At 35.5% G+C, this 71599-nt stretch overlaps 5 protein-coding genes across 11 annotated transcripts; 2 read left to right on the top strand and 3 right to left on the bottom strand.

The window, feature by feature from the left end:
- Positions 1–223: 223 nt before the first annotated feature.
- Positions 224–5863, top strand: LOC137944578 (1-aminocyclopropane-1-carboxylate oxidase homolog 1-like). Its single transcript, XM_068790263.1, has 10 exons — positions 224–261; positions 551–575; positions 769–860; positions 922–1040; positions 1845–2002; positions 2741–2869; positions 3396–3454; positions 4090–4617; positions 4967–5291; positions 5482–5863. The coding sequence occupies exons 1-10, from the start codon at positions 224–226 to the stop codon at positions 5731–5733; spliced, it is 1725 nt and encodes a 574-aa protein (XP_068646364.1). The 3' UTR covers positions 5734–5863.
- A 4589-nt stretch (positions 5864–10452) lies between these two features.
- LOC137944683 (1-aminocyclopropane-1-carboxylate oxidase homolog 1-like) lies at positions 10453–12286 on the top strand. The gene is made up of 3 exons (XM_068790400.1): positions 10453–11071; positions 11421–11745; positions 11933–12286. Exons 1-3 carry the CDS (start codon positions 10536–10538, stop codon positions 12182–12184), a joined length of 1113 nt encoding a protein of 370 aa, XP_068646501.1. The 5' UTR covers positions 10453–10535; the 3' UTR covers positions 12185–12286.
- Positions 12287–28131: 15845 nt separating this feature from the next.
- On the bottom strand, positions 28132–32867 carry LOC137944224 (receptor-like protein 9b). 2 transcript variants are annotated; one of them, XM_068789826.1, is made up of 4 exons: positions 32334–32867; positions 29841–32015; positions 29640–29744; positions 28132–28244 (listed from the first exon to the last, which is right to left on the bottom strand). In XM_068789826.1, exons 1-4 carry the CDS (start codon positions 32695–32697, stop codon positions 28216–28218), a joined length of 2673 nt encoding a protein of 890 aa, XP_068645927.1. In that variant the 5' UTR covers positions 32698–32867; the 3' UTR covers positions 28132–28215. The 2 variants fall into 2 exon arrangements, with proteins under 2 accessions (XP_068645927.1, XP_068645926.1); XM_068789825.1 differs by lacking the exon at positions 28132–28244 and having other exon boundaries at positions 29530–29744.
- Positions 32868–38265: 5398 nt separating this feature from the next.
- Positions 38266–39788, bottom strand: LOC137943900 (1-aminocyclopropane-1-carboxylate oxidase homolog 1-like). Its single transcript, XM_068789330.1, has 3 exons — positions 39236–39788; positions 38704–39025; positions 38266–38611 (listed from the first exon to the last, which is right to left on the bottom strand). Exons 1-3 carry the CDS (start codon positions 39757–39759, stop codon positions 38360–38362), a joined length of 1098 nt encoding a protein of 365 aa, XP_068645431.1. The 5' UTR covers positions 39760–39788; the 3' UTR covers positions 38266–38359.
- Positions 39789–42946: 3158 nt separating this feature from the next.
- LOC137944657 (uncharacterized) lies at positions 42947–61073 on the bottom strand. Of its 6 annotated transcripts, XM_068790365.1 has the most exons (7): positions 60991–61073; positions 60824–60853; positions 59637–59686; positions 52769–52881; positions 51919–52040; positions 51479–51835; positions 42947–43116 (listed from the first exon to the last, which is right to left on the bottom strand). In XM_068790365.1, exons 3-6 carry the CDS (start codon positions 59647–59649, stop codon positions 51511–51513), a joined length of 573 nt encoding a protein of 190 aa, XP_068646466.1. In that variant the 5' UTR covers positions 59650–59686; positions 60824–60853; positions 60991–61073; the 3' UTR covers positions 42947–43116; positions 51479–51510. The 6 variants fall into 6 exon arrangements, with proteins under 6 accessions (XP_068646466.1, XP_068646465.1, XP_068646468.1 ...); XM_068790364.1 differs by lacking the exon at positions 42947–43116 and having other exon boundaries at positions 51373–51835; XM_068790367.1 differs by lacking the exon at positions 42947–43116 and having other exon boundaries at positions 51373–51835; positions 52769–52872.
- Between the last annotated feature and the right edge of the window lie 10526 nt (positions 61074–71599).

Raw genomic sequence — 71599 nt, 5'->3', positions numbered from 1 at the left:
TATTTTCCAAGAGATTGATCATAGAACTATATCTCAGGAAGGAACAGTCGAAGGGCTAATCCAGTTGCACTCTGCAATGGCTAGGCTTCGGGTTCATATTTTTCTCAGTGAGCTTGACTCCGAATTTGATCAAGTTCGTGGAGAAATTTTGCGAAAAGATCCCAAACTTGATTTGGAGAGTACATATGCATATGTCAGACCCGAATATCAACAGAGACAGACAATGGGGAGCTATCGCCTAGTCTCCGAGAACTCGGCGATGTTGGTCAACCAAAACCGACAAGGATCATCAAACAGTTGGAACCCTTAATCCTCTGGCAAAGGTAACAATCGTGTATGTATTCACTGCGAAAAAAAAGGACATTCACAACACCGATGTTATGAGATTATTGACTATCTGGAGTGGTGGGATTTCTCGAAAAATCCCCGTAACAAGACTGCTAGGAAAGCTATGGTGACATCCATGGAAGAGAATTAGGAGCTACCTATTGCAAATGTTGCCCATCAAGGTATTTTCGATAATGCATTAGTATTTTCTGTACATTCTAAGAATAGACCTTGGATTATTGATACAGGTGCATCTTATCACATGACAAGGGATCCCAGTCAGTTACAATCCATCCTACCTTCTCCACAATCTGTTATTTCAACAGCCAATGGTAGTACCTCTCCTATTACTGGGGAATGATCTGTTATATTATCCAATAATCTGACATTAGATACTGTCCTTGTGGTTCCCTCTCTTGAATATAACCTTTTGTCTGTTAGCCAAATTACTTCCACTCTTGCTTGTACTGTAACTCTTTGGTCCTCATTTTGTGTCTTTCAGGACATTCTAACCCGAAAGATTCTTGGTTATGGTGTTAGACGGGGCAAACTCTACTATTTGGAGTTGACAGAGAACGGGGGATCGAAAATCAGTCAGACAAATCAAGCTAGCAGTGAAGATAATGCTCAAACAACTGTATGGTTATGGCACCGACAATTAGGCCACTTTTCCTTTGGTTATCTTAAGAAATTGCAACCTCAACTTTTTTCAGGTTTGACTGATGTGCATTTTCATTGTGACACATGTGAATTGGCTAAAAGCCACCGTATTACTTATTTCCCGAGTTTGAATAAAAGTTTCGAACCTTTTGCGGTTATTCATTTTGATGTTTGGGGTCCAGCCAAGATTCCCTCTATTTCTAGAGCTCGTTACTTTGTGACATTTATTGATGAATGCACTAGAATGACTTGGGTCTCTCTGCTTATCCACAAAAGTGATGTGTGTCTAGCATTTCAGAAATTCCATACAATGATACATACTCAATACCAAAAGCAGATTCTTGTTTTGCAATCTGACAATGGTACTGAGTTTGTTAATGCTTCTCTCGAAACTTTTCTGACCACTCATGGAATTCGTCACCAAACTTCTTGCACCTATACTCCCCAACAGAATGGATTGGTAGAAAGAAAGAATAGACAACTGTTGGAAGTAGTGCGTGCCTCTCTCTTTGGCATGAACATGCCTCGATTTTATTGGGGTGAAGCTATCACATCTGCTGCCTACCTCATCAATCGAACACCTTCTAGAGTACTTGATTTTCAAACTCTTTTACATAAGCTGCAATCCCTGATTTCAATTCCCCATCTTCCGAATCTTGAACCCCGAATTTTTGGGTGTACCGCTTATGTTCATATCCCAAAGATCTTGCGAAATAAACTTGATCCATGTGCCAAGCGATGTGTATTTGTTGGCTACATTGATCTTCAAAAAGGATATCGGTGTTATGATCCACACACCAACAAGCTCCATGTGACTTTAGATGTTTCCTTCCATGAATCAGTCCCTTATTATTCAGGGGGAGTTTCTTGGACATCTCTTCAGGGGGAGAGTTCAAATGAAGAGAATGTTCCACATGAAACTAACGGAGATGTTGAAAAAGGTGCCGAATTTATTGAGTTAGAAGCGGTGAATGAATTTTTTAAGTGTCATGATGTGCAACAAGACTGTGATTCAGTAATTTCACCTGAAGAACCCCCAGAGTTGCCCCCGTCTGCACCAACAACTGAAGAATCAACCCAGAATGTTCCTCCTCAGGTAAATACGAATCCTGTGTTTGATGAGTCTAATGAAACATGTCTTCCTACAGAAAACATAACCTCTAGATATCCACAAAGATTGAATAGGGGAGTTCCAAAAAAACAGTATGAACCTGATCTTGAAGCCAAGACCAAATACTCAATCAATAACTATGTGTCCTCCCATAGGTTGACTAAATCATATGCATTTACTGTTGATCAATTATCCAGGGTTTCTATTCCTAGTAATGTGCAGGATGCATTAGCTGATCCAAAATGGAAAAAAACGATGAACGAAGAGATGGAGGCTCTACAAAAAAATGCCACTTGGGAACTTGTTCCCCAACCTAATGGAGTAAAAACAATTGGATGTCGATGGGTGTTCACATTGAAACTCAAACCGGATGGAAGCATTGACAGATATAAAGCTCGGCTAGTTGCAAAAGGATATACGCAAAGGTATGGGATAGACTATCAGGATACTTTTGCACCAGTAGTTAAGATCAATACAATTCGTATTCTTATATCTATAGCAGCAAATCGAGACTGGCCTCTGTAACAATTTGACGTTAAAAATGCCTTCCTCAATGGAGACTTAGAAGAAGAAGTCTACATGGAACTACCACCAGGAGTAAAAAGTGGTTCTTTGTCTCAAGGTAAAGTTTGTAAATTGAAGAAGTCATTGTATGGGCTGAAACAGTCACCTAGAGCATGGTTTGAGAGATTCTCGGCGACAATGAAGGAGTTTGGTTATAAACAAAGTAACTCAGATCATACTTTGTTTATAAAACACAAAGAAGGAAAGGTAACAACATTAATTGTATATGTTGATGATATGGTCGTGACAGGAGATGACCCAGGTGAAATGCAAGCTTTACAGGAGTATTTAGCTACTAAATTCGAAGTGAAGGATCTCGGACAACTTAAATATTTTTTGGGGATTGAAGTTGCAAGATCGAAACATGGAGTCTTCCTTTCACAGCGAAAATATGTGTTAGATCTTCTAGCCGAAACCGGAATGCTTGACTGTAAACTAATAGAGACGCCCATGGAAATGCATCATAAACTCGGAATTCTTCCAGATCAAATTCCAACAGACAAAGGGCGTTATCAGCGATTAGTTGGAAGATTAATCTACCTATTACACACAAGGCCCGATGTAGCATATGCAGTAAGCGTTGTGAGCCAGTTCATGCATGCACCAAGTGAAGAACATATGGAAGCAGTCTATCGGATCTTGAGATACTTAAAGAGTGCTCCAGGAAAAGGTTTGTTATTCTCAAAAAATGGTATCTGTAGTATTGAAGGGTTTACAGATTTTGATTGGGCAGGTGATCAGACAAACAGAAGATCCACGTCGGGTTACATTACTTTTGTGGAAGGGAATCTTGTCACTTGGAAAAGCAAAAAACAGAAGGTAGTATCAAGATCAAGTGCTGAAGCTGAATTTCGAGGTATGGCTCATGGTGTATGCGAGTTGTTATGGATACGGAATATACTGAGAGACTTAGGGGTTGAATACGACAAACCTATGAATCTTCACTGTGATAACAAGGCAGCTATCGCAATTGCACAAAATCCAGTTCAACATGATCGCACTAAACATGTTGAAGTTGATCGTCATTTCATCAAAGAGAACCTCGATGCAAAGATTATACAATTCCCCTTTATTCAATCCACGAGTCAGATGGCTGATATGCTCACGAAGGCAGTATCAGGGAAAACATTTCATGGTATAATTGACAAGTTGGGTTTGACTGATATCTATGCACCAACTTGAGGGGGAGTGTTGAAATGTATATAGTTGTATAGCGTGATCGGAGGAAACTGTATAGCGTGATTGTTTCCTCCGATCCTGTGATTATATTCTTGATTCTATTCCTTGATTTTAGGATCTAAATTGATCCTAAAATCAATTTATAATGTATTATAAATAGCCTCCTAACGGAGAAGAAGAAATCATCGAAAACCATTCGTTCAATCTCTGTTATTATTTTTCGGTTCTCTCTATTTTACACATAGCAGTCGCTGGAGCTGCCGAAATACCATCCGAGATTCCCCCCACTATGACCGACTTAGGAGTTGGAAGTCCTTCGACGAAACAAAGCTTGGCGTAAAAGGCTTAGTAGGTGCTGGGGTGACCAATATTCCTAGATTTTTCATTCTGCCTTCGGAAGATTTGAGAAACAATCACGCACCAAGTCCAGTCCAAAAAGGAATCCCAATCGTAGACCTGGACAGGGTCGGACAAGAGGACCGGCGGAAGGAGATTGTGAAGGAAATCCGAGGGGTTTTGGAGACATGGGGGTTCTTCAAGGTGATCAATCATGGTATTCCGCAGAGGGTTCTGGATGAGATGATCCAAGGAGTGAGAAGGTTCAACGAAGAATCCGAGGAGAAGGTGGCGTTCTACTCGAGAGACCCGGACAAAAGGGTTAAATTCTACAGTAATTTTGATCTATATCAAGCGAAAGCTGCGAATTGGAGAGATACCCTCTCGTGCCTCGTGGCTCCCGATTTTAAAGGCCCAGAAGAATTGCCAGAAACCTGCAGGTATGCTTCTCCACCTTTGAATTGTTATCCATGGTGGATTTCCAGACGAGCATTTACGGGCTGTGAAATTAAAACTAAATAAATAAACTTCGCGAATCGTTTTGAAAGCAAAATTTCCCGTCCAGAAATCAATCTTGACTGGTGAACATCAATTTCGACAGCGACATATGCAGCCCCCACCAAAACCAGATAAGATTTTGCTTCCAATCCTCTTTCTCGTCTTATCTTTTCATTCCGCCACTTACCGGACTACGAGTTTTAGATTTTTTTCTTTTTTTCGTGGAGAGACATTTTCAGACCCTGTTTCAGCATACCAGAACTCAACCAATGAAGCTTGTTCAATATACAGAGACATATTAATGGAGTACTCGGAGTATGTGAAGAGAGTTGGCGATACCATCTTTGCTTTACTATCGGAAGTTCTCGGCCTAAGACCTAACTATTTCGACGACATGGGCTGCATGGATGGGCATCTTCTTCTCTCTCACTACTATCCGGCTTGCCCAGAGCCGGAAATCACAATCGGCACCAGCAAGCACTCGGACTCCGGCTTCCTCACTCTTCTCCTCCAAGACGAAATAGGTGGGCTACAGGTCCTTCAACAAGATCGTGAGTGGGTTGATGTGCCTCCGGTTCGTGGAGCTCTGGTAGTGAATATTGCTGATCTTCTGCAGGTATTAGCTAGAGCCAGTTAAGCTCTTGTGAGGTTAACTTAGAAGCACTGTGTTTGAAATCTTACGATTTCCCTCATCATAGCCAATGAAAAGATTATGAGTCCTCCATAGAGGATCAGTTCAGATTGATTTGCCTAGGTTATACTTGGTTTTCTATAACGTACAATAATGTTCATTTGTTTTTATGCAGCTTGTTACAAATGACAAGTTCAAGAGTGTGGTGCACAGAGTAAAGGCTCAGAAAGTTGGGCCTAGGATATCTATTGCTTGCTTCTTCACTACACACACGTACCCTTCAAATAAACTATTTGGTCCCATCAAGGAGTTGCTATCTGAAGAGAATCCTCCAAAATATAGAGAAGTGACAACAAGGGATTACTTGATGCACTACTATGCACTTGGACTCGGTGGGGAGCCTGCATTAAACCATTTCAGGCTTTGAAGTCTCAATACTCTTATTAGTATGGGAGTTTTCAAATCATAAATTTTGTTGTATTTATTTATATGATGTATCAGCCTATCTTTGTCTAAAAGTTTGTTTGCAAAAAGTTAAGAATGTCAAGTTTTGATCACCACAGGTTAATACCATTTTGCTTTTTCATTCCTTGAGTAACAACAGATTGGTTGATGGTTATTTTTTATGGGTTAGTGGGTTTGGTGGGTTTGTGGAAGATAAGTGTGTCTCATGTTTGGAGTCTAAAGGACTAGATTGGAGATGAGTTTTGGGACTTTTTAAGATTGGTTGGTGGTTATTTTTTATGGGTTAGTGGGTTTTTGGAAGATAAGATTGGAGATGAGTTTTGCGATTTTTGAAGTCAGATTTCAGATTTTTAACAAATGATTCATCGGTTAGCTTAGCATAGATGGATCATCCAAAGAGGGGTTTACCCAGATCAAATCCCCAATCTTTCACCCAAACACTATTAGTGATACAAAGTTGAGGAAACAACATGTTGAGTTGGATGTTGGAAGGTGTTTGCATGGGTTTGGGGCTAGAGAATGAAATTGTTCATGCCAAGATGTCATCTAGTGTTGACATACCCACGCTTATCACTGCCTGTGCACAAATTTTACGAACTGAGACTATAGTAACCAAAGGTAGTAATTTGGTTCAACAAGCTCCTGCTCGAGATAATTTTGCTTTATTTACATCTTCAAGTCTTTGACCGTTGGAGGCTTCTTGACGATAAGGAGGTGGTAGAAGAAGTAGAGGTGGAGGTAATGACAAAGATGGTGGTAAAGATGTGTAGTAGAGATAAAAGAACTTGGTATCACTGTGAGAAGCTTGAACATATAACTAAACATTGTTGACTGAGAGGCTCACTAAACTGGCAATGACCAGCAATAGTATGGTTGGAGTTTTCAGATCATTCAAAAGGTGATGGTAATTTTGTTGATGAGTTATCCAAGCTAGCTGAGAAATGAAAAGGTGGATCATCTGGCACTAGTGGAAGGCAATTTTTTCAAATGAGCTAAGACTTTTGCCACTGCAAATAATTTGTTTGAAAGCTTTATAGGTCACTCTTGTAAATATTTGGGTCCTTGATTCTACTGCCTTAGAGCATATGACAGGTAACAAATACATTTTTCATCTCTTGATCATTCTTCATTTGTTACATCTGTTATTCTGGCTAATCGAGTTGATGACAAAGGTTAGTTCAAGTGTTATCATCTATATTATTATCTTTTGTACATTATGTTCCTAAATTTTCGATAATTTGTTTTCTATCAATAAAATAATATTTCAATTGAAGTGTTATATGACTTTCTTTTGTCATTTGTAGTCAAATAAGACGATTGGTATGGGTAATGAGAGAAGACCTTTATTATTGTGATATGTTTTCAAGTTTCCACCAAATAGCACTATCTAATTCTATCATTGGCCTCTTTGACTGGGGCATTTGCATGTGGAGAAGTTTTGGTAGCTCTTTCCACATTTCTCGTTATGTTCAAGATTTGTCCGTGAGTCCTATCAATTAGGTAAACATCAACATTCTTCTTATCCTAGTAGAATTAACAAGTAGAGTCAACCTCCTTTTGATTTAGTGCATCATGGTGTATGGGGTCCATGTTGGATTTCTAGTTTTTTTGGATTGTTTATTATTTTGTCATGTTTGTGGATGATTTTAGTAGGGTGTTATGGGTTTATCTTTTGAAAGATATATTTGAAGTTTTTGATGTGCAATTTCATCAATAACTAAAATTCAATTTGGTGTTCCTATTAGTGTTTTTCACAATAATGGTTCAAAATTTATGAATTCTCTTTTTCCAAGTTATTATTATATGAATTCTCTTTTTCCAAGTTATTATTATCCCCATAGAATTATACATCAATCTTCACATGTTTACACCCACTGACCAAATGGGGTAGCAGGCAGGGTGGAAGAATAAACACAAAGATAATGCTATTAAAGCCACTAATAGTACTAGTCAAGCTCCAGAACCTTCATAAACACAAGGGAGAGAGATAAAAAGGAGTTCAGTTTCAGCGGTTTGGATTAATTTTCATAAATTTAAAAAAGATAGAATAGATGTGGCTTGATGTAATTATTGTAAAGCCGAACTAAAAGCACACCTAGCAAAAAATGGAACGTCTACTTTATTTTAGCATTTGAGGAGGTGCCCAAAAAAGATTTTTTTTGACATTATGTAATAATTATTATCCTCTACACAATGAACTAGTGGAGCTATGAGTCTCATAAATCATATGTTTAATCAAAAGAGACTTAAACTTGTATCACTAAGTGGGTTGTATTAGAGGAACAAACACTGTCTATAAACACTTCATACAACTATAAATATAGCCTCAAGACATGGCGTAGATCATTCAAGCCTTTTCCTCTTTGATACAATTCATTCATACACCTCTCTCTCTTTTCCTCTTCTTTCTCTGCCTTGGTTTATTATCTCCTCTTTCCCAAGAGTTAGAGTTACTCTCTTCTTTCCTTCCCTTGAGGTCTCTTATGTTTTATGTATTGCCACTAGAAATCAATATGGTATCAGAACAGGAAAAGATCTGAGATGCAAAAGAAGAAGAAGAAGAAGAATAAAGGGAAACAAAAACAGAGGAGTTTCTTGTTCTTCCTCAAGTCTTCATTTCCAATTTCTATTTTTCATTGGATGTTTAACTCTCTTATCGTATGTTTCATATAGAAAACTATATACCATTGAAAATATCTTTTGAGTCAAGTTTATATGTCAAAAGGATTTGTTGAAATCAGATTTTTCTAGAAAGATAAATCAACATCTAAAGCAACAAAGGTCAAATAGTAGAAAAGTTTCATGTAGCAGTAGAAAGCCTCAAGTTTCTGAACAGTTTGAACCAACATTACTGAGAATTTATATTGATAATTATATCTAAAAAGAAAACTATGTGAGTTTAATTTCTATCTCAATAAAACTTTTCTCAATCTGATTTTTCTAGAGAGAGATCCACATTGGAAGAATCAAAAAGTCTTGTTGGTATTGTGTTGGATGCGAAAAATTTGAATTTAAGCCGAAAGTACTTAAATTCCTCAAAGTACTTTCACACCCTTAATTCCTCATAATACTTCAATTTATTTTTGTTAAAATTACTTCAGAGTAATATCTATAGACCCATTGCCTAAAAAGTATAGGAGTGTGCCCAACATCCAGCTTGAGCCAAGTCTTTTTATTTTTCACCCAAGAAGGTGTTTTCTGTTTGAGTTACCCTTATAAAATGAGTAATCTCTTTGTTGTGCCATAAAACTGAACTATTTTTCTGCCTTTGAAATTGAATGGAGTTTGTTTCAGATTATGATCATTTTGATTGGCGTCTCATATGGCTAGGAGTGAATTTTCTTTTCTCACCATCATGTTGTGCAAGTTAGTTGTCTTGGTAAAGAACAAAGAGATCTCCAAATTGAGGGGGAAAGGTAGAAGAAAAAGTATAAGAAATAGGTAACCAATAATGAATTTCACGTGTTGTAGTAATCAAATTTTATGTGACTAGAATATCCATGTAAGGGGGAGAAAAAATGAAGACTACCAACAAGATGTGAACAAGACAGAAGATGAATCAAATCAAGGCAATCAAAATTTATTTTTCAAGCATAAAATTTTATTGACTTAGATCATTTGCAAAGTAAAGTTACAAACACTAGTTTGAGGGGGAGTATTAAAAGACACTATTTTGTGTCAGGGTGGCATGACTAATAAATAAGGAGAACTTTCATAGAGATGACATAGAATTGTAATTATACAAGTTGGTTCATGTCCTCTTATACCTTTTTTCCTTTTGAATAATGTAAGCTTAAGGGCATGGTAATCATTGTGAACACCTTCCCACAACTATAAATACAACCTCAAGGCATGGGTAGAACCTTCAAGTCTCTCTCCCTAGGCTCAAATTCGTCCTTACACCTCTCTCTCTTTCCCTCTTCTTTATCTCCTTTGTTTCTTGTCTTCTCTCCCAATAACTAGAGTCCCACTCTTCTGTCATTGCCTCAATATCTCTTGTGTTTATGTATTTGCCCTAGAAATCAATAGTTTTAAAGTAGTTTTAGTAGTGGAATTGAGCAACCATCAATGAAATGATGTAGACATTGAGATCATAGGATAAGAAGTCATTGACTTCACCCTAACACATACTTATTGGCTGGCAAACACATTAAAATGAAGAATGAGGAATTAGAGTTTATGTATGTGGAAGATTTATTAAGGGACTTTTTTTTAATGGAAGAAGATGAAGAATGAAAGAGTGAATGAGATGTGTGAAGCAAAAAGACCCCCTTTACTCTAATTACTCTCTTCAATTCTTTCTTTAGTTGGTTGATAGTTGTTCTTATTTACCTCAAAACTCAAAGATGATTGATTGTTCAACCCTTTTGGGTCTCTCAATATCTAATGTTGTTGTTTGTCAATGGAATAAACACTATTGATGGAGGCGTTTGTTCTTTCTTTTAGGTTTATTGAGTTAATTTTATATATTAGTATGCTCCATTGCAAAGTCTTAGACTCCTCTGTGATAACTTACAGTTCAATAGTATCAGTTCATCACAATATTCTATTTATTTATTATTATATATATTTTTAATTTTTATAGTGTTAAATATAAGTTGGAGCTCGAACCCAGTTCGAGTTCGAACTCAAAATTCGATAATAAATTATTGGAATGTCCCTTACCGCGACCGACCGACAATTGCTGAAGCTCACAGCCTCAAAAATCCAAGTCTCCTCCATCCAAACCCTATTCTCACTTGTCAGTTACAGAGATCAACGAACATGGCAGTCGCTGGAGCCGCCGAAATACCATCCGAGATTCCCCCCAGCTATGACCGACTTAGGGAGTTGAAGTCCTTCGACGAAACAAAGCTTGGCGTAAAAGGCTTAGTAGATGCTGGGGTGACCAATATTCCTAGATTTTTCTTTCTGCCTTCGGAAGATTTGAGAAACAATCACGCATCAAGTCCAGTCCAAAAAGGAATCCCAATCGTAGACCTGGACAGGGTCGGACAAGAGGACCGGCGGAAGGAGATTGTGAAGGAAATCCGAGGGGTTTTGGAGACATGGGGGTTCTTCAAGGTGATCAATCATGGTATTCCGCAGAGGGTTCTGGATGAGATGATCCAAGGAGTGAGAAGGTTCAACGAAGAATCCGAGGAGAAGGTGGCGTTCTACTCGAGAGACCCGGACAAAAGGGTTAAATTCTACAGTAATTTTGATCTATATCAAGCGAAAGCTGCGAATTGGAGAGATACCCTCTCGTGCCTCGTGGCTCCCGATTTTAAAGGCCCAGAAGAATTGCCAGAAACCTGCAGGTATGCTTCTCCACCTTTGAATTGTTATCCATGGTGGATTTCCAGAAGAGCATTTACGGGCTGTGAAATTAAAACTAAATAAATAAACTTCGCGAATCGTTTTGAAAGCAAAATTTCCCGTCCAGAAATCAATCTTGACTGGTGAACATCAATTTCGACAGCGACATATGCAGCCCCCACCAAAACCAGATAAGATTTTGCTTCCAATCCTCTTTCTCGTCTTATCTTTTCATTCCGCCACTTACCGGACTACGAGTTTTAGATTTTTTTCTTTTTTTCGTGGAGAGACACTTTCAGACCCTGTTTCAGCTTACCAGAACTCAACCAATGAAGCTTGTTCAATATACAGAGACATATTCATGGAGTACTCGGACCATATGAAGAGAGTTGGCGATACCATCTTTGCTTTACTATCGGAAGTTCTCGGCCTCAGACCTAACTATTTCGACGACATGGGCTGCATGGATGGGCATCTTCTTCTCTCTCACTACTATCCGGCTTGCCCAGAGCCAGAAATCACAATCGGCACCAGCAAGCACTCCGACTCCGGCTTCCTCACTCTTCTCCTCCAAGACGAAATAGGTGGGCTACAGGTCCTTCATCAAGATCGTGAGTGGGTTGATGTGCTTCCGGTTCGTGGAGCTCTGGTAGTGAATATTGCTGATCTTCTGCAGGTATTAGCTAGAGCCAGTTAAGCTCTTGTCAGGTTAACTTAGAAGCACTGTGTTGAAATCTTACGATTTCTCTTCATAGCCAATGAAAAGATTATGAGTCCTCCATAGAGGATCAGTTCAGATTGATTTGCTTAGGTTATACTTGGTTTTCTATAACATACAATAATGTTCATTTGTTTTTATGCAGCTTGTTACAAATGACAAGTTCAAGAGTGTGGTGCACAGAGTAAAGGCTCAGAAAGTTGGGCCTAGGATATCCATTGCTTGCTTCTTCACTACACAAACGTACCCTTCAAATAAACTATTTGGTCCCATCAAGGAGTTGCTATCTGAAGAGAATCCTCCAAAATATAGAGAAGTGACAACAGGGGATTACTTGATGCACTACTTTGCACTTGGACTCGGTGGGGAGCCTCCATTAAACCATTTCAGGATTTGAAGTCTCAATACTCTTATTAGTATGGGAGTTTTCAAATCATAAATTTGTTAGCCTAATTGAATTTCTAGCATGATGAAATTCATCGTATAAACTATAACGAAAGCCCAGAAACTTATCTCTATCAACTTATCTCTATCCATGCTGATTAGATTCCGATTTTCCTGAAGAATTAAGACTTTCTCGTGCTCTGGTTTGGAACTTCTGCTCTTTGATCACTCATTGAGATATAGTAAAACTAAAGCATTTGAGTAACCCAAAATGGGGACCAAAATCGTAGATTTATTTAGCCAAAGCTCCATCAAGCTTTGATGGATTCGTGTTACCAAGGGAGTTGCAACTGCAGGTAGTTACAACGGCCAGAAGTCGAGGCCCACGATAATGAGAACCCGTTTCACATGAACAACAGTTAACATTCTCCCACTTGGTCCAAACTTCTAATATAATCTTAAATTCATCGATAATCTATATTTAAGTAATAAATACATGAATAATGACAATAGGTCCTCTAATAACGAGTATAATCTTTTATGTATTACAATGTATTTATTTCTTATAATTTATAAATAAACCTATGTTTATTCTTGGTCTAACACAAATGAATTTTCTCAAAATTAAGGTACACATAAACATGAGAAAAATATCACAATAATTAAGAATTTTACTAAAATAATATTGTTCATACAATGAAAAAATTACATAATGGAACCAAATCCCATATTCATTACATGATCCTTGAATTTAAATGGTGGCATACCCTTAGTCAAAGGATCAACTATCATTAATTCAGTACTTACATGGTTAATGACCACTTTATTTTCTTTAACACGTTCTCTGATGACCAAATACTTTATGTCGATGTGTTTACTTTGACTTCCACTATTGTTGTTCTTGGCCATAAAAACAACAGATGAATTGCCATAATACATTCTCAATGACCTAGAGATATAATCCATAATTCTAAGCCCAAAAATGAAACTCTTAAGCCATACACCATGTGAAGTAGCCTCAAAACAGAAAACTAACTCGGCTTCCATAGTGGACATGGCAGTCAAAGTCTATTTGGCACTCCTCCATGATATAGCTCCACTGGCCATCAAGAAAATGTATCCTAATGTTGATTTGCGTGAATTAATATAGCCAACAAAGTCAAAATCTGAGTAGCTAATTACTTCTAGATTGTCCATGTAGTCTTTTGTTCTTTGAAGGTACCTCATTACTTTCTTTGCAGCTCTCCAGTGGTCTAATCCTGGATCACTCTGATATCGTCCCCATATTCCTACAACAAATACAATGTCAGGTCTTGTGCAGTCTTGAACATACATTAGGCTTCTGACTACAGAAGCATATGGAATGTCCTTCATTTGTTCCCTTTCAAGGTCGTTCTTCGGGCATTGGTTCAAATTGAACCTATCACCCTTCACAATGGGGGCTAAACTTGGTGAACAATCCTTCATCCGATATCTCTCTAAAACTTTATTAATATAAGTTTCCTGAGACAGTCCTAAGATACCTCAAAATTTGTCTCTATGAATCTTAATGCCAATGACATAAGATGCCTCACCCATATCCTTCATATTGAAATTTTTAGAGAGAAATTGTTTCACCTCATGCAAAAAACCCTTACCATTGGTTAATAGCAAAATGTCATCTACATATAAAACAAGAAAACAAATTTTACTCCCATTGACTTTTTGATATATACATTGATCCATAATGTTTTCTACTAAACTGAATGAAGAAATTATATTATGGAATTTCAAATACCATTGGTGGGATGCTTGTTTTAATCCATATATGGATTTCTTGAGCTTGCAAACCAATTGCTCACCATCACTAGAGGGGAATCCCTCAGGTTGTTTTATGTAAACTTCCACCTCTAGATCTCCATTGAGAAATACCATTTTCACATCCATTTGTTGCAAATCTAAGTCAAAATGGGCTACCAATGCCAAAATAATGCGCAAGGAATCTTTCTTATATGCAGGAGAAGAAGTCTTCGTGTAATCAATTCCTTCTTTCTGAGTGAATCCCTTAGCAACGTGTTTTGCCTTGTATCTCTTAATGTTGCCCAATGAGTCTTTCTTTGTCTTAAAAACTCATTCACATCCAATGACTTTAAATCCATTAGGCAACTCAACAAGATCCCAGACTCCGTTATTCTTCATAGAATTCATCTCTTTCTTCATGGCATTGTACCATAATTCTGATTTCTTGCAACTCATGGCTAGTGAAAAGAACTTAGGATCATTTTTGGCTCTAATGTTGTAGTCAGATTCTTGCAGATACACAACATAATCATCATGAATTTCTGACCTCTTTGGTCTAGTAGATATTCTTAATGTTGTACCATCATATTCCTGAGAGGTATGAGGTTCAACTAGTTGTTTAGAAGTTCTTGGCAACTCTTGAACTACTTGATCTACTAGAATGTCGTCAGTAGCTTGTGGAACTTCAATGATTGGTTGTTCAACAATAGTTTGTACTTGAGGGGTACTGTAAACAATAACTGATCTATCACTTGAGGTGGAAGGATGATATTCTGGATGATTCTTCTCAGAAACTATGTTTCGAGTTTGATTGCTCACATTGATCAAATTATTTTCAAGAAACTTTGCATTTCTTGATTCCACCATCCTAGTGTTATCAGATGGACAATAAAATCTGTAACCTTTATCTTAAATTTCAATACTCCATGGATTTAGCTCATAGAGAAAAAAAGAAATGGACTCAAGGGGAGAAAACTGGAGGAAGAAAAGTTATGGATTTGATGTCCTAACCCTCCCCCTAAAGCTCTATTTATAGATTAATAAAACTACTGTATTACAATAATACCCTGAACTTAGGGTTTAGAGTTTTAACCCTAGAACTTTAACCTAATTACATCAATGCCATCTCTATGAGATGACACTTTATTTACCATCCTGCCATCATTGTATGGGCCTGTGGGCCTTCTCCTTGATCTATGGGCCTTGAGCCCATCTTCCACATCTCTTGGATGTGTAGGTCTTCCTTGGTCTTATGGGCTTGAGTCCTATCTTCCAACATTTCCCCTTAAATCGGGGGTGAGAGAACAACATGAACTCCCAGCTTGCTGCAAATGATGTATAAAATCTTTTTTGTACAATGTGGCACATCTTCCAAAACTCCCGCTCACATTGGTGCTCTCGTTCATGAGGCCCAACTGGCATAAGAAAAGTGAGAGTAAAATCACTTCACGTCATATGACATTGCTCTTTAATCCAATCAAATAAGTCATGTTGGATGTTCAACACACTCCTATCTTTTGTAGGTAGTGCTACTCCTATTAATGTAGGTAGTGGGTCTATTCGTTGTTTGGACCTCCATCACCGTGTCGTTCCACAGGATAACGACTCTTAAGTGGTAATAGTAATAAATTTCAATTTATGGGGGTAGTGGGTCCATAGATACTGAGGCCACCTCTTCTTCAATAATAATGTATCATCCAAAGAGACACAATAACAACAGTTGAAATGGGTTTGGTCCCATATAACACGAACTAAAATAATGCATGTAAAAATGACCCATGAAAAAAATCCAATGCAAGTATCTGTTCCAAATAATATGTTGGTCAAGGAATAATCTGTCAATACTTCAAAATAACAATCCAACCATAGAAAAAATACCGAGTCGCGCCAAAATATGTATAAACTTGGATACGTATACCGAGACAAAAAAGGAGTGGGACATGTCTAAGATGACTCACTGGTTTGACTCGGTTCGAGTTGGCTCAATTGGAACAATGTGTGAGGAAACTAGGTATTATTTTTCTTTGCAAAAATGTGTGATATTTAAGTTAGCATTAACTAGGTGGAGTGAGTCCATGGATTATGTTATTTCCTTGATGGCGCAACCAAAGCTTAGCAAATTTCACAACTAGTTGAACAATTGTTCTTTCTTTTTGGCTATTACAGTTGTGTTAGATCTTAGGTATAAAATGGACATAATCGGTTTCTACTATCAGAAATTGTACATGGATGAGAGGAAAGAAGTTCGTAAAGTTCGTGAATATTATATATGTTTTTTATCGAATATCAGAAGAAAAAGGGAGAACATCCAATGTAAAGATGAATGTATCTTCCACAACCACGAATCCTGTTAAGGAGAGCAACCTATCACAATTTGAGTCATATATTAAGGAGAGGAGTGAGCAAGTATCAAGACCTGAATTAGATTTCTACCTCGATGAGTCATTAAACCCTAGGAATTCAAATATTGATATTTTGATGCAATGGAAGACTAATGGTTGGAAATATCCAACATTGACATTGATTGCGAGATATATTGGTTGTCTCTATTTCTATAGTTTCATTTGAGTTAGCTTTTAGCATAGATGATAGAGTGATTAGTACTTATCATAGCACTTTACGTTCAGTTACTACAAAAGCCTTACTATGTGTGTAGGATTAGTTTGGAGCTGAATTCATTGATAACTTCAATTATGTACTTATATTTACTTAAAAGTTGTTTGTTTATTTTAAAATGTTAATTAAATTTGTTATTAATTAATTTTTTTAGAAACTTGTATTCCTACATTTGGCTTAACTGAGTTACTTGTTGTGATGATAAAGGTTGATTTTATTTTATGATAAGTTTATATTTATATTTTAAATTTAATTATTTTTAAATATTGATTATTTTTTATAATGTTAATTTTCAGGATTCCATAGATGATAACAAGAAGGAAGAAGAGAGAAGAGAAAGAGAGGATAGAAATATGGTACATGTCTGAAGAGAGGATAGGAAATTAAGGTCTTGGACTAAACCAAATCCTCCCCCATAAGATATATTTATAGGTATCAAAAGTATCAATATTACAAGTATACCCTCCACCCTAATAAGAGTGAAGAAGAGACAAGAAATTTAAACTAACTACATTAGTGCCATCCTAATAACATTATATCTTCCAACACTCCCCCTCAAGCTGGGAGGTAATGGCAGTGATCACAATTTGAACCAAATAAAATAGATGTAGTATGTTGGAAGATGGGATAAAGCCCACAAGCTTAAGGCTAAAAGCCCACACGACAAAGAAGTGGCAAAGTGGTAATTTATGATAAGTTTCATAAGGATGTCATAAAGATGTAAATACGTTGTCTGATTATGTCTTTTAATCTATTGAGTTGTAGCCCTAAGGGCATTGCAACACTATAAATAAGAGCTTTGACTAAGAGGTAAGGTATTCAAGCCTTCTCCTCTCTTTAATAAATCATCCAGCCACCCTCTCTTCTCCCTTGACTCATTCTCACCTTCCCTTAATCCAAACTCTCCTCTCTCACTTCATTCTCCTTCCTCTCTCCTCTCTCTCTTCTCTCCTTCTTCTTTCACGTTAATGTAGAGTCCTTCTCATGGGATCCTAACTTCTACATGATATCAGAGCTTGGAGTTTAGGATCCCTATTCAAGTAGTTATGTCATCCATTCAAGAAGTTGTTTATAGAAGAAGAAGTTTTGCCATGAAGAGATATGTAAAGTTTGTTTTTTTTTCATATTCCTTCTTTACGGTTTCTTTTTTTTTCTATTCTTGAATTCTTGAGTCACATCAAGTCAGGAAATTCTTCATAAACATTGTGAAGATCTATCTTTTTTTACTAAAAGGATGTTATAGTCTTGATCATCTTGTAGCAAAATTACATGATTGATCAAAAGGTCTTTTTTTCTGTTTGTTATGATTTGGATTCAGTTACCTTTATGCAACTTGGATCAAACATCATTGATATGGGATTCCAGCATATGTTTTTGTCAATTCTATAATCTAACGTTACTCATGCGATTAGATTATGTTGTTGGATGACCGTCATTTGGTTAGAATTCCAACATTTATTTATTCCTATTGTTTCTTTATACTTTTGAACTTCAGCAATTGGATTTTTTTGGTTGAAGTATTCCCATGAGTTGAAAATTATTTTGTCAAGAAATTTCTCTCAATTTGTCAAGAAAGGCTTTGTCTAAATTTGCTCTCGGTTTTGTGGTTGAGTTTGGATTAAGGATGAGAGTTGCATCTATTCTCTTCTCTCAGATTGATAAGTTTTATCCTTTTGAAACTAGACTTAAGTATAATTTTTTTTCATAAAATGTAATTATTATGATAAAAAAATCTAATATATTTTGGACTCTTTAATCTAGCCAAACTGAGTATTCTTTCTTCTTTGGCCAGCATGACCATTGACTTTTCCAAGATCGATATCTTCCTCTAACAAATGCAGATTGAAAATTGGTTGGATAGGTAAAAAAAAAATAGACATACACACATTTATTTAATATGTAATTCTCCATATAAAGTCTAATTCTTGATGGTATACAATGGCTTAAAGTTGAAGTTTTCTGCTGCTGCACAGGGCTCTCTTGCAGTCTGACCTTTACTACTTCAAATATCAATTTTTCTTTATAGAAAGCTCTGATTGCCAAAATTATTTTTGTGTTGGAAATTAGACTCGGATATCTTTACTTGAATATATATTTTGGAATATGAAAATTTCAAAATGGAGGTGAGAATTCCTAGAAAAAAATGGGTACTGGGACAAGAAAGAAAGAAAAAAGATAAAATACGCACCTAAACTACTAGAGATGGTAGTTCAAAAAAGGATCACATCATCTCTGTGGGTTGACCACGACAACTCACAGGGTCCGCTCTGATACCATATTGAATTTTTGGAAAAGAAAAACACTTCACTGACTTAATGTAATTTGAGTAGAATGAACCGTTATTTATAATAGAAGAAACAAGTAGGATCCAATTACAATTAAACTACTCTTATCCTCGTTACACCCAAAGTTAACACTAAAAGATAAGTTCTACAACAATTGAACAACTGAACATAAATATAAGACTAGCATAACTAAAACACTTTTAATTGAGACCTTTCTGTGAGACCTCCTCCTGTGAGATTCATGTAAGACTCCACCATATTAATTCTAGCTCTGTGTGACTTTTTACTATGAGATTCATGTAAGACTCTTCCATATTTTCTCTTCAACATAGAACATATAAAAACCTATAGAAAAGACATGATTGACCTTAAAGTATCAAAAGTAAGACCGATTGCAATAATTTTTGTTCAACAAAGTCATCAATGGGCCAACCTTGTGCTCTTAACAATTCTAAGAAGTCCAACTAGAACAACTCCAGCAATTCACTAAGAGAGATAAACATATCAAGCTTTTTTTTTCTTCAAGAAATCAATTTATATATAACTAAATCACATTAAATAAAGGGATAAGAATAAAAATAAATCAAAACATAAGTAAAAGGAGTAGAGAGTAGAATAGGACAAAAAAGAGAACTGAGAAAAAATAACATCCAACAAAGACAATCATCTATTTCATTTCAACATAGCTCATATGAAAAAAAATGAAAAAAATAAAGGGAAGAAGGACAAAGGAAAGGGAAGAAAAATAAACAAATATAATTTAGTGCTCCAGGAAATTGATTGAGCCCTAGCAATATGAAGCAAAGGATAGATCAAAGTAAGAATTTTCCATGTGGTTGAGAAGGAGCTCTTGAAAACTATTTGGAGGAACAAAATATTTACTCGGCTTGCTAGGGAGGGTTTCTAGTGACAAAAAAGTTCAACAGCGAGAAAGTGTTGCTTCCTTTTGTGTGGGTAGAGAATGTAAAAAGTTTCTAGCATTGGCAATCTCACATGAGAAACAGATCAAGTGTGTGAGAGATTCAGGAGCAAATTCAAGCACGTAGTGGCACATCTATAAATAAGTAAAATCTTGCTACTAAATGTTATCAAAGCCATGATCAATATAATTGTTTAAGTAAATTAGAGTCTAGTGTTGAAAACTCAGTATAGCTAATTTTGTTGAGGTCTTTCAAGTATTGATGCTCAATCAAATTTAATCCATGGAAAGTGTTGACTAAATGAATTGGTCTTCAAGTGTGTAAGAACTCTTGGTAGTCCTCTTACTTGCTAATGGCAAATAGCAAAAAGGGATGCCTTGGGCAAATTAGTAAATAGTCGACAATTAATACTTTTTAGCTATTTAAATTGCATTTAGTGTCTTTATTTGAAGGAATTCTTTAAAGTTAACCAGTCACATGCTTTCAAAAAAAGTCTCTAACATGTTCAAATTATATTTCTCAAAATAAAACTTATATGATAATAATAATAATATAAAATTTTATAAATCATTAGAATATCCCTCTAATGTTGAGTCCCTTAATAAGTGGACTATTCCCCAAATCTATTCTACATAAATCTATAAGACTAGAATGTTTTATTTTAAACCATCTGTGGCAATAAGAACTATAAACAAACTGTTAACTTAGATAATGATAGCTAATTAAATTGATCAATCATAAGAAATCTTAGCGAATATAGTGAATAATACAATTTCCTTCATATAGGATTAATTGAAGTTGCTTTTAAACCATTAACTTACTGTTAGATTCTATGGTTTCGTGCTCAAAAGAACTAGGGTTTAGGAGAAGAAGAAGAAGAAGAAGAAGAAGAAGAAGAAAGAAGAGAACAGAGTCCAGGAAGAAGAGGCTAGGCACGTGAGGCAAGAATGATGGAGAAAAAGAGTTCAGGGCATGAGTATGAGTTCCCTTTCCCTGAGCTTCATATGTATAGTTTCAAGATAGAAACCCTAGTATATGAATAAAGAAAAAAAAAAGAACATGAAATCTCGAATAATTACAACCTATGTCTTGTACTCACTTAATTATAATAAATGTCACTCATACTATTTTAACACTCCCCCTCAAGATAGAGAGGGAAAAGGCAGGAATAGCTGCTATGAAAATATTTGCTAACTAGTTCTTGGAAGGAATATACTGCATGGATATGGCACTTGCTTGCTTGAAATTTCTCCTGAACAAAATGACAGTCAATTTCAATGTGATTGGTTTTTTCATGAAAAACTGGGTTGGTTGCTACATGAATAGTGGAGTTGCATAGGCTTGATTATCTGAATCCAAGCTTTGTTATCAAGGATTTGAGTCATAACAGTTCATTTACTACATGAGCCATAGTCCTATATTCTACTTTGGCACTTGACCTAGCCATAAAATTTTGTTTTTTCTTTTCCAAATGACTAAATTACCTCCCATTGTTGTAGAATGACCGGAAGTTGATTTTTTGTCATCGGAAGAACCAGCCCAGCATGCATGTAAAAGACCTTGATATTAGTATATCCATGGCATTTATACAATAACCATTGACCTAGATTTTTATTTTTAGATATCGGAGTACTATCTCCAATGCTATCTAATGAGACTGTTGAGATTGATGCATAACTTGACTGATGACACTCATAAAATAAGATATGTTAGGTCTTGTGACTATGAGATAAATTAATTTTCCAACTAAACATTGGAGCTATCCAACATCAATTGTATCTCCAGATTCAACAGACAATTTACTATTTTGTTCCATTAACGTATCAATTGGCTTACATCCAAGCATTCTAGTTTCTTTTAATAGATCGAGAACATACTTCTTTTGAGACTAGATTGCAGAACTTTTATACCCAAGAAATATTTGAGTAATCTTTGGTTTTTGTTTTAAAAATATTTATTTAAGTATATTTTTTGTTTGATGAATACCTTAAGTATCACTCTTAGTAATAACAATATCGTCAACATAAATAGCCATAAAAATCATAGCTTTTATAGATTTTTTTTGTATATACTAAGTGATTACTTTCACATCATATGAACCCAAGGCAAATAACCACGGTACTAAATTTGTCAAACCAAGCAGGAAGGGATTGTTTGAACCTATGAATAGCCTTACTAAGGCGACATACTTTCTCCCCTTCAATCACATAACTTGATGGTTGGCCCATATAAACCTCTTTTGCTAGATCACCATTCAGAATTATATTTTTAACATCTAACTGATATATAATTCATTTAGAATTGACTGCTAAAGAGATAAGAACTCATACTGAATATGTCTTGGCTACTAGAGAAAAAGTCTCATAATAATCAGTACCATAAGACCGAGTGTAGCCTTTGTAGGCAGTCTAACTTTATACCAGGCATTGATGTTGTCAGGGTTATATTTGAGGGTAAACACCCATTTACAACCCATTGCTTTTAAGAATTCCGAAGATCTTGATGTTTTGACATATTAAGAATTCATGATGTGACTCGTTCTTCCGGAGATCAGGTCTAGCGCCCGTTCACATTTTTTGTTTATAGATTATGAATTTCATGATGTATTAGAAATTTATTTATGCTAATATTTGGTATCAGAGCAGATACATTTGTTGGAAGATGGGTTCAAGCCCACACGACCAAGGAAGACCCACATATCTAAGAGTATTGTAAGATGGGCTACACAACCAAGGAATGCCCACATATCTAAGAGTATTTTAAGATGGGCCATATGACCAAGGAAAACTTACATATCTAAGAGTATTTTAAGGTGGGCCCAAGCCCATAAGAAGTAGGACCCACAATGATTACCATGAGCTGACATCCTTATCACATAAGTTGGAAGATCAAAAGGGACTCACAAAGATACCCACAAGTTGGTTGAAAGATCAAGAATGACTCACAAAGATGGCCACGATCTGACATCTTTATCTTATAGTAGCATCCTCCGTTCGAGTTATGTTGTCTTCTATTTATATTGAGTTATTTAATTATGCTAGGACTTATCTTTAAGTGTTAGAGTTTGGGTGTAATTGGGACAAAGATAGTTTTATTGTAATTGGACTCTACTATCTTCCTCTATTGTAAATAGATGTTCATGTACTCTGATTATAATAAGTCAATGAAGTATTATAAATTCAACAACCTTTAATATGTCTTCATGTCCTTTATTTTTTTTGGTGAGCTCTTTCTCATTCAAATTCTCTGTGCGACACTTGCGTGTGGCTGGTTTGCCGCACCAGCCGACCTCGGCAGCGCTAGCCAACCCTTGGTAGTGAGATGCAAACGGAGGCGCCCAGTGTGCCGATGGTTGAGCATAAGATGCACTAACAGTGCCACCCTTTGTGCCGAAGTGTTTATTTTTTCTACAAGAGCCAAGAGACATCTTTGTACGTGGTCGTGACCATGGAAATAAATGTTTGGCGTTGCGTGAGTCGGCATCGAGTGCACCCATCATGCAATGGCGCAAATGCAGGACATCTGAGACCGGCCCTCTGTGCTCTGGCGATGAGCCCATGAAGGACGAATTTTTCTGTCCATCGCGTTCATGGCTCTACGACAGTTCTCCCACCGGTGTCGTGCGTCGGAGGAAGGTGTAATGGTGTCACTTTCATGAAGGACGACAGTGCGCCCAGCTCTAGCCAATCCATTGAGGATCAGATTGGTTGAGCTACCTTCTCTCCTTGAAGCCGACCGAAGCTGGGTGGCATTGGCCAGCATGGGATGCGCCAGCATCATGCTTAGGAGGTAGCCATCGCACCGGTGTCGAGTTGGTGACAAAGATCGGCGAGGGCACTCCCTCTTTGCGCATCATTAGAGGTTGAAGACAACATCTAGTATGTAAAAACTTTAAAAAAAAAATTATAATCATATGGTGAAAACGGACAGGTTGACTTAGCCTAACTCGCTCGTTCCAACTCGTGCAACCGAGTCATCCGAGCGCAGGCCGGGGCCGACTCGATTCACTTAAAAAGAAAAAAATTTGGTTGAGCAGAAATTTGAACCCCCTCGCCTAATTTTCATTTGGCGCCCGAAACCAATAGGCCATTTCATATGGATTGTTATATTTCATACAATTTAATAGATATATGAATATTCATTTGGTTTTGTCATTATATTTCGTTTTCTCATGATTTTTTCATTTAATCATATGACTCCATACATGCGTATATGGTTATATCATACGCATATTTTTTTAATTTTATATTATGGAAAATTAATTTAGGTTTTTTGCATACTTAATTTTCTCTGCATAATTCAGTTGACTTAAATATAAGGTATTAATAATTGGCATAAATTTTAATCAATTCTTTTGGTATCATATTTTGTTTATATTTGAATAATTAAGCAATTGTCAAATAATTCTTAATTATGAACATGTCTGGTGACATTAAGCTTAGTCACACAGGGTAAATGTTATATTTAAGTGATTAATCAGGATGGGATAAAATCGATTATGTGTTATAATCTATGCCCATAGGAAAGATTATAATGACACATTGATTTATTTGTTTAAATTTATTTACATGAGTAAATATTCAAAATTTGGCTTCATTGCATGTTTTAGTAAGCTTGTTGTTTATTTTGGTAGATCTTCAAACTTTGTCTTACCCACAGGCCTAGAATATTCCTTTAAAGACGAAAATTTTATCCCATCATAAAGTAACATAAATGGTTTGTGTTATAATCTAAGCCCATATGAAAGATTATAATGACACATTGATTTATTTGTTTGAATTTATTTATATGAGTAAATATTCAAAATTTGGCTTCATTGTAAGTTTTAGTAAGCTTGTTGTTTATTTGGTAGTTCTTCAAACTTTATCTCTCCCAAATTTGATTCCTCTATCATTCCTCTGAATAGAGAAAATTATATTGCATGGACATAAATCTATATTTTGGTATAATACCATGAAGGAAGAGTTAGATTCAATGGCTAAAAACCAAGTCTAGGATCTTGTTCAATTGTCTAAAGGGGGAAGGCCATTGGCTGTAAGTGGGTTTTCAAAACCAAAAGAGACTCTTTAGGCAATATTGAAAGACATAACATAAGAATTGTAGCCAAAAGATTCACTCAACAAGAAGGAATTGATTATCTTGAAACCTTCTCTCCTATTTCAAAAAAGAATTAATTTCAGATAATCATGGCATTGATAGCTCATTATGATATGGAGTTATACCAAATGGATGTGAAAATAATATTCCCCAATGCAAATCTAAAAGAAAAGTTTTACATGAAACAACCTGAAGGTTTCATTTCAGAGAGGAATGATCACTTGGTTTATAGACTTAAGAAATCTATACATGGATTGAAATAAGCCTTCCATCAATGGTATTTAAAATTTCATGATGTTATTTCTTCATTTGGTTTTATGGAGAATATCATTGATCAATGTATATATCATAAGGTCAGTGAGAGTAAAATCAATTTCTTAGTTCTATATGTAGATGATATTCTACTTGTCTTAAGATATGGGCGAAGCCTCTTATGTCACAGGCATAAATATTTCTCTCAATGCAATTTAATATGAAAGATATGGGCAAAACTTCTTATATCACGGGCATAAAGATTGATAGACACAAATCCTGAGAGATATTAGGATTGTCTCAAGAAACCTATATCAATAAAGTTTTACAGAGATTTCATATGAATATGTTCATCAGATGTTGAACATATTGTCAAAGGTGACAAATTAAGTTTGGAACAAGGTCTAAGAAATGATTTAGAGAGGGAACAAATGAAAAACATTCCATATGCTTCCGCAATTGGGAGTTTGATGTATGCTTAGGTTTGTACACGATCTGATATTGCTTACAAGTGGGAATGTTGGATCGATATCAAAGTAACCCAGGATTGGACCATTGGAGAGTTGTAAGGAAAGTCATGTGAAACCTTCAGAGGACAAGAGCCTATAAACTTACATTTAAGCGATTTGATCATCTAGAGGTGATTGAATATTCAGACTCTGGTTTTGCTGGTTGCCTTGACTCGAGAAAGTCGACATCGGAATATGTCTTCCTATTAGTTGGAGGGGTCATTTCTTGGAGAAGTGCAAAATAATCCTTGATTGCTACTTCTACCATAGAGGTAGAGTTTGCAGCATGTTTTGAAACAACATCACAATCTATATGATTGAGGAGTTTTATTTTTGGGTTTGAAATTGTTAACACAATTTCTAAGCCATTAAGGATTTACTACGATAATTCATTAGCAGTGTTTTTGGCTAAGAATAATAAGAGCGAAAATCGTAGTAAGTATATTGACATTAAGTTATTAGCTATTCGAGAACATTTTAAAGCAAACAAAATAGTTGTGGAACACATAAGCATTGGATTAATGATTGCTGATTTGTTGACAAAAGGACTTACCGTCATGTAATTTAATCTTCTTTTGTTTGGGTATAAGGATACTATATCTATAGGAAACATTTATTTGAGGATATATCAATATTGAATTATATATATTAAGTATATGAATGGGTCAAGTGGGAGAAATGTTGGACACGTTTAGAGGTTTGACCCTTTCTTTTAGGAGTTTTCATGTTTCCCTTAGATATAGGCAGTAATGGATAGTTGTAACTACCCGTCAGTTATAACTCTTTTGATGGGAAAAGAGGAGTTTAAAAGTTACACATCTGGTTTAGCAGAGTGCTTGTGATTTTCCATCGAAAAGCCTCTGAATAGACGAGCCATATATGTTCTTTCGGAATTTGATCACCATGATTGGAAGTAAACAAACACCTTTCCTTTTACAGATTATGAATTTCATGATATATCAGAAATTCATTTATGCTAACAGATAATCCATCGCTTGAATGGTTGCCAGGTTCAATTGAATCCAAACTCCGATGTGATTGACCACGAGTTGTGACATATTTAAATAATAAATGAAAATAAAAAAGAAACGTAGATTGGAAGATTTCTCTGTCCACTACCCAGGATCTACCTCTCTCCTGTACTGAATTTCTTAATAGAAGGCGGATATTCAGTCTCCTTCTTCTCTCTATTTTACAAAGACGAGAGAGAGAGAGATGGGACTTTGCCCTTCTTTTTCAAGTTGTTGGGGAGGTGCCCCCACCCTTGCAGTCATTGACAGCAAGAGAGAGGGCCAAACGAAAAATCTGCTACGGATGGCTGAAGCAACCCTGAAATCATGATTAGATTAAGTAATATGAGAGATGGAGAAGTATTTTTTTTGCTATTTGATATGTGCCTCATAAAAATACGATTTGGCTTTTATCACTATCGAAATTGAACTCTCTTTTGTTTCTCATTGGAAGATTGCCTTTTCTTCAAATCAATTTTTCCTGTTTTAAGTCCGGATCTGCAATGAAGTATGAATCTCTTGGTAACGAATAGGCTTCCATTGAAGCCCATTATTGAGCTGGTTGAGCTGTGTGCCCACTTGTTACAGAGGCGGTTCCATGGCGAAGCGTCCAGCTCCCCATGCCTTTGGGTGTTTTTGCCATCATCCTCGTCGCTAAGAATTTACAGAAGTTTGCTCAAGGCCAGAGGAAATCAAACGAGAAACCAGACGAGTTCGAGTCTTGGAGGAAACCATGGCGTCTTCTGTGATTGACCTGCACGATCAGATGAGAGCGAGAGACGTACTTAAAAGTGACCAAGGGAGAGCAATATATTCTTCATTTCATTATAGTTGTCTTAGATATGTATAAGGATCATAGCTTTCCTTTTGCCTTACTGATTGTCATGTAAGAAAACATCTGTCAACGAATCAAATGGGTTGGCTGCAATGAAAAAAATAACAGAAAAATTATCGTAGCTGAAAATGAATCAAACTTTTGTTAGCGAATTTTTCGCTAGCAAAAGTTCTAATTTCGCTTGCAAAACCTTCTGCCAGTGAAAAATTCAGTAGGTGTTCTCCATTGGTAGAGGGTTCTGCCAACGAAATTTCAAATTTCCTAGTAGAGATGTAAATTACATAAATTTTTAAAAAACTAAATTTCATATTACCAACAAATGAAATTTAAAATTCTCTGGCAGAAATTGTCTCCGCCAGCGAATTGTTTTGCTGGCATAATTTTTGGTAGAAATAATGTATATCAGCAAATTTGATGAAGAATAAAAGAAATACATCGATCATAGGGAATACACTGATCGATCATACTTGTAATGTATAGCCAAAGGGAATTCTGATTGATTGATCATCTCCATGTCAATAATAGATTAACTTAACTTTTACATGAACAATATAATTTGAGCTGAAGAAGCTATAAATACCCCCCACTAAACTTTGTATAGAAATGAACATTTATTGGCAAATACTCAAGCCATTATTCTCTATTTTGCAAAATTCATGTGAAAGTATTTTAGAGTAAAAGAGAGAGCCTTACACCTTGAAAAATCTCATTACTCTTTCATAAATCCTTGCATTCACATAGTCAAAGCTCCTTCATCTTTTCACGTCGTGCTATAAAGAAAGAGGAAACTTGAATTTATCAAAGAGAAGTATCTCTCCAAGTAAGGGTGTATTTTTACCTTTTTTTTATTTGATTTTGTGAAAAGTTCATTTGAAACCTATATAATCTAGATAGAAAGACTAACTAGAACTAGAATCTAACAACAATCTCTTGGGGAGATTGGTATTGTAAAAATCGTGTATTGAGTTACACATGGCTAAAGAGAGTTTAAATCTCTTTTGTAATTCCATCTATTAGAGTTTTTGAAAATAGAGGAATTTTCTCAAGCAAAAGTTCTTGGGTGGTGACTACCACTAGGGAAACATCGATAACAAAAAAAAAAAAAAAATCTATTTGTCCATGTGGTGTGTACATGTTACATTTTATCTTGAATTATTTTTATGCATATTTTTTAGTTCCACGCATAACTTGTTTTTAATTTGATAATCTCAATTCACTCCCTCTTGAGAAGCCACCTGGGTCAACACTAGTAGGCTCGATCTCAACCTCTCCTTCCAGAAAACTATTGTGAACAACTTCATCATCCACAATACTCCCTTGCATATATGAATATTCATATACATGGCAATAACAATAATGATCTAAAAATTATCTGAATCCTCTATTTGTTCCATGTGACATAGGTGGATGCTTTTTGTTTATTATGTAAAATGATGACACTTTAGACATGCACAATGTGGCCAGATGGAAGAGTCCTTGCATGACTATGTCATTGACTATGGCAATGACAATTGGAATGATATGTGGGCTTTCATATGCACACTTGTAATATATGAAGATTTTTATTCCAGCAGGTTCAGCAATCGAATCCCTACAAGCCCTTCATGGTAGTTGTTTGTTCAATCAACAACACTATTCTTCTACCCCCTTAGTACACATTACTATTCTTCTCTCCTCCCTCACATGACAGATCAAAGGAAAAAAGAAAAGGGGGAGGGTCTTCCCTGTTCATCTCCATTTGGAGGGGGCTCACCTGATCTAGTCATTGATATTTATATAAATTAGGAAGAAAACTACTATCATGATGGAGAAGAGGGAAGGCCCCACGCCTTTTTATCTTCCATCTCAATATGAATATTTTTTTTTTTATCAATGTGACTTGTTTTTATGAATATTTGGGTTTTAATAATTTGATCAAATTCTGTTGTTTTACCCATTCATCCATAAATAGTTGGTAACAAATGTTTAGCAAAGTATCTGTTACTCAGCACATAGCAAGCTTGGTTGAGGTAGATTCCCTAATGAGCCTGCTCTATTGCCATTCCAATCCTAATATATATATGTAGTTCAACTCATTTAATATTAATAAAAAATACTGATTAGAAGTAAAAATTAAACAATTGGAATGAGATTAACTTCTCTGGCCTTGTGGTTTCTTGACTCACTCTGTTGATATCTCTTTTGATTTATTGTCTGAAGATTGAAATCTTTGTTTGCTTCTCTTGCTGTGGTCTCTGCTGGAAGAAACTGCAATATGCATTGAAGATGCCCTTGCAAAGAGTGGTGAGCTATTTCATTAGAAAAAGCTAGAACCTTACATCTTACTGACATATTCAATAAGTCTTTAATTTAACAAAACTTCTTACAATACATATCTACAGCTTTGAAAAACCTGTAGCGCCAATTGTGCTTGAGTAGAAGAAATGTGATCACGCCTGCAAATCCCAGAGCGTATGAAAAGGCAATCCATGAATAGAAAAAAAGCTGATTCTCGATAATTTCAGTTTTCTCCCCCTCATCCACAATTGGATCCAATGCAGTAGGGCTTGTTGGAGAGTTGTCTGGACAATCTTTCATCAATGGTAGTCCACACAGACCTGGATTCCCTATAAAGCTGTTTTCATGGAATGTGGACAACTGGCCACCACTTGGAATCTTGCCTGACAGATTGTTGTAGGAAACAATAAAAGTAGAAAGAAAGGGAAGTTGGGCTAGCTTAGCTGAGATTCCCCCTGTCAAATTGTTGAAGGAAACATCCAAACTTTCCAAAATTTCCAGGTTTTGGAAGGATGCCGGAATCACTCCCGTCAGAAGATTGTGAGACAAATTCAATGAGCGAATATCTTTCAATAACCCTATTTCAGATGGGATTTCTCCAGTCAATTGGTTGCTTGATATGTCAATTCCTCTCATCAACCGAAGTGGAACACCTTCATAAGAGTATATTTTTCCTTTCGTGGTGAAGACGGCGGAAACTTGAATTGGGACTCGCTCATATATCCAAAAGCCTGATATTTCTCCAATAAAGAAATCCTCAGAACTCACAGGTCGATTCTCCATGAAACTAAAATTGTTCAAGCAAGAAGGCAACTTCCCAGAAAGATTGTTATTACTGAGGTCGATGAATTGTAGACGGTTCATGTGACACAATTGAATGGGAATCTGTCCTTGCAGATGATTACCTCCTAGCAGCAATGCTCTCAGTTGGGGAAGAATAGTCAAGGACTTGGAAATGTCACCAGACAAATTGTTATTTCTAATGTCTAGTAAGATCATCCTGGAACAGTTTGCAATTGCAGGAGGGATGCTCCCTGTGAAATGATTATTGCTAAGCTTGAAGTATTGCAATTGGCCCAAATTAGAGTCCGTGTGAAGTATCTCTCCTTCCAAGCTATTGCCTGATAAGTCCAAGTACTGCAGTGATGTGCAGTTCTTTGTCAAGGAATGTGGTATTTTCCCAGAAAAATTGTTGTTAGACAAGTCCAATATTTCAATTGACACGGAGAGCTCTGGAATTCTTCCTTTCAGATAGTTGGAAGATAGGTTGAAGAAATTCAAGTTTGGAAACCAATTATCTAGATTATATGGAAGTGCCCCTGACATACGATTGTCTGACATATCAAGCTTTTCCAAGTAAACTGGAGTTACATTTTGCAAGGGCTGATGAAATGGATTTTCAAACATGTTTCCCTGTAAATACAGAAACTTAGTGACATTCAACCAAAACCAGGTTGGAATTTTCCCTGTAAATGAGTTGTAAGATATGTCTAGCTCATATAATTGGTTCTGAGTGGAGAGGAAACTAAGGAATTTGTTGACACCATGTGTGTTGAGATTACAATTAGACAAGCGCAGAGTGGTCAAACTGAAAGATGGCTTCCATAGTGAAGAGTAGGTTTCAACCTCAAATTGATTGTTTGAAAGAGAGAGGGAAAAAAGTCCAGAAAGCTTAGCAAAGATGGAAAGTGATAGCATGCCTCTAAACTCATTACTAGAAATATCAATGTACTCGAGACTGATTTGGTTTCTGAACACAGAGGGAGAAATAGTCCCTTGGATCCGGTTATTAGACAAATCCACATGTTTAAGGGAATGCCACTTGAACAAAATATTTGAAATGTTATCCTTGAACAAATTGGAAGAGAGGTCCAAAGTTTCTAGAGACTGCAAGCTACCCAAACTGATAGCAAAAGGTCCCTCAAACTGGTTGTTGCTCATGTGCAATTCTGTAAGCTTACTGAAATTACTGAAGCATGCTGGTATAGTACCCTGGAAGAAATTATTACTCAGATCCATAGTTGCAAGAGAATGTGAGCTACACAGACTGGCTAGAAAATTGCCAAGGAATTGGTTATTTGATAACCGGAGGCTAAGAAGTGAACGCAAGTTACCCAAAGTGGACAGCACACTTCCTTGAAGTCGATTATTGGATAAATCCAGAGACTTTAAGGAGGTCATATTTCCCAAACAGGGTGGAACCATCCCTTCCAGTGCGCTCCAACTAAGATCCAATTCCTCCAAAAATTTCAGTCTGCAAACCACTGCACAAACAGATCATTGAGACATAATTAGCCAAAATCCTGTATCTGATATACAAAAGCATTGAGAATAATATCCTGTATCAGTTACACTTTACTCGGTAGTAGGTAATCTACCCAAAACCACCAAAGTCTGCTAAAAGCATGTCAGATTCAGACACATAAAGCATATGAACAAAATGAAGAAATCATGATTAATGATTGGAGTAAACGGTAAACCAGAATGAAGTTTTAAAACATCCCGCTGAAATAAATCTCATAAAACTATTTTATTTGAGCCACGGTCGACTAAACAACTTTGATAGAGGGGTGACGCCTTACTTTGAATAATCTCCGTTCCGTTTCCCCTTCTGCCAATAAAGAAAAAGGGATCGAATCCTCTAAAAGATAAGAACCCTGAAGTCCGGATTGCCACCACATGAGTAGTATAGTTGTCGCAAGTAACACGACTCCACAGACAGCAATCTTCTCCCACCCAGTCATCAATATAATTCATAGTACCCTGCTCGAATATTTTGTTGTAGGCATCTTTGAATTGCAAGAGAACTCTCCTCTCTTCCTGCAAACACCCTTCAGAACAACTAAAGCACCAGCTGAGAATAATCATAAACAATACGCATGCATATGCGGATTCAGATGGTGTTTTGACACCAGAAGGACGGAGGGATAATGATTCCAACCTCATCTTCCCCCAAAATCAAGAACAATTGTCTCAATGTGGACGTCGTTGCTACTGATAATCCCGAACCTTGCGTTTGTAAGACTGGTACACAAACTGCCTTCATAAATTTTGCCCAGACTGACTAGTCTTCCCGTTTGACTCCAGTTGCGTGGAAGACTGGCCTTGGGCGATAACTTCTCTAGGCATCACTCGCTTGTATTTTGCTTGACCGCCGGAAGTGGTTTCGAGCTTTAATAAAGGTTACATTGACAAATCTTAGTTTTCCATTGAAACCATTGACCAAGAAATTCAAAATTCGCTATAAAAATGAAACCATTGACCCAGAAATTCAAAATTCGCAATTGAAATGTGTTTTCCCAACAAATTTTGAAATTCGCCGAGTGAGAACAAAACTAGCCAAATTGAACATTTCATTGCTAATAGAGGAAGCAAAATTTATATCAATCCATTTTTCATACCATTTTGAATAGAGACCTCTTGAAGATGTATAATAATGAAAAGACAGCTTCTAAATGAGTTGGAGAAGCTTTCTAGTAGAGTAGCAATCACGACAGACATATGGACTTAGTGCAAAAGAAAGGGTACATGGCTATTACCACTCCCTATATTGATGAGTCTTGGAAGTTATAGAAGCACATTTTGAGTATGTACTAGACTTATATCTGTGCTTCTTATTTTATGTTATTTGCACATCTTATATTATGTTTACACTAATGTCGATAAAATATTTTGTAAATTTTTTCCTTAGGTTTTCTTATGTTCCTTCTCCTTATAAAAAAGATGTATTCTGTGGAGTTCTATTGGACTCTTTTTTGGCTTGGAATATATAAAGAAATTTGTCATGAATTATTGTACACAATTATTCTATAATGATGCTTGTATAATATTACTTAGAGAACTACTTTCTCACCCTCTTTTGCTTGGTGGAGAGTTCTTTCATGTTCGATGTTTTGACCATATGTTGAATATAGTTGTTCAAGAATGTCTTGGACAGACAAAAACTCAATAGAGATTTAAGAGATTGGTTTGTGTATTGCACTGCAAGCCCTCAAAGAGTTGAGAAATTTGAATAAAAGACTCCTCAATAAAGAATTTCTTATAAAAAAATTGATTTTGGATTGTAAAACCTGTTGGAACTCGACCTATAAGATGCTTCAAGTGGCTTTAGAATATAAAGATGTATTTACACATTTGAAACACCATGAAAAATTGAAATGAAATTGCCAAACTGAAGAAAAATGGAGGATGTCAACCAAAATATGTTCTAGATTGAAAGTGTTTAGTGATGCCATTGAGTTATTCTCAGGTACTAAATACCCCACGTTGAATAGTTTTCTTTGCAAACATATGTGATATTAAGTTAGCATTAACTAGGTGGGGTGATTCCACGGATTATGTTATTTTCTTGATTGGGCAACCAAAGCATAACAAATTTGACAACTATTTGAACAATTGTTCTTTAGTTTTGGCTATTGCAATTATGTTAGATCTAAGGTATAAAATGGACATAATTAGGCTCTGCTATCACAAATCGTACATGAATGAGAGAGAAGAAGTTTGTAAAGTTCATGAATATTGTATATGCTTTTGATGGAATATTAGCAAAAAAAGGGTGAACGTCCAGTGTAGAGATGAATGTATCTTCCACGAGTACAAATCCTGTTAAAGAGAGTAACCTATCATAATTTGAGTCGTATATTAAGGAGAGTAGAAGTGAGCAAGTATCAAGATCTAAATTAGATTTCTACCTGGATGAGTCATTAAACCCTAGGAATTTAGATTTTGATATTTTGATATGGTGGAAAACTAATGGTTGGAAATATCCAACATTGACATTGATTGCGAGATATATTGGTTGTCTCTATTTCTACAGTTTTATCTGAGTCAACTTTTAGCATAGACAGTAGAGTGATTAGTACTTATCGTAGTACTTTACATTTAGTTACTATAGAAGCCTTACTATGTGTATATAGTTTGGAGCTGAATTCAGTGATAATTTTAACCATGTACTTATAATTTACTTAGAAGTTATTTATTTATTTTAACATGTTAATTAACTTTAAATGGGCCTTCATTTATGGGTCAGGGATTGTGAGGGCGGGGTTGAAGAATAGGGGCACAGGGTGGGGACGTCGTTGGTTTCCCAACCCCGTTTAGGTGTTTTTAGGGTTCATCTTACTGTTATCTCTTCTTTTGGTTCAATTGGTCGTCTTCCAGAAATCATTCCACTAGGAAGATTCCAGAAGAACCACTTTTCTCACTCGGTAAGTTCTGAAAGACTCTGGAGCTAAATAGGCTAAATAACCAGTTGTTCCTCTAACAAGGGTTGATCCTGTATTCGTTTCTGCCGAGAAAGCAGACCAAAAATCAGCAACTTTGGCTCGAAAATTTTCTGAAAGAAGTATTTGAAGACATGTCCTGATGGATAACTGGAGGATTTACTGCCAAAGACGTGGTAGTAGTTTCTTGATTGTTGTCATAGTTGATGAATACTGGTAAAAAAGAAATGAGTTCTTATAGGCTAAATAATCTTGCTTCTCTCATGTTCTTATCAAGGTTTTCGTGTATCCTGCATGTCGAGTTTGATAAATGAAAGATTTGCTGGTAAGTGAGATCCAGCTTCTTGTAATCTTGAGTTGGGATCCTCCTATTGTTTTTAATGAAAATGAAGTAGCTGTCTTGTTTGATTACACAGGTTCCCGGTCAGCACAGGCATGGCATAAAAGAGAAAACTTGCCCGGATGCATGAATTCCTGCAAGTAAGCTGACTACGACTCTTCAAGTTTCCTTGACTGCTAAACAATACTATCTCGCCGTCTTTTTAGAAAATGGAAAAGCCAGTCGTTCATTTCATCCGTTTGAGAAGCCAGTCCCATGACCGAATCTCCTGTGTAAAGTTAGATCACAACGAAAACTTCGGTGATGCAGACTCAAATTATGTAAATGCTGTGAAGGCGATGAAGCTGTTTGCATTAATAAAAGAGTGTTTAAGTCAAGCAAAATTAATGAACTAAACACATTTTCTCCTTTGACAGTTCTCTTGTTGTTTGATTGATAGGAACAGCACTTGAAAACTCAATTTCCAGTCTGTTTATTAACAGCAGAAGGTAAACCTTTAATTGTTAAGAGTCTTTGTTAGTTAGAAAAGTTCAAAGTTGATGGTCTGAAACAGACCTTATTTATTTCTTATAATGGGTAAATACTAGATTACCCCTTCTAAAGGAGACCCTAAACTAATTCCATTATAAAAAAACCTCTTAAGATTTACGGGACCATTAAACAGTGTTTCAAGTTGTTAGATATTGAACTGAACCACCCCTTTACAATTGATTAAGGGTGGTATTTATATAATTTAGAATAGAAAAAATAAGTTTTACATGAGAAAATAATTACAACATGTGATAAATACTATGAGATCTTATCCGATAATTGAAGGGATTGTGTTGATCCCTTATCATACCCCCTCAAAATAAGCCACTATTAGAGAGGTCAATTTTGTCTCGTAGCAACTGGAATTGTGAATTTGACATTGGCTATGTAAGGAGATCTGTTTCGAGGGTTCTTGGAAGCAAAAGGACGGGAAGAGTAGCAACACTGGTAGCGGCTGGAGCGAACGGAATCAATGAGAGTGGATCGTCCGGTGAAGAGATGTGGAAGATCAGCGACATTGGTAGCCGCTGGGCTGGACGGAATCGGAGAGAGTGCATCACCCGGGAAGAGATGTAGAAGAGCAACGACACTAGTAGTGGCTAGGGCGGAAGGAATAAAAAAAGTACATCATCCATGGAGTGGAAGAGTAGCTGCACTAGTAGCGGTTGGGGTGGATGAAGTCAAAAAGAGTACATCATCCGGTGAAGATATGTGGAAGAGCAGCGACATTGAGAGCAGTTAGGGCAGACGGGATCAGAGAGAGTGCATCATCCAGTGAAAAGATGTGGAAGAGAAATGACACTGATAAAAGCTGGGGTGGGCGGAATCAGAAAAAGTTCATCGTCCTGTGAAGAGATGTGGAATAGCAACGACACTGATAGTGGCTGGGGTAGATGAAATTGGAGGAAGCGCATCATCCGGTGAGGAGATGTGGAAGAGCAGCGGCACTGGTAGAGGCTTAGGCGGACGGAATTGGACAGTGCATCGTCCAGTGAAGAGATATGGAAGAGCAACGACACTGGTAGCAGCTGGGGTGGACGGATTCAGAGAGAGTGCATTGTCCAGTGATGAGATTTGAAAGAGCAACAATATAGGTAGCGGCTGGGGTAGACGAAATTGGAGGAAGCACATCATCCGGTGAGGAGATGTGGAAGAGCAGCAGCACTGGTAGAGGCTTAGACGGACGGAATTGGACAGTGCATCGTCCGGTGAAGAGATATGGAAGAGCAATGACACTGGTAGCAGCTGGGGTGGACGGATTCAAAGAGAGTGCATTGTCCAGTGATGAGATTTGGAAGAGCAACAATATTGGTAGCGACTGGGGGGCATGGAATCGGAGAGAGTGTATTGTTCGATGAAGAGATGTGGAAGAACAACGACACAAGTAGCGGTTGGGGTGGGCCGTATCAGAGAGAGTGCATCATCCGGTAAAGAAATGTGGAGGAGCAACGACATTGGTAGTGGTTGAGGCTGACGGGATCGGAGATAGTGCATCATCCAGTGAATATAAACGAAAGAGCAACAGCTAGGGTGAACAGAATTGGAGAGAGTGCATCGTCTGGAGAAGAGATATAGAAGAGCAGCGGCACTGGTAAAGGCTGGGGCGGACGGGCTTGGTACAATGGTGGGAGAGAATGAGGTGGATGGAATCGAGTGCACACCATCCAGGTCATTCACCTTGGGAGGGTGTGGCAGAGAGTGAGTTATGAGTAGAGAGGCAGAGGAAGTAAAAAAAATCAAAGGATGGCAGATGCAGAAGATCGATTTACTCTGATACCATGTTGATGTTGAACTGAATCACCCTTTTACAATTGATTAAGGGTGGTATTTATACAATTTAGAATAGAAAAGATAAGTTTTACATGAGAAGATAATTATAACATAAGATAAATAATATAAGATCTTATTCAATAACTTAAGGGATTATGTTGATCCCTTGACAATTCTCTTGAAACCCATCCGTTTCCACCCTAAAATAGACTACTTATCATAAAAAAATCTTAAGGCTCTTACAAATTCAAGCTTCCCTTAAATGGGATTCATTAACCAGTGAACGGTTCCTAATCAAGGTACCGGGCTTAGGTTGAGAAACACCTCTATTTTTGTTTAGGAAAGTTGCTCCCGAGTTCGTCGTATATATTCTATTAACACCATGTAATGACACACCTTGGGAGATTCTTTGTACCTTCATAAGAAATTAGAATGACCAGTTAGAGCGATGAAAAATTCATTTTCCCTTTGATATTTTTTTAGAAATTTTTTTTTACCTTCTTGATTTAATTTTCACATTTTATTGAAAATAAATTCCTTTAATATATATTGTAGGACAAGAGAAATTAGGTTTACGCTCTCACCCTAAAAAAAAATGATATGTATACTTTGAAATTGGTTAAAGAAGGAGAATACCAGGTTTTGGCACAAATGAAGCAGAATAGAAACATTCGATATACCAGGTTGCTGAAGAAGGGAAGTTAACAATACAAGCATAGTACAATAACCAACAAGACAGTGAAACTCAGAGCTTGAAGTGATCTAGAACAGATTTTCCATCAAGCCCCTTGTTGTTATAGTACTGGATGTAATCTCGCACAGTGGTTTCCCTATACTCTGGCGGATTTTCTTCTGATAACATCTCCTTGATGGGGCCGTAAAGCCTTGGATTTGGGTTGAAGCTGGTACTGTAAAAACACGCCACTGATATCCTCGGTCCGACCACGTTTGCCCGCACTCTGTGCTCCACGCTCTTCAGCTTTCCATTCGATATAAGCTTCATCGACATTTTCTTTTTCTATTAGCGTCCAAGTTTGAGTTTCTGAAAGTCTAGTATGCTGAAAATTCAATTAATCGAGTATAGCTTACCTGCAAAAGATCTCCTATGTTTACTACTAGAGCTCCTTTTACTGGAGGAACATCCATCCACTGATTGTTCCGAAGAACTTGCAGACCGCCAATACTGTCCTGGAGAAGAACTGTGAGGAAGTCAGGGTCTGAGTGCTTGCTTGTGCCCAAGGTCAGGTCTGGCTCCGGACATGCTGGATAGTAGTGAGAAAGGAAGACGTGCCCCTTTGTGCAATCCATGTCTATCAGACGATTACTGCTCAGGCCAAGGCCTTCTGATAGTAACTGAAAAAGGGTATTCCCTAGTCTTCTCATATGGTCTGAGTACTCCATCGTCACATCTCTGCATTTGTAGTTAATTGTGTTAGTAAGAGGGGACGCACACAACCTTGTAGATGTTTGTAGAAATGCTTCCGTGACCGTGACTTATCTCAGTGATACCTATTGGTTTCTACGAAGAGTTATGGACAAACTTGCAAAAATCTGGAGCGGAAGGCGATTTTGTATGGTGTGAATGCAGAGTATACAATGTTGTTTTCCGATGAAGATTTACCTGCAGACAGGGGGCAAATCCTCATAGCAAGGTTCAAAGCCCATGTCGCAGAGCAGGGTGTCCCTCCAATTAGCCGCCGGCGCGTCGTACAGATCGAAGTTACTCGTGTAGGAGACTCTTCTGAGGCCATCTCGAAAGTGATATTGTATCTTCACCTCGTCCGATTGCTCAAAGAACCTGCGAATTCCCTCTATCATCTCTTCAAGAAGGCTCACTGGGATCCCATGATTAACCACCTGGAAGAATCCCCATCTCTCCGAAGCGCGTCGGATTTGGTCGATTATCTCGTCGCGATTAGCACCAATGTTGATCACTCCTTGTAAGTCGATAACAGGAATCTCATCAAGCGTACCTGAATTGGGAGGCGATATTTCCAGCAGCTCGTCGGCTGGCCGGACGAAGAACCAGGGGATCTTTTTCACGCCGGCGTCGACCAGTCCTTTTACTCCAGTCATGGATTCATCGAAGGCTTTGAGATCCTTTGCTCGGTCATGGGAGGACTCAGGGATTCTCGCAGAGCTCATTGATTTCCTAGGAGGGTTGCAGCTGGAGACGGAAGCTGCGGAGGGCTGAGGATAAGTCCATTTGCATGCTTTATGGTCATTTGCTTAAGGGCATATTTGTCTTCGTCATCTGTAAAAGACTTTTGTTCGTGACCAATATAATGTTTGACATATTGACTAGTAAAATTGATCATTGAGACCGTTTGAGTTTTTATTAAAAATTTATGCTGCATTAAAATAATGGAATAATCAATTATGATGTTTGTATATATATTAAAAATAAAATATTTTTATAAATAATAAACAATAAGGTTGAAGTAAATTAATAATTAAATATAACATTAAAATGTGAATTTAGACAAAAAACCATATATTTTATTGTATAAAATTACTCTGATAGATTTAACTGATATATTTTATTAAAGCGCAGGTCGAGTAGAGTGAAACCGAGAGGGTGCGAGCGTGAGCGAGTAGAGCAAACGGGCGAGCGAAAGTGAATTCACTCACCTAAGGGAGGGATTTCACTTTTGCTCCTTTTTTACTTAAACAAGTGAACGTGAAATCCCTAGGTAATTCACCTTCACTAGCCACTTACAGTCTTCGTTAGCGTGTTTTGGGGGGCACTTTCAAGTGCACTATCAGGACCAGTTTAGTAGTGAATTTATCCCATGTTAAGTTGTTTCATTTTTAGTTCTTCTTATCCATCATTGACTTCGTTTTATCGAATCATCCTTATCATTCTAAAAAAGAAGGAAATAAAATCTCAATCAATTATTGTTCTTTTGATTCATACAATCATGGGATATGGATTGTTTTGTTTCATAATGGTGTATTTGATTGTAAAAATCATAAAACGTTTGTCAAAGTGACAAGGTGTCAAGCTATCTCGTCTCCATCATTTCTTAGAAAAGGGTCCCTTGGTTTTATATTTTTCAACATTTCCTTTTCTTTTAATGTGTTTGTTAAATGATTTACATTGTTTTTGTCAAACATTAGAGATTTTGTAGCCTAATGCATGAGGCTCCTAGTCTAATCAATGAATACGGGTTCTAATCCCAATGGAATCACAACTAATCATAGCCAAAAATCCATATAATAGTTGTGAATTTTTTCATACCCTTTCTTCCATATTTGCACCTTAGTTTGACCAAGATATTTGAGTTGTTAAGAAACATGCATTGTAGCCCTTTCTCAAAAACAAAATTTTTTTATAGTTAATTCTTTCTTTATATGATCTCTCAAGCAAATATAATTGTTTATTGGTTTTTACTTTGTAGTTTATTTTGTTTTATTTACTAACTGTTCTCAATTCAGAGTAAAAAACATTGTGCCTTTACAGCCATCAATATGGTTCTCGCAGCTAGCATATTGCTTGCTAGGGGTGGCATCGAGTCGAGTCGAGCCCGAACTTGCCTATGTTCGAGCCGAACTTAATTTAAATATTTTGAGCCAAGTTTTGAGCCGAACCTCGTCTCAAGCCTAAAATTGTTATCGAGCTCGAGCCCAAAAATTTTAACCGAGTTCGAGCTGAGCTCTGAGTCTCAACATACATTTAAATTTTTTCAAAATATATATATAAAATAAATTGTATATAAAATTATGCATACATTTTAGATAAAATTGGATATGACCTCTACATAAAATTATTCATAACCTATATATATAATACATGTATAAGATTGGGCATAACCTCTACTTAAAATTGAGCATAATCTATGTATATAATACTTGTATAAAATTCGACACGACCTCTACTTAAAATTGGGCATAATCAATATACATAATACCTGCATAAACACTGCATAAACACTCCATACATTGCATAATATTATAAATAAACTCCAAACAATAATCAAACACAACAAAATTAAATGAAATATCACTATCAATTTACAATCACCCAAATAAAAACTATAAATTCATTATAAATTTACAAACTATAGTTGTTTCTCTTCATGTTAGAAAATAATATACGTCCCTGCATGAGCAAAATCTCCACTTATGACAAAAACAAAAAAAATAAAATTAGTTATTGTCAGATAAAAACATACTCTTCCACTACTAGTTACTTAATGTCGTTAAAAATATTAAAATTACCATGATGAGAGAAACATGAAAGGTCTCACATAAGAGTTTCAGTTAAAAGGTGTTTTAGTTATGTTAGTCTTCTAGTTATGTTCAATTGTTTAATTATACTAGGGTTTATCTTTAAATGTTAGACTTTAGGTATAATTGATACAAGCGTAGTTTGATTGTAATTGGACTCTATTACTTTCCTCTATTATAAATAGGGGCTCATGTACTCATATTACAACAAATTATGAAGTTTTCCTCTTCTCAAAAAATTCAACAAATTTTAGTGATTCATACTCCATATTCAACTCATTATGCCAAAATCAAATAGAGATATAAAATTCTATAATCAACAAATAAAATACCAACTCTGACCTTCAATTCCAGAAAATTCCATACTCAACATTCAACTAACTATGCTTAAATTGATTAAAAAAATATGAAATTTCTGCACTTAAATCTCATCAGTCTATCCTAGATCTTCAATTTCAATGCTTCTTATAATTTACTCAGTTAACTATGTCTAAATCAAGTAGAGATGTCAAAGTCCAGAAATCAAACCAATAAAAACATTCAACTCAGACCTTCAATTCCAGAAATCTATACTAAACATTCAACTAATTGTGCTCACAGTGCTCAAAAATACAAATTTCAGTAATTAAATCCACACCCATCTATCCTAGATTTCTAATTTCAATACTTGTTACTCCTTAATTAACTATGCCAAAATCAAGTAAAGGTATCAAATTCCAGAAATCAAATCAGCTAAATATCCAATTCAGACCTTCAATTCCAGAAATCTATACTCAACATTCAACTAACAATACTTAAATTGCTCAAAAATATAAAATTTCAGCAATTAAATCTACACCCATCTATCCTAGATTTCCAATTTCAAGGCTTCTTACTCCTTACTCAATTAACTATGCCCAAATCAAGTAAAGATATCAAATTCCAGAAATCTATACTCAACCTTCTACTAACTATGCTTAAATTGCTCAAATATATGAATTTCAGCAATTAAGTCCACACCCATCTATCCTAAATCTCCAATTTCAAAGCTTCATACTCTATACTCAAATAAAAATCAAATAGAGATATCAATTTTCAGAAATCAAATGAATTAAAAATCCAACTAAGACCTCCAATTCCAGAAATCCATACTCAGCACTCAACTAGTTATACTTAAATTGATCAAAAGTGTGAAATTTCAGTAAGTAAAAACCACATGCAGATCTGTCCCAAGCCTTCAATTCCAGTGCGTCACACCCCTTACTCCATTAATTACACCAAAATCGAATAGAGCTGTCAAAATTCAAAAATCAAATGAATTAGAAACAAATCCAACTACCCAATTCCAGATATTCATACTGAGTACACTATTCATACATAAATCTAGCAGTACAAAATCTCTGAAACTTAAACAACCCTAATCCAAATCAGAACCCTTCATTTAAAAAATTTTCAAGCTCGATACATGACCATTCATGCATGAATCGAAGTAAACATAATTTTTTTGAAACCTAACCATCCTAACCTAAACCCAAAACCACCAATTTTAAATATTAGAACCAATACACAATCAATTATGCATAAACTGAACAAGGCATATAAGTTTTTAGTTCTATAGGTTTAAATCTGAACTTAAACTCCTTGGTTCAAACAAAAGATCAATTATTTATTTAAAAAATTGAACTAAAAAAAGAAGAAGACGAATTAAAGACATCAACGAGAAAACAGATAGTGACTTCGGATTCAAACATACCCTTCCCCCCTTTTCTCCTTCTTTGTTAAACAAAAGATTAAATAAAAATCTTACCTCCTTCGGTCGGACCGTCGCTTTCGTCTCGTCGGTGAGGAAGAAGAGAAAGAAATCGCAGAGGAAGAAATTGAGGAATCGAAGAGGGAGAGGGAGAACGAGGGATTTGAAGACCAAATCCCCCATTTTCCCTTAATACCTGCCGACGGACAGCGATTTCCGTGAGAAATCATGCTGAAACGGCATGGAAAAATGGCAGAGAGAAGTATGGGTTTCGTAGGCGGCAAGAAGAAATGGAGAGACGAACTCTCTTTACCAAAAATTTTCCAAATCCCCCAATCCCCGAATCGCTAGTTAAATTAACAAGTCGGCTCACGAGCCGGCAAGCCAAACCTGGCTCTGCTCAAGCTCGGCTCGTTAATCTAAACGAGCCCATTTCTGAGCTCGAGCTCAAAATATAACGAATCGAACCCAGCCGAACTCGAGCAGCTCGCGAGCCGGCTCGGTTCGAAGCCACCCCTATTGCTTGCTATAGAGAGCATTGCAGCTTGATTTTTAAATCTGACTAACCAAACCAATATGTCAGTCAATCTTCACAAATGCAATGTTGAATGCTAATCCAACACCTTCTACATGTTTTACAGTGCAGCCAAATAGTTGTGTTAACAACAGGGATTACATTCTAAAGTGAAGTTGTTAGTGGAAAAGAGAAAAAAACAAAAGTTCATTAACCAAAATTCTCTGAGTTCATGTCAAATTAGCAACGTTTGATAAAAAAATTAATAGATTTTGGAATAGGCAAATTAGACATACTTCATTGCTAGCTTGTTACCAACATATATGCTAAAGTTCAAGTCAAGATAGATGAAACTCTACTGGGAGTTGAACCCAAAATCTTTGGTTAGGCCGGAGCCTTACCAATTAGGCCACATAGTAGTACATCAAATGGAAATCCTATGCATTGTAATGCAAGTTGGGAATAATTGAAAATTTTGGAAATGAATATCTTTTTAAACTATCTCAGTATTCTTTGACTAGAAACAAAGTATACTAGAAGTACATGATTATCCACATGGAACTTGCTTCCAATATGTTCCAAGATCCCAAAAGCCTGAAGGTGTGCTTTGATAAATGGTAGATATTGAACTTCACTCAATGGTCCTAACGTAGATTCATATGCCAACTTGTAGTTTTCACTACTCAGCACTTCAAATTGTCGTTAGAAACCCCTCACAGTAGGCTGTAAATATTATACCTAATTAAAAATGTAATGAAAAAGAAAACGATTGACAATAGACCTCAAAACTTATAATTGAGATATTTCTAGATATGTTCTAAAAGTTAAAATATGACTCCTAGAAAGACTAGAATGCAAAAAAGACACTTGGAAACAAAAATGTTGGAGATATGGATATGTCTCCTTTAAAACAATTATAGCATGGACATTAATGGCAACAAATTATAGAAAAAATCTAACTAACGGATGGTAACAAATAGAGTACTCAAACAATGCCAACATTTTTTTTTAATATTTTAAATAGAATGTTGAATTTTTGAAAAAGAAAAGAAATACTTCACTGACTTGATGTAGTTTGAGTACAATGAAACTTTATTTATAATGTAAGAAACAAGTAGAATCCAATTATAATTGAACAATTAAACATAAATAAAATATTAACATAATTAAAATATCTTTAACTGAGACTCTTCTGTGAGACTTTTTCCTGTGAAACTCATGTCAGACTCCACCACATTAATTATGACTCTATGAGACTTCTTATTGTGAGAGTCACGCAAAACTCTTCCATATATGCTCTTCAACACTCTCCTCCAAGTTGGAGTTTATAATTTCAACTTGCAATGAAAAGGATTATTGGTCTTCAATTTTTTTTTTTTGAAAAAAATTCTTCATAGATGCAAAAACATAATCTTTTGTGCTTCCCCTTTCTTGAATATTTTGGTCACATAAAAATTACTTCAACATGTAGAAAAAAAATACTTCTTTCTTGTACTTCTTCTTCTACATCTCTCCCTCAATCTAGGGATAAAAAGGACATAGAGACCCATCTAGGACAAAACACAATATGGGAGAAGAAAATTACTCCCAAGTCATACAACAAAGCTCTATACACTAGTAAAAAAATGGTTATAGTCTAAAACACACTCCATTCAATTTTAAAGGCGGAAAAACCACCTAAATTGAGCTTAACAAAGAAATTACTCACTTTTTAAGGGTAGCTCAAACACAAATCACCTCTTGGGTGAAGAACAAAAGACTTGACTCAAGCTGGATATTGGGCACACTCCTATACTTTTAGGTAGTGGGTCTAAGCATTGCTCTGAACTGATAAAAATACAAGATGACAAAATGAACAAATACTAGAGGAAAATAACTTCAACCGGAAGGAGGCAACTATACAACACTCATATTTCCAAAGTGATTTTTTTTTTTTGAAAAACTAGGGTTGACTATAATGGTAGAACTTAATAAATTACACCAAGTACAACAATATTGAAGCAATTTTTTTTTTTTTTTTTTTTGCATACCTTGAACGAGCACATCATGGAATGATTAATTTTAACCAAAATTCTCTAATTAGAAGAAAATTTTAACTAAAAAAATAGGATTCTATGAGAAAAGAAACTCAATTCACGCCAATGCAGGGAGAGAAAATGGGAAAAAAAGAGATTTTCGATAGAATTGACCTTTGGTACTTTTGATATTAGTATCTCCAAAAATATAGCTCAGAATCACAAACGATTTATTGCTCAAAAAACTAAACTCAAAGATACTTATTTTGATATTAATTTGACATGAAAAACTTCAATCTTGAATATTTTATGACCTCTTTATTTTATTCATTATGTAGTTAGACCCTTGATGACTCCATTACAAATATCTCCTTAAATATAGATCAAATTAATATAAAATTTTCTCCTTTTGAAACTAGACTTTGATACCTTTCATCCAAGTATAATTTTTTTTCATAAATTATATTTATTTTTAGAGAAAGAATCTAATATATTTTGTACTCTTTAATCCAGCCAAATTGAGTACTCTTTCTTCTTTGGCCAACATGACCATTGACTTTTCCAAGATCGATATCTTCCTCTAAAAAACACAGATTGAGAATCGGTTGGATAGGTAAGCAAACATGTTACACATCTTTCTATTGATATATAATTCTCCATATAAAGTCTTGTTTTTTATGGTATAAAATGACTTGAAAATTAAAAAAAAAAAAAATTGTTGCTGCTCAAACCTCTCTTGTAGAATGACCTTTACTGCTTCAAATATCGATTTCTCTTTGTAAAAAACTCTGATTGCCAAAATTCGTTTTGCGTTGAAAAGTAGACTCGAATATATTTACATCAATATATATTCTGGAATATGAAAAGTTCAGTATGGAGGTGAGAATGCCAATAAAATAACAGCTACAGGGACATGAAAGAAAAAAAAAGATAGAATACGAACCTAAACTACTAGAGATAATAGATCAGAAAAGAATTACATCATCTTTGTGGGTTAACCAAGTCAACTTATAGAACCCTCTCTAATATCATATTGAATTTTTGTAAAAGAGAAATACTTCACTGATTTAATGTAATTTGAGTATAAGGAGTCGTTATTTATCATAAAGGAAACAAGTAGAATCCAATTATAATTAAACTACCCTTATCCAAGTTACACCTAAAGATAAACACTAAAAGATAAGTCCTACAACAATTAAAAACTGAACATAAATAGAAGACTAACATAACTAAAACACCTTTAACTGAGACTCTTCAGTGAGACCTCCTCCTCCTATGAGACTCCTATGAGACTCCTGTAAGACTCTATCATATTAATTCTAGCTCTGTAAGACTTCTTATTGTGAGAGTCATGTAAAACTCTTCCATATCTACTCTTCAACATAGAACATATAAAAACCTATAGCAAAGACATGGTCAACCTTAAAGTATAAAAAGTAAGACCAATAGCAAAAAATATTTGTTCAACATAGTCCTCAATGGGCCAGCCTTGTGCTCTTAATGGTTCCATGAAGTCCAACTAGAGCAACTCCAGCAATTCACTGAGAGTGATAAACATATCAAGCTTCTTTTTTTCTTCATGAAATCACTTTATAAATAACTCAATCACATTAAATAAAGGGAGAAGAATAAAAATAAATGAAAAACAAGTCAAAGGAGAAGAGAGTAGAATAGGACATAAAAGAAAACTGAGAAAAAAACAACATCCTACAAAGATAATCATCTATTTCATTTCATCATAGCTCATATGAAAACAAAATGAAAAAAAAAGAAAAAAAAAAAGAGAAGGACAAAAGAGAGGGAAAAAAAACAAACTACTACCCCAACAAATTGATCTAGCCCTAGCAATATGAAGCAAGGGATAGATCAAAGTAAGGATTTCCCCGTGGTTGAGAAGGAGCTTTTGACAACCATTTGGTGGAACAAAATATTTACTCGACTTGCTAGAGAGGGTTTATAGTGACAAAAAAGTTCGATGGAGAGAAAGTACTGCTTCCATTTGTATGGGTAGAGGATGTAAAAAGTTTCTAGCATGGCAATCTCACAAGAGAAACAAATCAGGAGTGTGAAAGATTCAAGAGGAAGTTCAAGCATGTAGTGGCACATCTATATAAAAAAAAAAAATCTTCCTACTAAATGGTATCAAAGTCATGATCAATATAATTGTTTGAGTAAATTAGAGTCTAGTGTTGAAAACTCAATATAGCTAATTTTATCAAGTATTGATGCTCAATCAAATTTAATCTATGGAAAAGTGTTGACTAAATAATTTGGTCTTCAAGTGCGTAAGAACTCTTGGTAGTCCTCCTTACATGCGAATGGCAAATAGCCAAAAGGGATGCTTTGGGCAAATTAGTAAATCATTGACAATTAATACTTTTCCTCTACATAAATTGTATTTAGTGTCTTTATTTGAAGGATTTCTTTAAAGTCTCTATCATGTTCAAATTATATTTCTCAAAAGATAACTTAAATGATAATGATAATAATATAAATTTTATAAATTATCAGAATATCCCTCTAATATTGAGTCTCTTATTCCCCAAATCTATTCTACATAAATCTAGACGACTAGAATGTTTGATTTTAAACCATTTGTGGCAATAATAATCATAAACAAACTGTTAACTTAGATAATGATAACGAATTAAATTGATCAGCCATAAGAGATCTTAGCGAATATTCTAAATAATACAAGTTCCTTATATAGGGTTAATTCAAGTTGCTTTTAAACCATTAACTTACTGTCAGATTCTATGGTTTCATGCTCAGGAGAACTAGGGTTTCAGAGAAGAAGAAGAAAGAAGGAGAAAGAAGAGGTGAGGCACGTGAGGCAAGAGTGATGGAGAAAAAGAGTTTAGGGCATGAGTATGAGTTCCATTTCCCTTAGCTTTATATTTATAGTTTCAGGATAGAAACCCTAGTACGTGAATAAAGAAGAAGAACTTGAAATCTCTCATAATTACAACCTATGTCTTTCACTCACTTAATTATAATAGATGCCATTCATACTACTTTAACACTCCCCCTCAAGCTAGGGCATACAAATTAAATATTTCAAGCTTGGTACATATAATAGAGAGGGAACATGCATGAATAGTTGCTATGAAAATATCAGCTAACTAGTTCTTGGAAGGAACATACTACATGGATATGACAATAGCTTGCAATTTTTCCCGAACAAAATGACAATCAATTACAATGTGCTTAGTTATTACATGAAAAACTGAGTTGGTTGTTATATAAATGACTACCTTATTGTCATAGTGGAGTTGCATAGGCTCGAGTATATGAATCCGAGCTTTGTTATCAAGGATTTGAGTCATAACAGTTCACTTACTACATGAACATAACAATTCACTTACTACATGAACATAACAGTTCACTTACTACATGAACCATAACCCTATATTCTGCTTCGGCACTTGACGTAGCCTAAAATTCTGTTTTTTCTTTTCCAAAAAACTAAATTACCTCTTACTATTGTAGAATAACCGAAAGTTGAGTTTTTATCATTGGGAAAACTAGCTCAACATGCATCTAAAAAAATCTCGATATTAGTATATCCATGGCTTTTATACAATAATCATTGTCCTAGACTTTTCTTTAGATATCAGAGTACAATCTCCAGTGTTATCTAATAAGATTGTTGGGATTGATGCATAAATTGACTGATGACACTCACAAAATAAGATATGTTAGGTCTTGTGAATGTGAGATAAATTAATTTTCAAACTAAACATTGAAGCTATCCAACATCAACTGTATCCCCAAATTCAACACAATTTACTATTTGGTTCCATCAGCATATCCAAGCATTCCAGTTTCTTTTAATAGATCAAAAACATACTTCCTCTGAGACAAGATAATGTCATGACTGGATTGTAGAACTTCTGTACCCAAGAAATAATTGAGTAATCCTAGGTCTTTGCTTTGAAACTCTTCATTTAATTTTTTTTTTCTGTTTGATGAATAACCTAAGTATCACTCCCAGTAATAATAGTGTCATCAAAATAAATGGCCATAAAAATCATACCTTTTATAGATTTTTTTTTTGTAAATATGTAGTGATCGCTTTCGTATCATGTGAACCCAAAGCGAATAACCACAATAGTAAATTTGTCAAACATAGCATGAAGGGATTGTTTCAACCTATAAATGGCCTTATTTAGGCGACATGCCTTCTCCCCCTCAATCACATAACCTGATGGTTGGCCTATGTAGACCTCTTCTGCTAGATCACCATTCAGAATTACATTTTTAACATCCAACTGATATATAACTCATTTAGGATTGGCTACTAAAGAGAAGAACTCATATTGAATTCGTCTTGGCTATCGAAAAAAAAATCTCATCATAATCAATACCATAAGACTTGAGTGTAACTTTTGGCAACCAGTTTAGCTTTATACCAAACCATGGTGCCGTCATGGTTATATTTGAGGGTAAACATCCATTTATAGCCTACTACCTTTTTAGTTGATGGAAGGAAAGTCAATTCCAAGTATGGTTGTTATACATGGCATGGATCTCATTCCATCCATGGCAACCTTCCATCTTGGATCAAGTAATGGCTCATCATACGTGTGAGTAATGGATGAAGATGATACTATAGTCAAGAATGAAACACAAGGTTTGGATAGACGGTGTGTGAAAATAAAGTTACCAATGGGATGAGATGTAGATGGGTGCTTAACATCGTTGGTACGAGCTTCTTTATAGAGGGTAAAATTGATCTAGTGTCATATGGTGGGCCAAATAAAACAATAGAGGATGGAGGAGAGTTTACTTTAGAAGCATCAAAAGAGTTCAAAGATGAGTGGTTGGTTGGAGGAGAGTAGTCTCTTATGTCAAAGATGACTTCCAGTTATGCTGAACTTGGTGATACAATGTAACAACTGGACTGAGCATCCCTGTAGAAGGTCTAAAACCTAGAGGAGAGTTAACGAAAAAATATGGTTGATCTTCAAAAAAATGTTACACAACCAGAAAGAAAGGTCTTTTTGAGACTAGGTGAATAACACACATAACCTTTCTGATTTTTTTGAGGATATAACTCATGGATTAGCCAAAACGTGGATACCACTCTGAAAATATCAACTGCAAATTCTCTTTTACCTACTATTACTTTGGCAACAGCAAAAAATCAGGTTTATAAACGACAAGTTCTACTGAGAAAAATATTTGTGAACGATAACTGTTTTTCGTCTATTTATTTCTTTTATTTATAAAAGGAAGAAGATAAAGATGGAAAAATCAAAATCAAAATAAAAACGAACAGAACTCTTTGTAATTTATACTCTCAGATAATAAATAGTTGAACGAACAGATCATGAAATAAACCAGTACTTCTGAAACAGTTATCTAGGAACTTACAATGGTGCCTCGTTCAGACTGGTAAGCCTCTTTTATATGCTTTCAACAGTCTCTCCAGCCACAGCGCCATGCACTTTAATATTGGGAAGTTCCAGGAGCAACAATTCGAGGTTTCTTGAAAATTCTGTCAGCTGACCGCAATTCACACCACCTTGAGTATTCCCAGTGTCATCGTTACCCACTACATGATATTGAGATTTGTCTTCTTCACTTTGCATCATATCCTCATAGAATAACTTAGTTGCATCTCTTGAAGAAATAGACTGTACAGTTTCATATAAGCTCTGCACCTTCTCCCTCATTTCCAACTTGCCTATCATCTGTTCTTTTAAATGATCCGGTAGACAGAAGAGTGTACTTCACACAGTTGCAAAACCAACTCAGAAAGGTATCACAACAAGAGGGTAACTAGAAAAAGAAACATCAGCAAAAGATTATACCTTGTAACACCTCTAACAAGGCCCCAGTTGTAACCAGCAAGTACAGATTGCTTAAACCCCATATTGAAGCCCTCTTGTGCAGACTTCTCTTTCCCAGACAGGAGTCCATCTCGATACCCGATCTGAGTTGTCAAGAATCCCAAAATAATTTTCTTTTAAAAGGAAACGGAAAATGGATTATGGTAATACAGGCACCAGTTGACACCTTGGAAACAAATCAAATGTGCTGCAAGTATAGAGGCCAGCAACTGGGCAAGTCATAAGACGAATCCTCGGGAGAATAGGCTCCGGCTTAAAGCTGTACCAGCCAGATCCTTGGACCTACTGACTCAACTAGGCTTCACAGTCATCCTCATTGTGAGCCAGAGAAAAAAGTTCATGAGGTGCTTCTTTACAACGGTTAAACCCTCATTCATGCTGACCTTACCATTCTTCCCTCAAGCTAACCCCTCTTTAGCTAACAATCTAAATTGGAAGGCAGAATAGCACATCCAAATAGAATCAGAGCACTACTCTCTATAGCTGCTCTCACTATTTCAAATCTTCTCCGTGTACAAACTACAAGAGCAACAGATATAGGGGTTGTAGAGAAGGGCCAAACATCCTAGAATACTAGAAGTGGCTATTAATAAGAACAGCCAAACCTTTATGATAGAAAGCTATAATAAAAAAGACCTAGTTCCATCTCAGCAAGAATTTAGAATCATGGCTGCACCTTGAAAATGGGAAGTGTAGCTGCCATGGGCATATGAAGGTCATGAGCTGCTGAATTGCCCTGAAGAATCTCATTTAGAAGTTTTAGCAAATTTGACAGACTTGTGGGAAAGGACATTTAATTGAATAAGGATACTGTATGAAATTGGCTGTGCCTTCTCTCCCACTCTCTGTCCAAGTCTGATTGACCCAGAACATGATGAGAACCATCGTCTACAGACCCATCTTCACACCAAATATCTGCACTTTCTGGAACAAAATACTCACACAAAGGAAATCCAAAAATAGAAACAAAACTCATCTTTTCCAGAGAGAGAAACAGAGAAACAGAAATACATAGCTCTCAGACATCCATTTATGAACTCAAACCCCAGCTAAATACATAATTCTCAGAGATCCATTTCATAAAGTTATCGCACCAAGAGAAAAACAGAAATTCTTCCTTTTTTCCCAGTTGTCTTTTGCCCTCTAAAGCCACCAGTTAATTCTAAGTTTCTTATCTTATTCCCTACATAGATTACACTTGTCTTTCACTGACAGCATGCTTCTATACCATTAACAGTATGTGGGCAAAAGTGGAAACAGCGAATATGGGCTGAATTACAAGGTGCTTTCTGAAAAGTGATTAAAAAAATTCAATGGAGCATGTAATCTTACATAGTCACAGATGGCAAACAGAATAAGGTACTTCAATGGTCTCCCTTTATGTAAAATTCCAAGGGTTACCTAAAAGGATTTACACTAGCATCGATATCTTGGGTTATGGTGCATTAGTCAGATGTTTTGCTTTCACTTGCAGGCTCAGCCATCAACAAGTTGTATTAGAGCCATATGTCAAGTGAAAAGAATTTAGACCCAGTTTGGTTCTAGGAAGCAGTTAGTCTACGGAGCTGCACAATAAGGTCCTCGAAAAGCAATCACGACTGAACTTCAGTCTTGGAGATTGTCATCAATCTACATATGCTGGTTTCATCCCTCTGATAAGATTTATAGTTTCAATACTTTCCAAAGATACATTAATTTTTAGTTGGTCTAGAATGGTATTCTCACCAATGAAGAGTGTTAGAATCATTTATAAATAGGGATTTGTCTCTAGATCAGAACATTGATGGGAGATTTAGAGTTCATTGTGAGCAGTTTTGTATAGTTCCTCACAGAATAAAAACACTTGTATTGTTTGATTTTGGATAATTTTTCATTTTCTCCTTTTAGTTCTATGTTGATGCAGCCAAGAGGCCCAAGACCTCACACAAACAACTTGGCGCTAAAAAACAAAATGGTTGTAGTAAAAACCACAATGATGAACTTTCAACATACCACATGAATCACTTTTGACAACAATGACAGATGGCATAACATTTATTTCCCCATTTTTCATATCTAAACCTTCCACTGGAATTTGAAGCTCATCCATTGGTAAATTTTGCTTCATAACAAACACGGAAGAATTTTCAGGGATTCCAAAATCATAACTAAATAACCTTCCAAAGCGCCTAGAATGATTACCAAACAAAAATAAGAGCTAACTGGAATAACAGGAAAACAAAAATATCTGAAATTTGAATTATTTATGAGGTAGATAATCCCAATTCATAATATTTTTTAAATAACATTCACCTTAAAAATACCATAATAAACCAAAAGAACAGTCAAAAACAATTCCAAAGAATATGCTATCAATATATCAAACAACAATTCAAAAGAAAAATACAAAAACTACAGGAGTCTAAAACTTTGCTAAGAGTAAATGCCTATCAATTACAATTTACGAGCTATGGTAACACATTCTGCAGAAAAGGTGCCAACTCTGATTTCAACAGGATACCAAAAGAGAATGGTGTCTCAAGTTTATCAACGGAGAAGTCTGTCAGTAGTTACTCAAGTTATTAGTATTTCGTATGTGTAAAGATATCTATTTCCAGATTTTGTGATTACTTATTTTATATACTAATGTCATTCACAAGTTCAGAAGGAAAAAAGTAGCATTACATCAAATGCAACAGAAAGTCATAGTAAAAATTCATTCATCACATCAAACAACAGAAACCTACAAGAGAAAAACTCAGGGAAAGATCAAATTTATAATATAATTAAGCACAGAAAATTACAAGAATCCAAATGAACATCAGACCAAGAAAAAAAAAAGACACACAAATTTCAAGCAAAAACCAATGATTTCCAGAAACAATTATAAAAGAGAATTATTGCTTCATAGTAGGAGCATACTTTACCAGGGAAATCCACGCACCGAATTCTTAGAAGAGACTCCAATGAAACAAGCAAATAAGAAAAACTAATTCAAGAGATTCCAATAGATAGAACAGTTGTTTCTATGTTCCTCTACTCTCATCCTCTTCCTTCGGTCTCTGAAAATGAGAACCCAAGACAATCAGAGGATGTCTAGCCTCGGCAAGTCGGTGGCATAAAAAACAGGTCTAGAAAGTGCTTTTCACTTTGCCCCCTTTTGGTCAGCAATGACACTTGAGATCGACTATCAGATATGAGAGCTATTTTCCAATAAGGATTTACCTTCTTTTTTATGTAAGTTGTGTTTAACAAATGCAATGGATTTCTTGTTGATCACATCCGCGCATTAGATTCAACGGAACTGGTATGCAGAACTCTGTTTACAAGATGGCTCAAGACAAGCTTTTGATTCGTCAATTTGAGTCTAAACTCAACTAGGATGCATCTATCTGGTTCGTCATCAATTTAGCTTCCTCTTTATGTTGAATTGATGACAGCTTTCTATGTGTCCTCTGCTTACAAATGTATCAATGGCTGACATTTAAATCAAAGGGATCATGAGATTTTCTTTACATGACGTCTTTGTGCCCTGCAAAAGATAAAAATATTCTTATGGACCACCTGCCAAGGAAAGATACTCACGGCAAATGTGCTCAAAAGAAGAAGACACCCAGCTATTGATCTTCTCTGCCCTTTCTACAACTCTGAGGTTGAAACAGTCAGTCACATCCTGCTTCACTTGTGGAATGTGTGGACTTCCATCCTCAATAAGACGGGGCTACAATTATGTATGCCAACAAATATGATCTCTTTCAACAAGTTGCTCATTTGTACTTCCTTTCCTGGGCTTGGAAAGCTTATGATATCCAATTGCACAGGTTTCATTTTGTGGGGGCTTTGGAATGAGTGCAACCGCATGCGTTTTGATGCTAGAAGTGACTATGCGGTAAGGGTCGCTAATCGTGTATCGGGCTAGATTTCAGCATGGCTCCTTACCAAGAAGCCCTTCTCCTCCCTTGTTGGTTCCTCTATCCGCGATAATTGGAACACCATAGCAAATATGTGGTTTGGAACCAAGATCCCAATCAAGCAGGAATGGACCACCCCCCCCCCCCCCCCCCCCCCCCCCTCCAACAGAGCATGGTTTCCTAAAGTTAAATTTTGATGGTTCTTCTCTCGACAATCCTGCAATTGCTGGCTTTGGGGGAGTTATCTTGGATCCCTCCGGCAATCAGTGTTTCTCGTATGCTAGCCCGTTAGGCATTGCTGACTCAACAACGGCTGAACTCCAAGGTCTTTTCAATGGGCTCCGTGTTTGTAGAGACAATTGTAATGGTCCTTTTCACATTGAGGGGGACTCAAAGGTGGTAATTGGTTGGAGCGAAAACGTGCCCACCCCCACCCCCCCCTGTGGCACCATTGGGACTCTTTTCGGGAGATTCTTGAAATTGTATTTGGTCTCACATTTCGATATTTGCTAACTCGGCAACAGATGTGTTAGCCAAGTTGGGAGCAACCCTTCAATCTCTTGTTGTTAGGGATTTGCTCCTCGATTCTTTGTAATTCTCTCTGTTAATATATACATCTTTTTAAAAATAAACATAAAAATTGATGATAGCTTTAGTACCCACAAAAGGCAAAGAAAGCCCAAAAAGAAACTTTTTTTCTCTAGAACAAAGAATTTGTTCATTTGTTCTTGACATATATCAATTCTGCCCTTTATTCCTTTATGGATCTATGATTGAATATAATAAAACAAAACTACCATGATATCTACCATTTGAATCTAATACATAAGAAAATTGCCTCTACATGTTTTTTGTTCATCATTCTCAGAGGTTAATATCTAAGGCCGAGAGGTAATTTTTAGTCATTTGTATTAGAAGAAACCGGGTTCAAGCAGTGGTCAACTCTGGTTGAACCAAGCTAGACCACACCCTATCATCGACCCACCTGGTCACCTCTTTAGGTCGATGACCAGGTCGGTTATTTACAATATTAGACTATTGTTTTCTCTTTTAGCCATAATTGGTCCTTCACCCATCTGCGTGAGGTTGTTGCTTCACTTTGTATTTGCAATTTGTGGTATTTAGTAGCAAGTGTAGCTTCACTATTGCCTTCCCTTTCAGCCATAATTGGTCCTCACAAATCAAAAGCTTGTCTCAAGCGATCTTGTAAATAGAGCATTTTGCATACCACTTCTGGTGAATCTTATGCCCCAATGTGATCAACAAGAAACCATCAGGTATGTCAAACACAACTTACACAAAATATTCCAATTCCATTGAGCAACGATCATCTGGGCCTAAGAAAACCAGCTTCATATTTTCTTCATGGTCAGCACCCCCAAGCCCGTGGGGCCAGGGTCCTCTAAGGAGCTTTCAGTTGAAGTTGAGTTTCACCTAGTTGGCACCGATTTGTGAGGGGGGAAGGATGCCAAAGGCATGAGCCAAAGAAAGATTACTATTAAAAGTTCTGTCATTTTCTTTTTTCTAAAAATGCTAGACTACTGCAATCAAAGAGAGCTAGCCACTTTTGGAAAAGGACTGTTTTGATGCTGAAAGAAAGAACTAGCCAAAGTTGACAGGAAGCAAGTGTGGGCACCCAACTTTTTCACGATGGATCCCCAAACTATAAAGGAAAATGGACAGTGAACAAATAAAAGATAGGCAGTTTCCTGGTATTGTTGCAAAGCTTAATGACTTGAAATTTGTTATGTTCTCCTACAGAGCTCATCACGAGTGAGAATTTTTTCATAGATAGCAGTCCAAATCCTGGCTGGGCCCCGTTTCAAGGCTATGGCTGCTGACTGAATTTGCCCTGGGAGAGGTGGCTTGGAGAGGAGTCAGTAGCAAGAAGTAGTTGTCAATTGACCCAAGCTTTCTGGGTTCCACATTGGAATATCTGGATTGCTTCCTCATATGAAAGAAGGCCATCTAATTGCTGGAGATGATAGATCAACTCAACAGTGAAAATTAGCCAAAGAAAAAAAAAGAGTAAAATCTAGTTGAAAGATAAAGCAGGGGGGCGACCAAGCAGAAAATTTTAGTGTTCTATCTATTTATGGTTTTATTATATTTCAAGTTGTCTTTTACATTAGAGAGAAAAACTACCATTGAAATTACTACATAAAACAAGTAATCACAAAATCTGTCAATAGATATCTTTACACAAATAAAATACTAAAAACTACTAATGAACTTCTCCATTGATAAACCGAGACACCATTCTCTTTTAGTATCCCGTTGAAATCCGGGTTAGCACCCTTTCTGCAAAATGTGTTACCATAGCTCCTAAATTTTAATTAAAAGACATATAATCTAGCAACATTTTGGATTCCTATAGTTTTTGTAGTTTCCTTTTGCATTGTTGTTTGATATTTCCATACCATATGCTTTGCCATTGTTTTTTACTGTTCTTTTTGTTTAATTATGGTATTTTTAAAATGAATATTATCCAAAAAAATATTGTGAATTTGGATTATATACCTCATAAATAATTCAGACTTCAGATTTTTTTGTTTTCCCGTTATCCTGGTTAGCTCTTATTTTTGTATGTTTATCATTCTATGAGCATGGAAGTTTTTTTTAGTTATGATTTTGGAATACCTGAAATTTCTTCCATGTTTGTGATGAAGCAATATTTGCCAATGGATGAACTTCAAACTCTAGTGGAAAGGTTAGATATGCAAAATGGGGAAATAAATGTTATGCCATCTGATCACAGTTGTCAGCATATTTCATTTTGGTAAATTATGTTTCTAAACTATTAGAAAGTGTATTGTGGAAACATAATCTTGCAACATTTTAAAGTGAAATTTTTTAGATGGTGGACAAATGACATGATTAGTATTGTGTTAAGAAGTAAACATGTACTATGTTATGCAATGGAAACATACTATGTCGTCAAATATCTTAATGCGTTATTAGCTGTCCACGATACTATTCTCAACCAGTTTCATTTTGGTTGATTATGGTCCTAGGCTGTAAACTAGTGTATTGTGGAAACACATAACAGTGTGCTACATTGTAAAGTGCAATTTTTTATTGGTGATAAATGACAACAAGGATGTCTAGTGTGACATTTATATTATGAATTAAGCAGCAGATATGAAATACACCATAATATAGTTAAATACTATGTTACAAACGGGTAACGGACATAATTGGTATTCTGGTACTTGTTCTATTTACCCTACCTTTGTTCCCTTACCCATTTCGGCTGAATGGAGAAAAGCCTATTCCATTTCCGATTTTTTTACATTTCTACCAGCGAGTAACTGGGTAAATAGATAAGTAAATGGATAATCTAATATAATATTTTAAAACCACCTAAACATGAGAATGCTGAAAGCCATAAATTACTACAAATAATTGAAAATCGAAATAAAGCTATGGCATCCCATAAGATTCATATAAAAATTATAACACATTATAAAGCTATGAAACTAATCAAATGTCTTCATAGTATTAAAAAAAAGGGGGTTGTTGTCTTCTCTACTATCTTCTAGCTTCCATATACATCTGCTAAATTTTAAAACGAATCACCCTTCTGAAAAGGCAATCATATTCTCAAAATAATCTTCTTCTGAAAAAATCATATCAATCACTTCACAAGATAGAGAAGTGCCTATTCCATGCAAAACTATTATAAATTTTGAATACACCCCATCTATATAGAGATAAAACAGATCATACAAGACTTATGCTTTTACTAATTAGAACAAAGTTGATATATCAAGAAAGCATGAAGCGTACCTTCCATACGCATCTCATGAAAAAGGCAACAATATCTGCAGACCAGGCTACTGCATAGAATGGAATTACAAGATTTGAGTAGTGGAATGAGGGCAAATAGATACTATAGAGCTTCTTCTCATTCTTGTGTCAGCAAAAAATCAGTAAAAGAAAGAGGACGAATTTATGTAATTATGAATTAAACTCATATGGCTACCTTTTCTAAATAATGAGATAAAACAAAGAGTCAGTGACTAAACATCCAAATCAACCACATGGTGATAATAGTTTACTATCAACCAAGAAAGAAATAAAAAACAACTGCCATTCGGTATTCATAGGTATAAGGTATTGTTATGAAAATAAACCCAATGCATACAGGAATACAGCAGCAGAAAAAGAAAAAAAGACAAGCAAAACACCAAGTCCACATTTCGGCCAAAACAAAAGACAATTTAACGACAAAAACAAAGCTCTAAATCAAAAACTGGAGGTCAGAAATCTTACAATTATTTTTTTGAGTTAAATGTTTTATGAATTTCTGAGAGAACCATACAGGATGTCTTTATAGGTGGAACAAATGATTAAAGGTGGAACTAATGACAGAAGGTAATAGACATGGACCTAAAAGAGAAAGCTCAAGTATTTAGTTTCCGAGAAAGAAAATTTTAAGGCCTGCATAGACTTGTTCTTACTATATCCCACAACCCTATGGTGGTTTGCAAAAACAGTTTCAGGGGTTGTCATCTTCATCCTTGTTTTGGTTCTTACCATTTGCGGCGAACAGGAAGAGGATTTTCCACCTTGTCCATTCAATAAAAAAAAATTTAATAAAGAAAGGGATATAAATAAAATTAGCATGAGAATAACATAATAAAATAGTACTCTTACCTGCTCAATCAATTTAAATTAGCATGAGAATAACATGATATTTATGTCTCCCACATTCATAGAGGCTCCCCTATTTTCTATTTTATGTCGAATGGACGAGCACAGCACTGTTTCAAACATAAATAACTCAAAAACTAGAAATAAATCAAAAGCCGAGATGTCAAGGTAAGATAGCAGAAACAATTGAAAAAAATAGAAATAGAAATAAAAATAAAATCAAAACACAACAGATTACAGAACATAATAAAAAAACAATCAAAGATTAATAAAATTCTTCAAAAAGAAATCAAAGATTAAATACAGGTTGTGATAAGTACCTGTAAACTTTAGAACTCAGAACTCTCCTCCTTCGATTTGACAGAGAAGCGTGTGATTTGGGAGAGGATCACGCAAGATAAGAGAAGAAACCGATAGATTAGGTATGAAAATATAAGAAAATAAATGATTACACGTAGAAAGGAAGAAAAAATCCGAAAGAACCAACCTTTTGCTGTCATCAAGTACTCACGAACAGTCTTCTGATTATTCTGACTTCAGCAAGGAAACTGCCGTTGGGAGCCTTCAGACGTAGATTTCTGAGGCTCTTACACTTCACACTCCGATTCTTTGACTCTTGCATTAAACGGGTAAGCAGGTCTTGACCGGGTACGGAAGACCCGTCATCTGTACCTGTTTCATTTAAAACCGAAATAAGTATAATCGGGTGATCCTACCCGCCGGAGGGAATTAAACGAGAAACCAACGAGCAGGCTCCGCGGCCGGCTCACGAGCCAGGCGAAATCTCAGACGCGCCACCCAAACCGGAAAGCGGTACTCAAGGTGGAAGACTGCTCCGGTCGACTTGCGCTTTCCCACCACCAATCAGACCCGCCATTCTTACGCGCGATACATCGAGTACCAGAAGTTAGTTTAGTTAGTCTCCTGCACTCTTTAAAATTGTTACAAGGCCAGGCACTGTCTTCTCCGACAGACCCAAAACTGATAAATTTGGTCGTTATTCTTTCAGATGTATTCGTGCCAAGGGGAAAGGAACACCAGAATGTGAGAAATTTGCTCGTTATTACCGCTCGCTCTGTCCTTCAGACTGGGTAAAATGAACAAAAACCATCATCTCTCTCATTCAACTCCTTCGTTGGGCCCGTTTACTAATCCTAGTTTGTTACTTAACCGTGTTGTGGATTTGTTGCAGATTGAGAAATGGAACGAACAGTTGAAACTTGGGATATTTCCGGGTCCTCTTTGAACAGTTCACCGGGATCCTGGTTCGCGGTTCTCAATTTTCTGTGTCTGAAAAGCCTTGTTTCATGTTGTCATCTCGCCGTCCCCGGAGGCTGGGAAGGTGAAGCTGATAATCAGATGAGGCTATTTGAAGTTAGTTAGAGAGATTGGAATGACTACGAATGTGAATACAGTTTCGTAGTAATTGTAATTAGCCACTTAAAATTTCCACATTAGATATAGAATTGCATTGATGGCAACATTAGACATTTTTTTGTCTTATTTAAGCTTTTGGGTTTAAGGAGAAGAACAATGAACTTTCAGCATCTAAATAAGCCTCAAAAGAAGAGTTTGAACAAATGATTGATTGTATATGATAATGGTCTTTTTCAAATTAAAGAAGACGGAAATAAAGAAGCTAAGAATGGAGAAGAGCAATGAACTATTACCTGAACACTCTGCATCTAAATAAGCCTAAAAAGAAGAGTTTAAACAAATGATGGATTGTACAGGGAATACATGGCAAGGGGAATTACACCCAATTTTAAATATACACATGCAAAGCTATAAGGAGAAATATGACTAGTTGACTTATCTCAAAAATACATAAATCACAAATGTCTCGATATATAAAATTTCAAAAATACACTTTAACTATCAAGGATCAATAACTATAAGAAATTATACTATGAGAAATATTTCAGTTCAATCTTCATATGAATTAAGAAAAAACTAACTATAACTCGTGCATTTGTATATGACCCTTCCGCACTATGAGGAAGTCCATGTATATGTGGAGATGAGCCTACTACTAGTGGAGATGGAGATGGAGATGGTACTGGTGGAATGGATCATCGGAAAAATCTTTTGTACACCAATATTCTCTATCAATCTAGGAGGTAGTGATCCTAGCATGAAGCAAAAAAAAAATGTTTGTAGTAATTATCTCCTCCATCAAGGTGTCCAGAGGATAAATACTTAATTGGATACAAACTCTTAAAAAATTAAAAAACATAGTGACAAAATAGGAGTTGAAACCAATTTCGAAGGATTTCGAACAAAATAGTGATAATAATCACTAATGAGGGTAATGCCTGTCGAGGACCAAACAAAGTAACGCACCAAGGGGTTGGCCTAATAGGGTAAAGAAGAGTAAAAAAGGATGGTAGGAGGAAGTCACCGAGTAAAAGGGTGACGGGGATTAAAGAAAGAGAAAATAACTACCACCCTAATAAGAAGGAAAGTATAATGGTAGTACTAAAATAACTTAAAAATTTTGACCAAGTATGACCCAGGAGGGAGATAAAAAATAATTCCTATATGAACATGATAATTGAGGAAGCTTGAAAAAATATCTTCAATAAGAAAGTTTTCTAGATGAAACATAATAATGGAAACTTTCTAAAAAGGACTTCTCATATAAGGCAATTACTTTATAACACTCCTTGACCTATTTGGAAAGAAAATATTCAAGAGATGGTAAATTCTGGAATAAGGGAGATTTAGGATACTAATCTTCGGAATTTAGAAATAGGAAATAAGACTTTCTAATTAAAAATTTTCAAACTTTGTCTAGGAAACTAAACTCATAAAGGGAAAGACTTCTCTTAAGGAAACTAATGTAATGTGAAATCAAAGAAAATAAACTTTTAAGGAAGGAAAGATACTCAAATAGGTCAAATATTAAATAAAGTTTGAAAACGAATAAGAAACTTAACCAATATTTGCAACTCAAAAAGTGAAGCAAAAAATTCATCAAGCATGACTTTTGATTCTTCCAATGTGGATATTTCTATAGAAAAATATCATATTAAGAAATAGTTTTTTGGAATAGAAAGTAAACTCACATAGATTTCTTTTTAGATATAATTCTTAATATAAATTCTCAATCATGTTGGTGCAAACCATTCAGAAAATCAAGGCTTTATGCTACTACACAAAACTTTTTTTTTGTTTGATCATTGTTGCTTCAAATGTCGATTTCTCTTTCTAGAAAGAAATGATTTAAATGATTATTTTCATTTGGAAACTAGACTCAAAGATATTTCCAAAGGTATATAATTTGATGTATGAAACATAAGTAAAGAGAGAGAAACATCCATGAAAAATAAGAATTGGGAAGAAGACTAAAGGAAAAACGAGAAACTCCTCTTTTTTATTTTTTGTTTTCTTCTTTTTCTTCTACCTCCCTTTCATCTCCAATTTCTTATCCTTTATCATGTTAGATCTTTGTCTGCTCTAATACTATGTTGATTTCTATGGCCAACACATTAAAACAAAAGCTCCGAAGGGAAAGAGAGAAGAGAGGAACTCTAGCTTTTGGGAGAGAGGAGAGAAGAAACTAAGGGAGAGAAAGAAGAGGAAAAAAAGAGAGGTATAAGGACGGATTTGAGCCAAGAGGAAGAGGCTTGAATGCTCTACCCCATGCCGTGAGTTTTTATTTATAGTTGTGGGAAAATGTTTACAATAACTACAATGTCCTTAGGGCTACATGATTCAAAAGGAAAAAGACATAGGAGGACATACACCAACTCTATGACATCTCTATGGAAGTTCTCCTTATTTATAAGTTATGCCACCCCCACACATGTGGGTGTCTTTTAACAATGATAAAATCTTGAACCTGCATGAGATCTACCTTGATGGATAACACGTGAGATATGCTCAACATCCTCATGTATATGCTTCTCCAACCCAAATTGTAAGAGTACCCAATCTAGAACATGCGTTTCCATAATATCAAAGGCACTAATGGGATGCTAGACAACCACACAACATGTCTTTTCGTGCATATACCTAGCAACCTCTCTAACAACTCATTTGTAACTCAACTTTGAATCCCTTGTTAAACAATTGACTTATGTACAAGAGATTGTAATTGAATCCTTCAACGAAATGAACATCATATATAGTAGGGTGGAGGAGCATAGCTATAGTCCATGTAACTTTGAAATGGCCTTACCCATTTCCAAACTTGACTATTCCTCCATCCTTGAAGTCTAGGTAGATAAATAGGCTCTTGTCCCTGATCAAATGCCTTGAACACCTATTTCTATGAACCATGTTCTTCTTTTCCATGATTTTTGAGACATATTTCTTGCTTTTTGTCTTACATTTGAAATTTTTTTTGGTTGTTGTGGTACCCTTTGAGCGAGTCCATAAATTTAGAAACTTTCTCTTGTTAAGAGTGTTGTTTTTTTGCCTCTTGCCTTCCAATACCAATAATCTATGTTCGCATGTCCTCATCTTCCATAAGAGAAATATATGACAGGGTTACTCCTAGTGGATTGTGCATCATTAGGCAACACTTTAGAACCATGTGAAGCTACCCTAGGGTTCTTAAAGGAGTTGGCATTTTCTGTAGGATCCTTAGGCCTATTTGCCACATTGATTTCTCCATTCCTTTTCTTAGGCACTTCTTTGCCTTTAGTGTTCTTTGATGCCTTTTCTTATTTGTTTTAGGTGCTAGGTTCTTCATTGGAGTCACCACAATGTCAATGACCTCTAAAGTATTGGGTCTTACGAAGTAGTCATTTAAATTCCCATGACTAGCATTCTCATTATATCCTAGACATGTTTTATTCTGAGCAACCTTTTGTGATTGGATCAATGTGTCAAATCAATTATGACTCGATGACAACTTCTCAAGATTTTTTTTTGGAAAATCTCTCTCCTATTCTAGAGAGTCGCATTTGGACTTTAAGGTCCCATGCTCATCAAAGGTAATGCATGCATCATGCAAGTTTTCTAGATCTATGTGCTCATTTCCCTTGTCACAATCAATGTAATTTGGCCAAGGTTTCATGCTCATCACCAAAGATATCTAGTTTAGAGACTACCTCATTGTGAATTGTATTTGAATTTTCTTTCTTAAGTTTTTTTCTAAATTGAGTAGCTTGGTCAATCTCTTATTTTTTATAAGGCAGTAATCATACTTGAAAATGAGCTTGTCTACATCAAATTAATCATTCTCAAGTTTAGAATGTATCTCATCATCTAGGGCAATGAGATCTAGGTTGGCAACCCTCTCATTTGAGGTTTCACTTCCCTCTTTTGAGTATGAAAGAGCTTCATCCCATATCTCAGTTCTCAATGCCTTTTTTGGGTTTCTTGATTTTATATTCTTTATCCTTTTCTCTTCTTCCTTATTGAGTGGGCAGTCAACAATGATGATCCTTTCTTCCATATTTGAAGCTCTTACTACTATCTTTTTAAAATTTCTGGCTTGTTTGTCCTCTTTTTAATGGTTGCCTCTTATTTTCTTGAACCTAGGAAATCTTTTGAATTTTCTAATAAACAAGGCCATATCATCACTGTAAACCAAGAGCCATGCACGAGTTAGCCAACAAACCTAGGCATGCAAAGTTCATCTTTCAACCTTGATTCAAGTCACACTTCTCATGTCATCAGCCAACTTAGAAATGCTCAAGAGATTCTCTCCAACTTTCAAAAGCAACAAAAGGATAGGAACGTTGTCAAAGAACCTCCTCATAAAGGCAACATACAACTAGCAAAGACATGTAAGACAAAAAGAGAAAAGTTAGGATCTAATGAGAGAAAATATCCTCAATGAAGGAAGGACTCTATCTCTTCGCATAAGATCAAGGAGAATGAGTGAACAAAGAAACAAGGAGAAGAAATAGGATCTCAAGAAAGACATTTCACCAATCAAGACAAGATTCTAGCAATGGGCCTTAGAATAAAGGAAGGCAACTGAAAACATTGCGTAAACTTAATCAACATGTGGACATAGAGAGCTTTGATTTAATTAAAAGAAGCAAATGTAACTTTGAAAGAAAAAAATTTATATATTAGATGTAAATCATTCAATCAAGAATCATTTTTTTACAAGAATTCAAATTCTATTCTCCCTTTGTCATGTTTTTAAACTCAAAATTTATATATGGTACCAGAGCAGGTGCTTAGGTGAGGGCTTCCACCCCAAATTGTCCACATGTAGTAAGACCCAGAAAAAAGGCTCACAATGTAAGGGAGAGTGTTGGATAGAAAATTGTACTACATTAAAAATGAGTAAAAAAATCTTGGTGCATTAGTTGGGAAAGAAGGTTCCTAACTTGGCTAATCATTTTGAGCCAGAAACGATCAAAGCTACAGAAAGATGCTTAATGGATTTATTTCCACAAGATGAGAATGCTTTGGTTGTTACCATTGAGTCAATTTCAGACCTTTGATATTAAAGATGATGTAATACCTCACATGATTTTATTTATGCACTAGTAGCTAAAAATTTACTTCTAAACTTTAAAAATTGAATCAATGAAATTGTTGGCCCAGGTGATAATAAAAATATTGAAGAACATCGAGTTGGTTCAATGATGTTGCTCAACTCAATCCGAGCAATGGTTGAGAAATCAGTAAGGCCTAAACTATTTTTTCTTAATGCTTTGCTAAATGATGGCAAGGTAAAAGCTCTTCTTGATTTGGGAGCAACCCAAAACTTAATCTCTAAGGAACATGTAAGACAATTACGCTTAAGGTGGGAAGCGGCAGACAATCGAATAAAGGTTGTCAATTTCGAAGCCAAAGCCATACTAGGGGTGGCCAAACATGTTCCTCTCATCAGTGTGATATAACTGGTAGTCCCATCTTAGTATTAGGATTAGCCATACACGTTTCTTATTTTGTATTCAAATCCAGTTTTTGTATGTAAAATGCTTGTTTATGAATGAAAGAGCTCGAGCCTCACTTTGAGCAAACTTCGATGCGTCACTTGCATATCTTTTTGGATTATGACAAAGAGGGGCAGAAAGAATGCTAAATTATACTTAAAACTAAAAATTATAAATCTTGTATGCACAAATTTTGGGGGAGATAATTTTAACTTAAAATTCAATTATTTGACAATTTTGAAGCTCCAATGCATATGAGCCATGTTAAGTTAGTTTTTTTATGTTAGATTTTGTCATCGTAAAAAAGGTGAGATTGTTGACCTAGAGTTGACTCTCATCCACATTTGATGATAACAAAACTTAATAGACATGATACTTGCAAATTTAGCATTTTGATATTTTTCCTTCGAGAGACACAATTTTCAATATCTTTACAAATGAACAGGCACACACATCTCAAGACCTTAAGCTCAAATGCATGTCAAGTCATCTTGAAAAATCACCTAAATGAAGAATGAGACTTGAAGACTAGAGTCAAGTCAAGTAGATAAAACTCAAATTTCTAGCCATGTAAGAGAACAACCAATAAGACTTCAATCCGAGGTAAAACAAAAGTTATTGGAGCTTTAGGGCAAAGATTTTTCAAAATATGTTTTTTTTATGCATATCAATGTTTTTAACTTGTTAGACACCCTTAGGATCAATTTTATCATGCTTAGAATGCTAGTTCAGAAAATTGGCAATCGGCATGATCAATCATACTATTGGTAATGATCGATCATCTCGAGAAACTGACAAGCAATATAAAGAATAATAGATCATCCCCCATCAGATTGATCAATCATACCTAGTCCAAGCATTGAAAAATATAAAGCATGACCCATCATATCTATAGTATTGATCAAACAGACAGAACCATGCCTTTAAGGAACATAAAACATGATCGATCAAACTTATCATATTGATCATTCATACTTAGTTTTGCACAGCTAGAGCTTTATCGTATGATCCATCAATCGACTAAGATTGATCGATCAACTCATTTTTTTAAGTCTTAAAATTGCATTTATCGATCATGTGATCAATCAAAAATCCTAACGACTTAAAAAGTATAGTTGTTACACTTGGTTAATCGATGATATCTTTTCATTGATTGATCATTGTGTCTATCAATGTAAATGATTCACAATGGTTGGTTTGGTAGGATTCTAATAAATACCAATCAAGCGTGCTTTACACAAATGATTGAGCATTAACTTTCAATTTTCAAAGCATTCAATAGCTATCTAATTGAAATCATTTTCCAAACCCACTTTTGAGAGAGAAACTCTATTTTTGGAAAAATCTTCATCATTCCTCTCAAAACCTTCATACATCTTAGTTAATTCAAGGTGGGTCCTCTACACTTTTTGTGTGTGATAAAAGATTGGAGACTTGGATCTCGATAGGAGAAGGTTGACTCTTCCTTATGCAAATGTCAAAGCATTCAATAGCCATCTAATTTTGAAATCATTTTTAGAACCCACTTTTGAGAGATAAACTCTATTTTTGGTAAAATTTTCATCATTCCTCTCAAAACCTTCGTGCATCTTAGTTAATTCAGGGTCATTTACACTTTTTGTGTGTGCTAAAAGATTGGAGACTTGGATCTCGATAGGAGAATGTTAATTCTTCCTTATGCAAAAGGTGTAAGTTTTCCTTTTAATTGTGTATTCTTATTCTTTCTTTTTATAGATTCATCTGGAACCTAGAATCTAGATAGGAAGGTTTGCTAGCGTTAGAATCTAGTTGTACAATCTTAGGGAAGATTTGTAAAAATCGTGTATTGAGCATTACATGCAGCTTAAAAGATAACTAGAATCTCTCTCTTTTGTGTAATTTTCAAGCTAATAGAGGTTATTAGTGGAGTTTCTCGAACAAGGCTCTTAGGCAGTGAATATTAATAGGGGAACATCGGAAACAAAAATTCTTTGTGTTCAAATCTTGTGGTGTGTATATTTTTATTAATTTGTTGCTTTAATTTTTATTTGCGCACTAAATCTTAAATTGTAATATCTCAATTCACTCCTCGCCCTTTTGAGAAGCCACATCAACCAACATATAACCCACCCTCCTGTTGTGATGGTTCGTGGTGACCAAAAAATTGCAATGATGATGATGTTCGATCATTCACTAAATTGTAAATATTCATCTAATAAGTTACACCATACTGGCCATAATACGTAGGACCTAGGTACTTTTTTTGTCCTCCATATTTAAGATACATGAATGTTGTCCAATATTATTAATTGCTTCCTTGATTACTAATAATTTTAGTGGTGTTTTACATCCCTAGACCCTCACAATTAATAATATTAGTTTCTTATTTTTAAAAATTATTTATCAATTATGACAATTATTGTTTAATTAACTTAGTGATCTAATATTATCTATTATTCCCTTTTTTACTAATAATTTTAATTTTTTTACAACCCTTGACCCTCAAAATTAATAATTTTATTTTTTATTTTTTAAATTTGTTTATCAATATTATTTTGTCAATTAACTTAATGACATAATATTATTAATTAATTAATTTATTACGAATAATATTTTTTTACAACCCTATATCTTCACGATTAAAAATATTAATTTTCCTTATTTTTAATTTTTTTATCAATTAATAGTTAATAAATAACTACTATGTTAAATCGTAAATTAACTTGATTTCTAATAGTTATAATCTTATAGATATATTTTCAGTGATAAATCATTAGTTACTTATTAATCTAATAGTTATAATCTTGTAGAAATTAGTTAATTAGTTCATAAATATTTTAATAGTTATAGATTTATAGTCTTAAAAAAAATTTCTATATGTTATAGATGCATTATAAGTTGTAATGTACTATTAGATACTAATTACTATCATTAATTATTATCAATAACTATTGCCATAAATTAATTAGTAATTTTAAACTAATATTTTTACTAAGTATTAATAAAATAATAATACTATTTTTAACATCTATATTACTAATATAACTATTAAGTTGTAATAATTTTCATATATTAATAATTACTATTACACTATTACTACTTGATAGTTATTAAGCTAATATTTCTATTAAGTATTAAATAATTATTACAAGTTTGATTTCCTTATTAGTTAATCTTATTATTATTAAAAACTATTATTTTTAAAAGTTCCTAAGTTATATTACATATATCTAAGTTTAACTTATATATTGTTGGCCCATGTGGCTTCTCAAGAGGGGGGTGAATTGAGACAAGTTATTAAAAACTATTATTTGTAAAAGTCCCTAAATTGTATTAGATATACCTAAATTTAATTTATATATTGTTGGCACATGTGGCTTCTCAAGAGCGGGTGAATTGAGAATATCAAATTAAAACCAAGTTGTGCGTGTAACTAAAAAAATATGCATAAAAGAAATTCAAGATAAAATGTAACATGCACACACTATAGCAAAGATTTTTTGTTATCGATGTTCCCCTAGTGGTAGTCACCGCCCAACCCTTACTTCAAAAAATTCCACTATTCTCAAAAGCTCGAATAGCTAGGATTATAATAGAGATTCTGATTCTCTTTGCCCATGTGTAGCTCGATACATGATTTTTACAATGCCAATCTCCTCAAGAGATTGCTACTAGATTCTACCTCTAGTTAGACCTTCATATCTAGATCATATAGGTTCGAGATGAACCTTTCACAAAATTAAATAAAAAAAGGTATAAATATACCCTTACTTGAAGAGATGCTTCTTCTTGAGAGATTCAAGCTTCCTATTCCTTTGTAGCACGATGTGAAATGATGAAGGAGTTTGAAGTATAGGAATGCAATGATTGATGAAAGAGAAATGAGATTTTTCAAAGGTGTGGGACTCTCTCTTTCACTCTAAAGCACTTTCAAAGGAATTTTACAAGATAGAGAATAATGACTTTGAGTATTTGCCAATAAATGCTCATTAAATTCTCTATACATGCTTTGGTGGGGTTTTTTATAGCTTCTTCAACTTAAACAAGCCATTATTTTCCTGTTTGTAAAAGTCAGTACTTTGATTAATGGATTATAACGACTACTTTTCTGTCAGATATTGTCTTATTGATTGATGTACTGATTGATCAATATGTTACAGTTGGTCCAGAAAAGTTAAGCTAATCAATCATTACAAGTGGAAGATTGATCAATCAAAATATCCTCTGGTTGTGCAATACAAGTATGATCGATCATGCTTTATATCC

This window comes from Aristolochia californica, unplaced genomic scaffold (assembly GCF_029961685.1).
Source record: "Aristolochia californica isolate CCGP_79_NKW_82.1479 unplaced genomic scaffold, dmAriCali1.0.hap1 SCAF_11, whole genome shotgun sequence".
Lineage (NCBI taxonomy): Eukaryota > Viridiplantae > Streptophyta > Magnoliopsida > Piperales > Aristolochiaceae > Aristolochia > Aristolochia californica.
The sequence above is the reverse complement of the archived record's forward strand: the minus strand, read 5'-3'. Positions and strand labels throughout refer to the sequence as shown.

What these genes read in the sequence shown, in the direction of transcription:
- LOC137944578 (XM_068790263.1), top strand. Translation starts at nt 224, where the DNA reads ATGGGGAGCTATCGCCTAGTCTCCGAGAACTCGGCGAT. An exon ending in CCGAAAGATTCTTGGTTATG is followed by an intron (nt 861 to 921) that starts GTGTTAGACGGG and finishes ATCGAAAATCAG; the next exon opens with TCAGACAAATCAAGCTAGCA. An exon ending in TAAAACACAAAGAAGGAAAG is followed by an intron (nt 2,870 to 3,395) that starts GTAACAACATTA and finishes TTGATTGGGCAG; the next exon opens with GTGATCAGACAAACAGAAGA.
- LOC137943900 (XM_068789330.1), bottom strand. Translation starts at nt 39,759, where the DNA reads ATGAGCTCTGCGAGAATCCCTGAGTCCTCCCATGACCGAGCAAAGGAT. An exon ending in GATTTGCCCCCTGTCTGCAG is followed by an intron (nt 39,026 to 39,235) that starts GTAAATCTTCAT and finishes CTACAAATGCAG; the next exon opens with AGATGTGACGATGGAGTACT. An exon ending in ACATAGGAGATCTTTTGCAG is followed by an intron (nt 38,612 to 38,703) that starts GTAAGCTATACT and finishes ATGTCGATGAAG; the next exon opens with CTTATATCGAATGGAAAGCT.
- LOC137944683 (XM_068790400.1), top strand. Translation starts at nt 10,536, where the DNA reads ATGGCAGTCGCTGGAGCCGCCGAAATACCATCCGAGATTCCCCCCAGC. An exon ending in GAATTGCCAGAAACCTGCAG is followed by an intron (nt 11,072 to 11,420) that starts GTATGCTTCTCC and finishes TTCAATATACAG; the next exon opens with AGACATATTCATGGAGTACT. An exon ending in ATATTGCTGATCTTCTGCAG is followed by an intron (nt 11,746 to 11,932) that starts GTATTAGCTAGA and finishes GTTTTTATGCAG; the next exon opens with CTTGTTACAAATGACAAGTT.
- LOC137944657 (XM_068790365.1), bottom strand. An exon ending in GGCACAGCCAATTTCATACA is followed by an intron (nt 52,041 to 52,768) that starts GTATCCTTATTC and finishes TTGACAACTCAG; the next exon opens with ATCGGGTATCGAGATGGACT. An exon ending in CTTGTTAGAGGTGTTACAAG is followed by an intron (nt 51,836 to 51,918) that starts GTATAATCTTTT and finishes AACTGTGTGAAG; the next exon opens with TACACTCTTCTGTCTACCGG.
- LOC137944224 (XM_068789825.1), bottom strand. Translation starts at nt 32,697, where the DNA reads ATGAGGTTGGAATCATTATCCCTCCGTCCTTCTGGTGTCAAAACACCA. An exon ending in CGGAACGGAGATTATTCAAA is followed by an intron (nt 32,016 to 32,333) that starts GTAAGGCGTCAC and finishes CTGTTTGTGCAG; the next exon opens with TGGTTTGCAGACTGAAATTT. An exon ending in CAAAGCTGTAGATATGTATT is followed by an intron (nt 29,745 to 29,840) that starts GTAAGAAGTTTT and finishes ACTCTTTGCAAG; the next exon opens with GGCATCTTCAATGCATATTG.